The 61453-nt window shown below is 41.5% G+C and overlaps 2 protein-coding genes across 3 annotated transcripts in view; one reads left to right on the forward strand and one right to left on the reverse strand.

Annotated features, from left to right (window-relative positions):
* Positions 1–9299, forward strand: part of WISP1 (WNT1 inducible signaling pathway protein 1) — a 38956-nt gene extending 29657 nt beyond the window's left edge. Inside the window, exons 2-5 of one of the 2 annotated variants that reach the window (XM_010003525.1) lie at positions 1953–2232; positions 6248–6505; positions 8234–8427; positions 8931–9299. In XM_010003525.1, coding sequence (XP_010001827.1) covers positions 1953–2232; positions 6248–6505; positions 8234–8427; positions 8931–9230 — 1032 coding nt within the window. In that variant the 3' untranslated portion in view covers positions 9231–9299. Of the gene's footprint in view, positions 1–1945; positions 2233–6247; positions 6506–8233; positions 8428–8930 lie in introns of those variants that run through there. The other variant, XM_010003527.1, reaches the window with a different exon arrangement.
* Positions 9300–19841: 10542 nt separating this feature from the next.
* NDRG1 (N-myc downstream regulated 1) lies at positions 19842–47282 on the reverse strand. The gene is made up of 15 exons (XM_010003528.1): positions 47206–47282; positions 43875–43910; positions 36254–36359; positions 33905–34025; positions 31289–31351; positions 29566–29626; positions 29017–29103; positions 27585–27641; positions 26527–26630; positions 26103–26159; positions 25150–25201; positions 24348–24395; positions 22778–22813; positions 21365–21416; positions 19842–20667 (listed from the first exon to the last, which is right to left on the reverse strand). Exons 1-15 carry the CDS (start codon positions 47266–47268, stop codon positions 20402–20404), a joined length of 1209 nt encoding a protein of 402 aa, XP_010001830.1. The 5' UTR covers positions 47269–47282; the 3' UTR covers positions 19842–20401.
* Positions 47283–61453: the final 14171 nt, after the last annotated feature.

Raw genomic sequence — 61453 nt, forward strand, 5'->3', positions numbered from 1 at the left:
TGCAGTTCTTGGGGATGATTTTCCCTACAAATCCTTGGGTTGGGGCCTTTTCATCAAGCAGAAGCAGTCAGAAGCCTTTTGTTTGTGTCATCTGAAATTATAAAGGGGACAAACACTGGGGAATATATAGTACAGTAAATGGTAGCCAGGAATGGATGGGACTGCCTTAGTAATTACAAGACCTTGATTTCCCTTGTTTGAATTTTGTCAGGCTACACACATACTCTTTGCAGCCTTCACATCTTGTCACCAGAAAGGGCTTCTGGACCAGGTGTCCAAGCAGGGCCAGGTTCTAGCTGCTTTTGATAGCCTGTAAATACCATTTTGCTTCTGTGCCTGAGCTACTGTGACCTGCTTGACCCCGACGTACAGCTCGGGCTTTGTGTGCAGTGACCCTGGTAGAAAAATCACATTTCTGCTTTTCACGGAGATGGTTTGCACCACAAGAATGGCTGGTGTGTTAAATTTCATCCAGAGTTTGCTCTACAGGGACTGGAGTGCAGAAGGCAATGAAATTGCCCTTTGTGGATTTTTGCTATGAGCTAAGGTACCCCAGCATTTCATAATCTCAGTAATAGTGACCTGAATGTGTCTACTGCAGTAGCATCACTGCATTACATGAAATCTCTTTCCTAGCTTGACCAGATTATTTATCCATTTATCAACTTTTTAATTAATTTGCAGTTGTTGGTTTTTTTTTTTTGTTTTGATTTGTTTTGGTTTTTTGGGATATTTTTATATTTTTGTTTTCTTATTTGTCAAGGTGATGGACTTTAGGAAATGGAAACTTGGCAGTATTCCCCCCATAAAACTTTTCCTTCCTTGCTCACCAGGCTGGTAAATATTTGTGCATGGCTAATGGGAGAAACACATTATGGAGCTTCATTTACACTCATGCAACTTAAAGGTCTCACTGTGACTCCATACAGGAAAACAGCAAGTGCCAAAAGGTGTAGGTAGAAAATCATTGCGGAAGTATCCTCATTGTCCGACTGTGTGGGAAACATCCTGGGAACTACAGCATAAGACCTGGAAGTCTTGTCTTGCAGGCAATAGACAGTCCTAAGAGCCTCATGACTACTTTAGGATTCATAGAGATCATTTCTGCTGAGTATGGTAGTCTGGACATCAGGAAGGATGGATATAAGTGTTTGTCAGAGTGCTTAGAGGAAATGTATGATTTATTTAATTTTTCAAAGTTTTAGCCATAGTGTATTTTCATTGCTTAGGAAGGGGACCTGGGCCCCAGAGACCCTAGAGCCATCTCTCACTGAACAGGCACAACAGCTGTTGGCTGGGACAGTCCTCTGCCAGAGTCAAGCACCACAGGGTGACACAAACTGGAGACACATCACACCTTCCTCTCATGTGCCAGGGGGTCTTGACACATGTCCCTCTGTTCCTACATGGAGAGAGCTCTTTTTAGATAGGAGGGGGCTTAAAAAGGCTAAGTACCAACAGGCTGGGGTTATGAGATTCAGGTGTTAGTCCAAGCTACAGAACATTTGCACCTGGCAGGTATCTGAAGGGGTTTACAAGAGAGCAGTGACCATCCTTATCCATGAGGGTGGTCTTATTCTGAAGGAGTAAAAATGTGTTTACTCAAGATTGGTTTTATTCTCTCTTTCTTTCTGGAACATCGGAACAGGCTGCCTGGAGACGCTGCAGAGTGTCCTTCTCTGGAGGCTTTCAAGACCCATCTGAATGCCTTTCTGTGTGATCTGCCCTAGGTGTTCCTGCTCTGGCAGAGAGGTTGAACTTGATCTCCAGAGGTCCCTTCCAATCCCTAACATTCTATGATTCTGTGTTTCTATGGCTCTCTTACATTTATTCTTTTATTTCCTTGCGGTGTCTTTGGGCCTGAGGGGATTTTAATTGAGAACTAATCACCACAGGGTTCGCAGCCCACATTCCTCTGGAATGCTCTCCAAGCTGTGTTTCTTTGTTTGTAGGCCATTGCCCAGACCTCCACCACCATGACCCCCACCATCCCCACCACGACAGAGACCTACACGCGGACTCAGTACTGCAAGTGGCCGTGCGAGTGTCCAAAGTCCCCACCTCGGTGCTCCATAGGAGTCAGCCTGGTCACAGATGGCTGTGACTGCTGCAAGACCTGTGCCAAGCAGCGTGGAGAAAATTGCACTGAGGCCGACACCTGTGACTTCCACAGGGGCTTGTACTGTGACTACAGTGGAGACAGACCTAGGTACGAAATAGGAGTATGTGCACGTAAGTGATGTACATATATTTTTGACTTAGATATACGTGGGTGCCTCCCCTCAGTCTGAGCAGTGGTTGAGATTTACCTCCTTAGATACCCAACAGCACGTTGGGCTGGAGCACTTCTACTACGAGGACAGGTTGAGAGAGTTGGGGCTGTTCAGCCTGGAGAAGAGAAGGCTCTGGGGAGACTTTATAGCACCTTCCAGTACCTGAAGGGGATACAGGAAAGCTGGGGAGGGACTTTATACCAGAGAGAAGGTGGTGATAGGACAAGGGGTAATGGTTTTAAGATGGAAGAGGGGAGATTTAGGTTAGACATTAGGAAGAAATTCTTTAGTGTGAGGGTGGTGACACACTGGCACAGGTTGCCCAAGGCAGTTGTTGATGTCCCCTCCCTGGAAGTGTTCAAGGCCAGGTTGGATGGGGCTTGGAGCAACCTGCTCTAGTGGGAGCTGTCCCTGCCCATGCTGGGGAGTTGGAACTAGATCATCTTTAAGGTTCTTTCCAACCCAAACCATTCTAAGATTCTCTGATTCTATGATCTCCTAGCAGAGTTTCTCAGTGATAAACTGAGGTCTGAGCCTTAGTCTTACAGTGGTTTCAGTCATGTTGCCTGCCATGGAGCAGAAGGATTTCTTCCTGTCTGAAATAAAAAACTCTTGGTGGGATAATTCATGTGACTGGAATGTTTTTATTCAAGAAGAGGAAGAAGAAATTAAATACTGTTGTGTGTTTTGAGGATGGATTCACTTGTCCTAAGATCAAGAGCACAGGAGAATCTGTTCTGCTCATAAATGATTGAAAATCATTACTCTGGGAATGATTATAAGGGAAAGAATAAGGGGTACAACTACACGAATAGCTCATCAAAAAGGATGCTGAGTGTTTAGCAAGTTATTAGAACATATTGCTTGTAGCTTTAGAAAAAAGCATGTAGAGGGAGGATTTTCTTGACTGGAATACAACCATGACTGAGGCATTAATAGAAATTGTAAAGATAGGAGGAAAACTGGAGGAGAGCTGGTTATGAGATTAATAGATAGAATAACTGATCCACAGGAAGAAGAAAAAAATTGCAAACCTTGGGCTTCAATAAACTTAAAAAACCAACAGAAGTTTCATAAGGAGCAAGACTGAGGGGTGAAGAAATTCAGAGTAGCTGGGAGTTCCTAACAAATACTAGGGGTTGCAGAAGGACAGGAAGAGTAGTAAGAAATTAATTTGTCTTTGCATTAGATCAGCCACAGAAAACAAGCATGCAATAAGTGCAGTCTAACCAGATTTGTGTAGGATATGGGCAAAATAACAACAAGAGAAGGTATGTGCAAGGAACGGTAAATTTAAACAGTCATTTTGAAGATATTAAAAGATCCAAGGTTAAGAAAAGAGGATATGAGATCATTCAAATGTATTGTCTGCAGTGTGTGGGGAACATTCATGGGAGGGTCTGTAAGAACAGGTTAGACAAACATCTGTCACAAATAACATTGTTACAGCTAGTCTTGTGTTGGGAGAGGAAAACAAGCTGGATGTTGTCTCAAAGCTACCTCAGCCTTCCTAGAGCTCTTTAAAGACCTCCACGTTGCTTCATGTTTATTTATTTGAATATTTGCTTTATTTAATGGGTATTTTTTTGTTTTTTGTAGTACTCCCATACATCACAGACATTCAGTGTGCCTGTGGCAACAGCACTGTGATATAGGAAGATTGATCCCCAGCTTCCCCCAGGAGGTTTGGAAAGAGGTGCAATCTGCACTTCCATATCCCTGCTGACATGACAGTATATTCCCTATTATGTGACATTTATGGTGGTATGGTGAGGGGCATTATGGTATGTCCAGGAGATGGGCATGAGAAGCCAGACTTTTCATGGTTAGGAAGGGAAAAGGCTTGTCTATGGTTGCCCTGAAAAGCTGTGGACTTCCCCTTGCATTCAGCACCCAGGTAGATGCATGTGACAGGATTTGTGGACACAATTTTTCTTGTGCACTGGGTTAAATACAGAATCATAGAATGCTAGGGGTTGAAAGGGACCTCAGGAGATCATCAAGTCCAACCCCTGTGCCAGGGCAGGATCACCTAGGCCAGATCACATGAGAACACATCCAGATAGGTCTTGAAAGTCTCCAGAGAAGGAGACTCCACAACTTCTCTTGGCAGCCTGTTCCAGTGCTCTGTCACCTTAACACTAAAGAAGGTTTTCCTCCTGTTGAGGTAGAATTTCCTGTGCTCCTGTTTGCATCCATTGACCCTTGTCCTATCACAGCGCATGACTGAAAAGAGATAGCATCACTCCCCTCTGTGTACCCCAGCTACTGCTCCTAGCACAGGGCAAGTGAAGGCAAGAGCAGGACTTGTGCTGGCTGTTGGGGACCAATTGTTGTGAGGAACTTGCTTGGTAGATGGATACCAAAAGCTGGTTCTAGAAAATCCAGTGTATGCAGGACTACAGAACCAAAATAATTTGTGGAAAATAGAGATCCTGAAAGAGCTAGGAACTGGTGTTGGGAAAGGGAATGGGGTGACACTTTGGGAAATTCAGGCTATATCTGGGCTGCCATGCTGAGGTGTGTCCTAGGATCTGATCACTGGTCATCAGGAGCCTGCTGGGTGTCACTACAGGTTTACTTCTGTTGTTGTTTTTTCTCTGCACTGAAGCAGAGAGAGAAGGGTGCTGAGCACAGGTCCAGGTGAGGAGGCTGTCATTGTGGGACCAAGTAAAGGGGTGTGCTCCCAAATTCCCAAATTTAGATGCAAACTGGGCACAAAGGCCAGTTTGCAACAGCCCTTTGTCTATGTTTGGCGAAGTTCTCATCATGAACTTCTTGATGCATCAGACCTGCAGGAGGCTGAATTAATTCAGTCCAAGAGGGATGTGCTGGCAGCAAAACACCAGGAAATAAAGCAATTGATTGAACTGTTATAATCCTTGTGCACACCCAGAGTTGTAACTGAATTCCCAGCTCCAGCTCCAGAACTGAATGATGTCTCTTCAATACAAAGCATGAAGAATTATCAAAATTGGAGCTTAGCATGAACCTGAGATCTGGATCTGTACTTTCAATTCTAATAACTCATGTTTGTGCAGAAGAAGGGATTTGTATTTGATGTTTTCATTCAGTCCATTCTAAAAACAGGAAACCTTTGCAGAATTTCGGTCCAACACTTCAATTTGTGTTGGCCCCGAAGCAGCTGCATTGCAGCTCAATTTCTGACCAGACTTAAACTTGAGCAACCTGCTGGGTGTGTGTGCACTGCCTCCATGTGACCAAATCAGAAACTGAAGTCTGAATTTTCCATCTCTGCCACTGGTTCCCAATACCTGTCAATAACTTTGAAACAAAGAATTTGCTACTTTTTGAATCAATGTGATTCTTGTTCATGGGAAATCAAAAAGCTTGATTTTTTTGTGTGTGTGTGATTATATTTAAAAATATACATAAGATAGTAATTTTCATCGCTTTATAAGTGTCATTTAATTTTCCAATAAAACTGTTCTGTGATAAACTAAGTAGTATCTAGATGCCTAAATAGTGCACCTATTTGAGATGCTCCTTTACTACCTTGGCTGTCCTTCTTCTTCAGACAGATACAGGTGTTGTGAAGAGCTGTGTCATGTTTGCAGTTCCATGTAGTCCTCTCATAGGTCTCTGAAAATGTCAGATTTCACTCAGTATCTATTTTGATTACTTCGATTGCTCCTAGTGCAAGTAACATTTCCCAGCAGGCCATTAAATGATCTTTTAAGAGAGCATTTAAGGATAAAAACTGGTTTATTTTCCATGAAGCATTAAGACTATCTATTTTTGCTGTGATTCAGAATGAAAACAGTTTCCTAGATGGTGTGACAACATTTGGCTCAGCAACACGCTGACACAAGGCCCCCCAGCACTGTCATGTCTCCATGTTGGCTCCATGAATCCTGGGAGGAGCTTGGTCAAGAAACCCATCAGCACTCTTTGTGGCCAGCATTATTTTAACAGTGCTCTGTGTGTCTGTCTTTCTTTCTCTTTCCTTTCAGAGATTGTCGGTGTAGGGTGTGTCCTCAATGGAGTCAGGTATAACAATGGGGACACATTTCAGCCCAACTGCAAATACAACTGCACGTGTATTAACGGGGCTGTGGGCTGTGTTCCCATGTGCACAAACTCACGCCCTCCCCTGGTCTGGTGTCCAAATCCAAAGCTGATTAAGATGGCAGGGAAGTGCTGCGAGCAGTGGATTTGTGATGACTCCAGGAAAATCAGGAAGACGTCCCCACGCCACATCTCCTCTGCAGGTATGGTGGGAGTGAGGTGGACCTCTCCTCTGTCATCAGGGAACTGAAGTCAAAGCCTACAACCAAAGTATCAGCTTGTGCTGCCAGACCTGGCAGGAGTCTAATTTTTGTGTAAATAAGGTGTGGATACACACTGTATGTGGTGAAGGACAGGACATGCAGACACCAGTGATGTGCTTGGACTCCTTAGCAGCAATATGAGATTCACCAAACATACAGGTGTGACAAAGCCTCCTCTGAAGCATCCATCTGGTGGGACTTGGAAAATAACAGAAGTCATTTTTACTTCATTGGGGTTTTTTCAGTCTGGGCCCTCTGGAAAACAGAACAGGCTCAGTTTGATTTGGAACTGAGGCATTATGTCTGGATTAGTATGATTTTAAACCCCCTGTATCTTAGTCCAAAGCTTAGATAACATCTTATAGAAAGTTACTGTGGTGCAACTTTAACTGTCTATTTTAAAATTGGGCTAATTTGTCTTTGTGTTATAGCCCTTTAGCAGTTCTGGACTGTTCACATTGCTGAACTGCCTTTCAACATGATGACTCTTTTATGTGTCACATAGGACATCTCCTTTCCTCGCATTCATAGGGAGGATCATATAACCCACTTCGCTGTTGTGGTACCATTTTGCAGACTATGTCACAAAAGCAGAACTCAAGGAGGCATAAGATGCTTGTTATAAGCCAGAATTTGGTTTATACCAAATTTTATATAACAATTATATAACATTTATATAACAAGCATAATTTGGTAAGGATTATTCCCCAATCCTTGGTCTGTTTTTGTTGCATAAAACAAAGCCTCAGTTTCCCTTTTGTGGTTTAAAAACATCAGAGTTTAGTTCTCACTTCTGTCCATTTGGCTGACATCACCTAATCACTTGCAACTCTGACACAGATCCAAATTCAAAATGTCTACTATTGAAATTGGCCTTGTGTCTTCATGGCCTCTGTCCCAAAAGGGGCATAAACAGAGCTTTCTTTTCCTGACTTTTTATCTTATAAATAAAAGTTGTATAGAAGTGAGACTAGATTTGATTATATTTAATATACTATAAAATATAATTGTGTACAAGTTCAACGCAGCAGAATTTCTATCAGAGCTTTGCCTGTGGACTACACTGTGATTTGCAAACTGATGGTGACTTTGGCCAAGGCTGTGAAGGAATTGAACTGGGGTTGCTGGCTGCTTTCAAAACAGAGCCCACCCTTTCTCCAAATGGCTGCTGAGCTCCCTGAGAGCTATTCAAGCAGCTCTTCCTCTCCATGAAAGACTGTGGCTGCTTCCCAAGCCCCTCATCCACCCAGCAAAGACTGTGGACCAGTTTCTGCTATGGGGAATTAATTGAATGGGCTCAGAAATAAACCTTCATGGTGAGATCAGATCTCATCCCTTTTCTGCACCGGCTGGCGCAGGCTTCTGTAATTAAGTGTTTGTATTGTGGCAGCACCAGGAGGTCCCAGACAAGGACCCCCTTGTGAGAGGCTGTGAAGGGAAATAAAGAAAAGAGTCCTGGCCCTGAGTGCTCACAGCACTGGCTGGTCTGACACAAGTAGGTCAGCAGCAAAGGGGGTGGGATGAAGAGGTTCACTGGAGTGCTGAGCCACTTCACTGTGCTTTAATTATTTGGGTTAGTGGCCTGAATGTGTAATGAGCTGGGGAGAGGTGGTTTAATACAGAAAATTGCCCAAGCTGAATAATGTGGGGTTAATCTGGTCTCTGCAGCATATGAAGGAGAGGAGGAAGCCTGGCAGAAGAACTGCATTGTTCACACCTCACCCTGGAGTCCCTGCTCAAAGACTTGTGGGCTTGGCATTTCCACCAGGATTTCTAATGACAATGACCAGTGTCGGCTCCTGAAGGAAAGTCGCCTGTGCAACATGAGGCCCTGTGAGGTGGATATCACCAAACACATCAAGGTGGGGACTCTTTTTCATGTGCCCCTTGAGCTTTGTCTGGACATGGGGTCAGCCTTTGTTTGGCAGTGTTTAGGCCACTGAGGCCTGCACTTTGACATGGACTTTGACATGACATGGACTTTGACATGCAAACAGGTCAGAAATGTGCTTCCACATGCTGGTATGAAAACCTTCCCCTGAGAGCTTTAGTTCTAGCCAAAAGTTCCTTGCAAGACAAGTCTACTCTTCTCACTGCTGTTCAGACAGACCTGTGACTCAGCTAGTGGAAAACTGATGGTGCTCTGCTGGTCTTGGCTATGAAATGCATTTTGCAAATGTCCTACTTGTAGCTTTTGGGTTCATATGTCTAAACGTGTTTATCTGTCACACCCTCTAGATCAGGACTGTAAAATGCTCCCTAAAGGTTTCCAAACCCTTTAAATATCAAGAAGGTTGTTTGTATGTCCTATCTCTGTCAGTAATAAAGACTAACCTGTTTTTTTTTAATTTTTTTCCTGATTTAGCCTGGGAAGAAATGCTTGGCTGTCTACAGGGCTGATGAACCAATGAACTACACCATCTCAGGATGTGTGAGCAAAAGTCCATATAGACCCAAATATTGTGGAGTCTGCACAGACAACAGGTGCTGCACACCCTACAAGTCCAAAACTATTGAAGTGGGGTTTCAGTGCCCAGATGGAACTGAGTTTTCCTGGAAAATCATGTGGATTAATGCTTGTTTTTGCAACCTGAACTGCAAGAACCCCAATGACATCTTTGCTGACTTGGCTCATTACCACGATTACTCTGAAATCGCTAATTGAAGTGGCTAAATGCTGGAATTGGCCCATTGCTCTGATTTTACAGAGGTTTTAAAATAAAAGGATAATCTTTATTCACTGTCAATGTATATATATTTTTTTATTTCCTGAGTTAGGATATTAAATCTCCTTGTTTTACCACATTACTTTTTCAAGTAGCCTTGAACAAGCAGGATTTTTGACTCTAACAGACCTTCATCCATTAACAGCAGCCAAAAATTCCTCTATGTGCAGATTCCAGAACTTAAATGACAGTTCTGTTGGCACTGCCTTGTATCAGGCCAGCAGTTTAGTTGCCCAAAGGAAGGAATACATTAGTATGACAGTACAAGTATAACTATCAGTAGCTTAGACATGAGATTCAGATATAATTACTGTGATTTCTTGAATAATTTAGTCTAAGCTGGAAAATTATCATAGACGTGTTTTATTTTCAACTTTAGACTCTGGTCTTAGATGTTGCTGACCCTGAGGACTAGACTCTGGTCTCTGTCACAGTGAGATCTGTCCTAGAACTCCTCCTCTGTCATTCTCAGTCAGGTCCTACACCATGGTGAAGTTAATGGGAAAAGCCCAGGGAGAAAGTTGTTTCTTCTGGAATCTCTGTGAGATGACTCTGTCTCCCACTGCACTAGGCTGGGTCTAAGAAGCTCTGTGTTCTGATCTCCTTGGAGTCACCTCAGTCCCTTAGAGTATCTTGTGCCAGGGACATTTTCACAGTTTCTCTATTGGTCTTGAGCAACCTGAATACTCTGAATCCAAAATGGCCACCTGTCACAGTTTGACTCAGGTCCGACAACAATGCTCTCGATCCCCCCTCCCTCCCACCCAGGTAGGGAAGGAGAGAGAGAAAAAGAGAGAGACTTGGCTGGATTGAAAACTAAACTACACAGCTTTAATTAAAACACTAATGAATCATACAAGAAAATATATACAATTATATACAGATATATTCAGGAATGGGCAAAAACCTCTCGCCTCCCCCCACCCCAGCAACTCCCACCGCACTTCCCTGAACTGGGAAGAGTCCCGAGGAATCCCAGAGCTGCTGCTGGGAAAAAGCAGAGAGTTATGGGGGTCAGGAGATCTCGAGCCTAAGGGTCGACGGTGATGGATGAACAGAGTCCTCCCTGGACGCCGGCCATGGACGGAAGAGAAGGGAAAAAGAAGAAGGAAGGAAGTTGTCTTCTGTGATCTCTGACCTTCCTTTGAGCTTACGTAGATATATGGAATGGAATATCTTTGGCCAATTTTGCTGTCTGTCTAACTCAGCCTCCTACGGGGGGATCACAGATCTCCCCATAGTGCCTGAGCCTGCAGAGTGAAGGTGCAACCTTGAAGCCTCAGGAATAGAACCTCTTGTCCATGGATTACATATTGCTCTGTAGAACTGAAGGACAAATTGCAGAGACGTAGATGAGAGATGAAGGACAATATCTCATGTGTCCACTTATTCACACAGAAATGCTGTGGTCTGTGTCTGGGGACCACAACCTCCTCCTCTCCATGGCATTACCAGCACACAGATTCTACTTCCCACTGCCATCTTGCCAAGAACACATACCTTTGTTTTGCATGACTGGGACAGCAGAAAGGACACATGCTAAACAAGAAAACAGGTGTTAGGCTTCCCATCAGCTTTGTGGATGACTGGATGCAAAAGAAGACATCCTTGGCATCCCTTCTGATGCATCTGTTGCATCAGTCTGTGATTCTGTGATACTGGAGCCAGTTCCTCTCCAATGAGTTGTTAATACAGCCCTCATGCATCATGGCACATTCACTGTTGCTTCAATTAGGAGAGCTGAGGGGTAGGAATGTGTTTCTGGATGTGGAACTGTAGTATCACAGAATCACAGAACGGTAGGGGTCGGAAGGGACCTCTGGAGATCATCCAGTCCAACCCCCCTGCCAGAGCAAGATCCACTAGAGTAGGTTACACAGGAACACGTCCAGGAGGGTTTTGAAAGTGTCCAGAGAAAGAGACTCCACAACCATTCTGGGCAGCCTGTTCCAGTGCTCTGTCATCCTCACAATGAATAATGTTTACCTCACATTTACATGGAACCTCCTATGCTCCATTTTACACCCGTTGTCCCTTGTCCTATCATTGCACATCACTGAGAAGAGCCTGGCTCCATCCCCCTGAGACTCACCCTTTACATATTTGTAAACATTAATGGGGTCACCCCTCCGTCTCCTCTTCTCCAAGCTAAAAAACCCAGCTTCCTCAGCCTTTCCATGTAAAGGAGATGTTCCACCCCCTTAATCAGCTTGCAAAATCCCCAGTGGCACAGCAGAACTGCTGAGTGACACAAGGACTGGAGACTGGACGAGTACAGAGCTGATTTTAGGGTGATGTGACTGTTTTAAATCAGTCACTTAATTTGCTTTAGTTCCAGTTGGCAAGTTGTCAGTCCTCATCTTGACAACCCAGAGGAAGCTAGATAAGTTCCCAGGAGAGAGAAATCTTTCTGGCTACAATAAATCAAAGTTTCTTGTGAGCAGGCTGAAAATAATGCAATCCCTATGTAAAAAACATCTAGGAGAATATCTATATCTATCTATCTATATCATTTATATCTATATCTCTATCATCTGTATCTATATCTATCTATATAATCTATATCTATATATGCTGTATATCTTCAAAAGCTGCTAACTTCAATTACATCTTTGTCTACATACAAGGATTTGACCCATTAATTTTCCATTCAGGCAGGTCATTCCTCAGTTCAAAACTTTTACTATGTTCTTTTCTTTAGAAGCTTCCCTGAAATCTTCCATCACAGAAAAGAAGGGTGATCACTGTCTGCATGCTCCAGTTCAGGTGCAAAGCACCTCTACTGTTTATTCCTCTGGTGATAAGGAACTTGAGGACACCAGCACTTTGCAAGATTCATCCTCCTGGCTGCTTTTGGCCTGGATGATGTGACAGGAGAGGTCATATCTGACTTACCCACCTCAACCCAAATGGGAGCTCAATAGTTGCAAGACTGAGAATGTTAAATTTCAACTCCATCACTTGTTTAAAAAAAAGACCACAGGGCCACAAGAAAAAGAGGCCCTAATCAAGAAGCTGACTATGGTTTTCCAAAAAGGAAAATGGTTTGTATTGAGATGCTTGGTAGTGCAACCCCACTAGGATCTCTTTCTTAATAAGATCCTTTAAGTATGATTTGGAATCCAGGGTTCTAGTTCTGGCCCATCTGGAAGCTCTATGTATGTGTGTACATACACAAACACACCCACACACCCTCTTTGTATGTATTGTTACATATGTATATGTAAATAAGGTAATGTATGTGTATGCACATATAGAAAATATTATGTGCATGGATTTATGTATATAATACTATATATAAAACATACATGAAACATATATATAAAACATGTCAATGAATATATATGGTTATATTTGCATATACATATCCCTGTGGTGCAGTCTGTGATGCATAAAAGAGAGCACATATATAATGTGTGTTTATATGTAAAATAAGTCTCTCTGTCTTACATAAGGAAGCCAGAAAACAGGATCAAAAGACACACATAGAACTGTGACACATAAAGAGTCTTGCTTTGCTTTGCAATTAGCTAATGCTGTAACCACCATAATCAAACGCTGCCGAGGCTGAACCACACAGCTTTCATTTGGATGATAAAAGAAGCTATTGTAAGCTAATGCATGACCAGCAGCTCCAGTGCGTGACAGTTTTTAGTGAAGTGAATGCCCGGAAACCACAGATCTCACCCAATTGCACCCAAGATGTTTCTGTTCCTAGCCTGATTTCCTAAGGGAACAAGGCGTGTGTAACCGTACCATGCATCTGTTTGTCTGTCAGTAAGTCCTTTTGTGGCAAATGCCTAACTAAGTAGGGAGAAAAGACCCCAGGAGCACTGCAGTTCCTGAAATAAAAATTTAGATAAAATGCCTGGACAAAGGAGGGGCCCACCCCATTGCCCTTTTGAAGCCCATACAGATCTGTCAGGCAGCTAACACATCCAACACATCTGCAGCACAGAGCTACCAGAACAGCAGCCTCAAGAGATTTTGAACAGATGCACCATTTGGGAAAGAGCAGCCATTGAGGAGGGAGAGCTGAAGGTAACATAGATGGGCAATAGTGATTGTTTCACTGCTGTAAAGGAGTTTCTGGGGGCACTGGGCACAAATCTAGAGAAAACAAAACCACATTAGCTCCACCAGTTGTGCAACTGCTGGTCTGTCTGGTGACACCAAAAGGGGAGGAGCAGCACTTGTAGCCAGTGAACTCAACTTGCGGTTGGTGGAGCATTAAAGATCCTTGTTCTAATGGATGTTTACAAGAAGATTAAGACTAAGTCAATAGCCTTTGGCTTCAGTTCCTTGGCTCCCTGTGTGCTTGAGCAAATCATGTATCTTTACAAAAGCACCTTTATGGTAACTGTTTAAACATATAAAAGACCTAGATTCTCAGAAGCTTCCACAGAGCCCGTCCTTTGCTTTGCTTCTCCTTAGTTCTTCAGAGAGAACAAGGCCCTACTGTTTGTTGTCTCTCCTGAGAGTGAAAACCCCTCCAGAAGGAACTGATGCTCACTGTACATTTGTACAGTGCCTTGTACAATAGGCCCACGTCTCTGCTGGGACCCGAAAGTAGTACCAGTGGCCATAGTCATTACACCTCCATAGGAGCTTTACTAGAGATACTCTGGTGGCTCAAGATGCCTTGTTTGAGAAACCCAGAAAGCAATACAGCCACTCACTGCAGGATGAAGGGAGCAACATGTGACTTATAAACATGTATTTACATTGAGCATTGAGTAGTATTTAAAACACCATTTCAGTGTGCATGCAACTGGAAACTGGGTGTAGTGCAGTTGCTTCGTTTTTGGCACACTCACTAGGATTGTCCTCTGTGTACGTAATACTCCAGGAAGACCACAATATTCAGAAACAGTGTGTCATCTTGTAAATTAAACCCTGTGATATTTTTTTTTCCTCCCAGTTTCTTGAAGAAATTTTAAGATAAGTAGGTCATTAAATTGATGGAGACTGTTCACATGAATCACAGACATGTATCCATACACATACCTTTTCAAACTGTGACTTTCCAGTTTAAACAGTTCTACAGAGTTATTTCTGTACGCTTCATATGCTGAAATATGTGAGAAATTGTTGGGAAATACAGATTGGTTTGGCAGTGTCACTGAGTTACATGAACTATGTAACATGTATTTCTTCTTAGAGTATCATGGTGAGGTTTTATACGTGGCATGATGCTGCTATAGTTTAAAGACATTAATAACCTTAAAAGTAGTAAATGATTATTGAATCTATGACTGTCACCTCATTTAGAATATTAGGTAAACAAAGGAAATATGTTTGCCACTGACATTTCCTTTTCCAGTCTTCTTGCCTGGCCAATGTCCAAGTGAGCATTTGCAATCTGTGACAAAGCCCTAACCTGGAGGACACATTAAAACAAAATGCCAGTAACATGGTGAAAAAAGGTGCTCTGAGAGAATTTCCTTCAATGTGAATATTTTGGCAGCTTGGGAAAGCCAGGTGTTCCCTAACTCATATGTCATTTTTTGACAGTCTGCTTCTGGTTCTAGGTTTGACACTCCCCCTCCCCCACCCCAGCACTCTTACTGGACTTGGGATAACCTGTGTAGAGGCTTTGAGCAAAGTGGAGTGTCCTAGCAAACCTGCATAAGCACAGCTGCTTCCTCAGCTCTCTTGAGCTCTTGCTTGCAGCAAGAACGTAGAAACAGTTCAAACAAGGGTATTAAAGACATGGGGAAATGTAGTGAGACTGAAGAATCGTTATTTCATATCCCTGCATTTACATATCCTTAGAACCAACCTCAGTAAGGATTCTACCAGAGTAATTCTAGGCAAAAAATGCTTGTAGATTTTTCCCGCAGATCAGGTTTGCTTTCCAGCCCGAGATGCACACACAGGCCTGAGGTGAGGGGGGTCTGCATGCATCTCAGCCTTGTGGGAGGGGCTGGGTGCCAAGCTTGCCAAGCCCTAGAGGCAGGACAGCCATGCCCCGATGCCAGGTCCACTGTGTGGGGTGAAACCACAGCTCAGCACTGTCATCTCCCCTTCCCATCTTCCTGTATACAGGGTGCTGAGCCTCGCAGGGACCTGTGAACACACACGTGCCCAAACACACATGGACCCCAGAGCTGCAAAGTCCAGACTGGTGGTGGCTCCTGTTCTTTTCCAAGAGCCATTCCTCATGTTGGCTCTGCCTGAGGTTTCCTAGATCTTCCCTGATTGCATGTGCCCACCAAACAGCCCTTCCCCCCGAGTCCCCTTCATACACTGACCTTGACCCAAATACCATAATCTACTTCAGCCATAAGCAATTGCAGAGAGTGGTGGGTCACACAAGGGTATTTTTTTCCAGTTCTGCTGCAGGTCACAGCTCAATGTGGTGCTGCTGCTTGGGAAGGAAGAGATGCCTACTATCCCCTTTCACAACCCTTGGGCTCTTCTGGATATACCCAGTGGTGTCTACATCCAGTGTCTGATACACATTACAGCCACCAGTACCAAAAATACACAAGGCATATGGGGTAGGGAGCTGCCTCTTTAATTACAGCCAAATAACAACTCCCCTCCAGGCTCCAGGAGGTGCTGGGTGAGCAAACCATCCCCATGTTGAGTTGCAGGGAACAGACACTGAGCTGTTTGGCAGTTGCAATCAGAAGTCTTTTTTTTTTTTTTTTTTCTCCACAGCCCAGGGAGCTCCATGAGACCCATTTGACAGGGCACAGATTCACTTTCTTTCTTGTCCAGGTGTATCCCTCCCCCAGATTACTCAGCCCCAAGTTATCTAAGTGAAGAAGTCTTTTTTTTTTTTTTTTTGTCTCCAACACTGGTCAGCAGCTGTGTTGTTTATAAAATGAATGGAGGCCTTAATGAAGCAATAGATAGAAACAGCGAGAGGCTGTTTTTGTCTTTTACAAAGGGCTGAGGGGGGAGGGTTGAGCGCTTAAAATACCCTGACGTCCTTTCTCTCAGTTATTTAAACATTAGGCATAGCAGCTATCAGCATAAAACCTATATTTGGCTTAGTGGAAACACTAAATCCACACATTCAAGCAGCTATTCATATATGCAGACCAGTAGAGACTGGTTCCAGTGAATGAGGAAGTGTAAAACAGTAGAAAAATAAAAGCAGACAGCATGTGGGAAAGGGGGAGGACCAAATTGCAAGCAGCACATGTGAGACACTGCTCAACATTTTGTGTTGGTAGAAACAACAGACCATGTTACCAGCACATTGAGGATGACAACAGACACTGCCCAAGATGCAAAAACAGAGAGGAAGAGGATTCCAGCACTGGAGAGAAAAAATAAGCAGCTTTGCTATAAATTGTTTTCTTTCCAGCTCAGTCCATCTTTTGCAACACATGACATTAATCATAACCCCCCCAAACACATCTAGGTTAAAGTTTCCAGCTGCTTAGTCTCTAGAGACCTTTAAAGAGGAAAGCAACATCCTTCAGCACAAAAGTCATGCTGAGATGACATGATATTGGCACATCCTCCCTTCCTCCTCCTCTGCAAGTACAGGGAGGGGAAAAGCCATCTTGAAGTTTAGCCAGATTTTTGTACAGTAGATGTCAGAGGCCCAGGCAGAGGTGGAAAGAATTCAGATTTCTAGTGACATCCTTTCTACTAGTGATTTTGAAAAGCACCACTACAGCAAGGATTTGCTATTGAGATACATTAATGAAATCAGGAAACCTCTTGGTCCCTGAGAGCCCAGTCTCTGCTCTTCCACCCTTTATAACCCCAAAAGCACTGTGTATAGTGAACTGTTTATTTTCTGGAAACCCCTTTATCCAATCTGAACTTCCTCTACACCTTGCTCCATGGTGGTCATTCATCCTCTCAGAGAAGGCTGAACCTCACTTCATTTTTTGGGGTTTAATGACACAACAGTACCTCTGAGAATAATCTGCAATTCAGCTCTAGGAAGGGATTTTATAAAAAATTCTAATAAGTCTGCAAGCCACTTGAATCTCTTCAGTTACAGCATAAATGAAGGATGCCAGGAGCCATCAGTACTGCAGGGAAAAAGGGGTTGTAACTCCTTGTAAAAGGTAAGACAGCACTTCTTCGTACTGTCCCCCAGCTTTACTGTATAGGTACACACTGTTCCTTGCCAAATTAATATTTTTTTGTTGCAAAGCTGACATTTAAAGTGGTCCTAGCAACTCCTCACTGCTGAGAAGTGCTCACAGATCCCTTTGTGCTGCAAGAACGTTTGGATGCATTCCTCCCTGTTAAAGACAAATAAACTGCCGAGGCTTGACAGGCACACCATGGTGTCCTTGTGGAAGGAACAATTAACTGTTCCCAGAAAAAGCTCAGCAAAGAACGTAACTTTGCCCTTCTTTTGTAAGATGAGTTGGCACAGGTTCTCCTTTTCTCACTGGCACAGGCTGTGGTTAACCAAATCAAGCCCATTGCTGGTATCAGTCCAATGATGACTGCTGAATCATCAGATCTAGCAGAGCCTTGGCTCAGACACGTCAAATATTTGCTTTTGCCTTGTCCTATCACCGGATTTTTTGTCATACAGGAGGAAGGAGAAGCCCGAAATAGTTCTAGGAGAGCCACAAACCCAGCTGACCCTGAACACCCCAGCATGATCAATCAGTCACAAAGGAAGAACACCACATCCTCTTTGAGGTCCCAATGCAGAAAGCACAGCAGAGCCATTTTGGTGACCAGACTTATTTCCTAACCACCCCCAATGCTAAACTGCATCAGTGCTTTCAGCTCCCCTGCCTCACATGGAAGGGAGCCTCCAAACCCACAGGTGAATGTTTCCCCATGAAGGGCAGATACTGCTCAAGTTACAAAAAGCCTCAATCTTTTAATGGGAAACCACTGAGATAAATAGAAGCTTAAAGTGAAAAAGGACAAGAGCACTTCTGTAAGGACTGAAATCCTGCACCTTTAGATACCTTTCCCCTTGTATCTGGGGAGTCTTTTTAAAAATTACTTGTGATGGGTTATTTTTTCTCTCCTTTTCTGAAATTGAATTCCAGCAAGACATCCAAGAACAGTTTTTAGAAACTCAAAGCAACATCTACAATTTCACTCAAGGGGCCTAAATATCTCTGGAGATTGGTTAAAAACATGTTGCACATCAATAGATTTACAGATACAGATTGTATCAGGAACAGAAAGGATGCAACAAGCATAGCACCAACTCCAGTCAGGAAGTCAGTGTACAGACCACAGATCTGTGTACTAGACAGTGCTGTATCTAGATAGAAAAAGAAAATTTAAAACAGCAAATAAATACTACATGGTATGAAAGCTCAATTTTGTTATGTATTTGTTAGAGCAAAATTACCCTGTAATACTTTGTATATCTGCTAACACCTACTACTGAAATGTCTTGTGTTTTCTTTGTATAAATAGTAAGCTGGAGTGGAGAAAAAACCTCTAAGTACACAAGTAAGGAAGGACAGAGAAATGAGCAAAAGAAAAAAATGTTCATAGTACAAAGGGGTGACAAAAACATTCTCCCTGAGAAAAATTGCTGCACTTCTGGCAAAACAGTAAGACACCAGACATTGCAAAGTTACAAATTTATTTGTTTTGAAATAAATACAAATACTTCATTAAGAAACTTTTCTTGATAGACTTTACACAATAGCTTTATTCTTTCTGAAAATTGTCTTTTCTTCCCACAAACTGTTATGGATATTCTACACAAGAGCTGAAGTTAGTCAATATCAAGTAACCTAGATGGTGTTCTTCTGAACAAGCAATCTCAAAGTATTAACATTTGCTATTTAACTTCTCAGCACTTGAGTTTTCTTGTATGTGTGAGGACTGCAATGCAGCAGGTTTGCACTGGAGGTCAGGAAATCCTGCCCCACTACCTACCAAAGGACTAACTTAAGAACACCCAACTGTGAAAATCTGACTGGTGAAAAGGTATCAAGCCACTAGCATCAAAGAAAGCAACCCAATGTCTCAGGAGGCTTCATCAAGATACAGAACCAGCAGATCATTACAGTTACACACTCATTAAACACTGTATTTCACATGCAGTGTTGCCGCTCCATCACTTTGTGGAATACACTTCTCAGCACCAGTGAGATCTCAGAATTTCAAATATAGTAATTAGTGGCAGTTGAATGTACAGTATCTAATTACATGCCATCCGACAGTTATTCATCTCTCCTGACAAAGAACAGCTGGATCTGGCTTCACTTACAGAATTCCAAATTTATCACAATTGTCCTGGACACAAAAACTTGAGCTGCAAAGATAAGAAGCTGTCTGAAGGAAAAATCAAGCTCTTTCTGCTTCGCTGGCATGTATGGCTACCCTACTTGTTACAACTACACCAGCTTTTGTGGTATGGTAAACCCTTTGGCCCAAGATCCCAAAGAGGAAATGCTTATTAAATTTAAATCCTGTCCTCATTTGGCTAAGCGGGTTTTAGGGTCTAGGAGGGTGGAAGGAAAGGAAGACTGGAACTAAATCTCAAAAAAGTGAAATAAAAAAGCTAAAAGATTTAGTTTGTCTCCAAGTCACATTGAAATCGCCTATTTTAGTAGTATATTATTGTACATAGGAAAACAGGCTTGAGTACTAATGCATTAGAAGGCCTATAAATGCACGATACATTAACATCTCTATCATTTGAAGTCAAGCTATTTACAATGAATTCAACTCCAGCTTCAATAAGAGGCCATAACACATTTGTTTTGTTTCCTTCTTTAAAAGCCATCCATAATGGTGATTTTTTTTTCTCCCCCTCTTTGAAACTCATCTCAAATTGTGCCAGTTTACTTCAAGAGAATAGGAGATAAAGGGGCATGTAACAGCTTTGATTTTAAAGGAGGATATTAAGCAAGTCTGGTCTGACTCTGAAGTGTTTACAACCACATCAGCTTTTGGCAAGTATCCTTTAGAATTTGGCATCCATTGAAGGAGGGCACAATAGCAGCAACTGTCTGAGTTACAAGAATAATGATAGAGCAAATGAGATGCTTCTTTTCTTTGGTCCCTGTCAGACCCTGGTGAACAGAGTTCATCTTACAGAATAGCTTGAGATTAATACCAGTTATGTTTTTTTTTGTGATACACAGGGGGCATCCATTACTTTTTCACACTGTGGCCAGTTTAAACCTCCCACAGCCATCTAACAAGACACCTCCATGGACTTGGGGCTTGATTGTTCAGCGTTGCTTGCCGAGTTGGGCGTCAGCTCAATGCGCGTGTCTGTGTGGGAGCGGTTCCTGGCACCGTCCCCGGTGTGGGATCGGCTCCTCGTTCCCTCCCCGGTGTGAGACCTGCTCCTTGTGCCTTCTCCGGTGTGAGACCGGCTCCTCTGTCCTTCCAAAGAGGTTACACTGGAGCCAGATGCAGTGCGGGACCTCATCAGCCTGGTCATGCTAGCAGAGGGCACTGGAAGAAGAGTCTTTCATTAATGCCTTGTTCTGTGGGCTTGGAAGGAAGCCCTTGCCTTCCTCTCAAGCCCTAACCACCCTTGGAGAAGCCTTCAGGCTTGAACATATGCTCTTCATGGTACCTTCAAGTGTGGAAGAAAAACTGCTGTTCCAGGCATAGTTAAGGAGCCCAAAACTGGCAGCCGGGGCTGAAGGCTTCAAGACAGAGCTTTATGGCATGTTGCTGTGGCTGTGACATGCCAGAGGAAACCCGAGGAGACTCAGACCTCCCACTACTTTCAGATGTTTAATCTTTGCTATCAATGCATCTACGCATCAGCAGCTGTCAGAAGCCCATGAAGGACAAACAGCTACAAATACGTCTGTAAACTAACAAGGCTGTAAATGTTGTGTGCAGCATATGAATCATCTCCTGTGATGCAGCAAGGGGATGCTATTACATATAGACACCTTAAAAAGATCAAGATAAAGCAGATATTTGCGGGTGAAAGCTGTCTACAAAGCTCTCTACCATTTAGTAACAATTTGGTCTGAAAACCCTTCTTCCAGACTCCATAAGTATTGTTATTTTCCTTTGCAAATGTGTATTCAACAGGGAAAAGATAACACATCTGGGATAATAAGACTGTCTAGGTGCTTAGATGCCCAACAGACTTTGGTAGCCAAGGAAATCATTCCATAGAACTGATACTTACTGTATCCCATTCCCTGAACAAAGTATTTGAAAGCTTCTGCAAGCTTGGCAGGCTAGAAAAGAAAGAGAATATTACTGTATGCAGTGCTCAATGAGTTAATTACATTACAATGTTGTAGATACCACAGATGTTCTATCTGAACAGAGACATCTTAAATATTTTCTGGGTTCTATTGAATGTCTGAAATTTTCACTTATGTGATAAAATTCCACCATTCCCCTCCCTCTGATCCCCTACCCTATTATTTTACCAAATGGGTGTGTGCATTTGAGATTTCCAGAGAAGTGACTACAAGTGGTCTAGGCCTGACCCAAACTTTGCTCATGCAGTTATTGAGACAGATGAGCCAAAGTAAAACAACTGACCTCATAAAACATACAAGACAGTTCATACAGCATTGGTAATTCAGCAATTCCAATTCAGCAGAGAATAAATTCAGCTAGAAAGAGCTGATGATTCTGTTTATAGGCCAAAAAAGCTTGTCAGGAATACACACACACACACACACCTGCACATTCTTGCCATGAGGCACTCACAGCTTTACTCTGCTGCTCACACAGTAGCCAAGTAAGTCTCAACCTCAATTATTGGCCTTGCAAATGATTCCTACATTTTTGTTATACTTTTATCTGAATCAGTTTAGGCAATGGAGTCTACCTAGAGAGGAGCAATGCACATATTCCTTTGTGGCTTTAAAAAACCTTTTCCCCACTCCCTCTGTTAGAGCACATGCTGCCTGTCCAGGGGCTTCTCAGCTGCAGGTCATTACAAATGCAGCTTTTTTCCTTAAGGCTGAGAACATCACATTATATTGCTTAGAAATCTGTTTAGAAAACATCACAACCTAAAGCTGATTCACAGGTTTTAGTGAAGAAACACTAGAGCACAGGTAAAATTTAACTTTCCCAGCATGGTTCTGTTAGCCACCTTGGGATTTATGCCTAAATATACTTCAGACACTCCAGCTCATTCTCAGTCAAGCTGGGTCACTGTATGCAAGAACACAGTGTTGTTATTTCCTGCCTCCCTCTTTCCTGATCTATACTATAAATAATCCAAATAAGAATGTTTTTTTTTAAAAAAAAAACCACACACAAGTGCTCAAGCTTAGATTCATGTTATATTAGCAGATAGGCATAAAATAATACCTCTGCATTCCCACCTCAGACCTTTCCTTAGTTAAGACTTAATTAGTGGAAGTAATATCCCTTCCCAATCTTAATTTTGCGCTTCATTGGTCTTTAAAGAAAAAGAAAGCTCAGATGACCGACTGACATCATTATTTGTGAAATCATAACCATCCTTTTGGCTGACATTTGGGAACAGCAAGTACCCTACAGGAAAACACCCATTTGTTGCAGTCTGACACGCTGCTGAACAGGATTAGTGGGATTTCCGTCAGCCAAATCCTACCTGGGAAACTTGAGGGAGCCCACCACAGTCAGCCATCTGAAACAGAGAGAACAGCCAGTTAGCGTAATGTCAGAGGAACTCATTTATGCTCAGGATACATTAAAATGACCTCTGTAGCTGTCTGGCAGAATAACATTTCCTTTTGTCGCAGAAGTAAAGTACATGTAGATGAAAGCCCCAAAGCAGGCATTTAAATGTTTATGAAAGTCACAACTGCACCCCAGAAAACCTCAATAGGCAAAGCAGCATTTGAAGCTACAAATAAATGGGGGTTTTTGCTAGGCAGTGATTACCAGTTTCTTAGAAACTAGCCTATTATCTCAGCTCTGAATTTCAGTAACATGACTTGGTTTTGATCTGGATAACAAACAGGGAAGAGAGAACAAACACCTAAATCTCAGAGGTGAGAGGGAAAAACAATTTGCTGAGATTGCGGATGGCAAGTATCAGCCTGACTTGCCAAGGGAAGCAGAGAAAGCCAAATTAGAAAAGCTATCTTGAGTTCATGCAATATTTTTGGAGCACTTCATTTTTCCTGCCACTCCACCCCTCAAAGCAAACCCAACAAAAACAGTCCCGTTCCAAGGAACACCACAAGCTGAAAACAGTTGAGTTGTGAATTACAGGAAACCCCAACTCCTATCTAGGATTAGTTAGCAGCAAAACAGGCCCATAGCAGGATCTGGCATCAGCTGTACCCCTGGACTGAGCAAAGGTTGGCCACTAATAGAAGATCTGAGATACTGTCAGATTTTTTTTTAAGGTGAGTCTGCCATGTCCATGTAGTAGGTCAGCGTTGTAACTGCTCAACAATAGGAGGAAAGAGTATTTAAAAATCAATTTTTCTTATAATTTTCATTGACCATTTCACTAAAGAGAGAGATCCAGTCAAAGTTCTCAGCAGAAGCCCAACCAAACTTGTTTCACCACTTGCATGCTATTGCACTCGTTGCGTTTTACTTCAATAAAAAACTGAGGATTACACCCATACTCAGTGCTAACTATCAGCCAAAGCCTTTGCACAATGTTTTGCTGTTTGGAAGTGCATTTTAACAAGCTTTTGGAAAATGGGAGAGTCCTTTCCAACAGTAAGATCTCCTGGACTGTGGCCACATGATGACAGGATGACAAAACCATGGCTGATAGATCAGCTGTCTTTTAATCAGACACTACTGTTGAGGGTCAGGCAAGCACAGGAACAGAATGAGTTGGTTTCCACACTGATGATGGCTTTTTTCAAACTTTCCCCAATAGCTTGAGATCAACTGTGCCAGCTCTAGTCAAATTCATTATGAGTATGTGAAATACTGAGCATTTCAAGTCTCAACCTGAGTGTTTTAAAATGGAGGAGCTGAGAAATTCCTTGTTGTCAACCTTGACAAAAAGCCCCTAGTATGGTTTATCCCACTAAAATAGTCTTACTGTGAAGTAACTGTCCTTGCACATCAGAACTGGATTCTCATAGTGTTATCTGTACTGCACCACATTCCTGTGATTCTGCTTTTTCAGTTAATCCAGTTGATTTAAAATGAGGATAATGTTTATTTTTGAAAACAGCTTTTGTTATTACCTTCAGAAGTGTGGTCCTTGTTGGGTCCAGCTTTGAGTTGCATTCGACCTATGTTAAAGAACAGCAGCATAAGGCATCATATATAAGATTTCAGTTATGAACTGCTGGATAAAAACAGATTAACTGTCTTGTTTTCTGGCTTAGTACAGACTAAATTGTGTATCTTAGACTCCTGTACAAAAACCTCTTTGTATACATACATACACCTTTAAACCAAAGTAGGTCAGTTCACATTTCTGATTCTATTATTTTCTATGTACAAACAAACCCATTAGTTGAAAATAGATTTTTTTTTTTTTTTAATCTGTTTCTGAGACTCCAGTGGCAACAAGTGTTATTTATCTTGTGATTTGGGGTCATCTGGTAGCGTCCCAAGTGGTGAGCAGCCATATGGCCAGAGGCCAGCAGGCTGGGCACGCCTATTAAGGCACAACATTTGAAGTCACCCAGTCATCTGGGGCAAGTTATAATGGTCAAAATGAAGGTCTTTGCTTCCATAGTGACCCAGGGCAAAGCTCCAACACCACAGAACAAGCTAAAATACCAGCAGCTGATTCCTCTCTAAAGGAAAATATTTGCGGTTCACTGGAACTGCTGTGGCAATTGTTCCTAAGGCAGCAGCTATGAAATAATGGTGCACAGACAGAGGGGACAAACAGGGAGGAATTAATGGCAGCTCTCCCATGGTCTGCAAGAGGAGAGCCAGCTGGGCTGGATCAGCAGCCAGCAAGGTTGCTGTGCAGGCATGAGCTTGGCTGGCCTGGCCACCACCATGGCAGCAAAAGCAGTTGGAAATACCCACCACAGCATCCACCGCCGGGGAACTGTCACCAACCACCAGCAGGACAGGGCATCTGCAAGGAAGCACACAGAAGCCATATTATCTCTGTCATCTGCCCCAGACTTTCCCTAAGCTGCATTTTGTGTCACTAGAAGGATGTGACAGTTGTGTGTGAAAATAATTTGGTTTGTATTCCAGACAGCTTAAGCACACATCAAATCCACTGTATTAACTGCAGATCTGCTGACATGCTCTGATACCTTGCCAGAGAACCTCTCCTTTTCCCCACCTTGTAGCCTTCACCTCTTTCCAGTGCTCTTATTTCTTGTTTAATGAGAGATTGAATGTGGGTATCAGCATCAAAGTCTCACCCCCATTCCTTTACCCCTTGAGCTCCATCTTTTGGAGCTGTCATCCTATTTCAGCCAGACTGACAGAAGAGCAGAGTCTGAAAGTCCCCTGCATGCAAACATCAGCAGCTGGGCAGAGAAGGACTTGGCAATTTTTTTTGTGGCACAAGTTGTAGCATAAGTGAAAAGCTTTTAGAAGAATATCTGGCATACAGTAATTCTCATACCTGCTCCATCTTCCTGAAAGTTTATTTTTGTTTTAATCAGTTTCATTTGTGTTCTCTTGCTTGCATAGGCACAGCTAAAGTGTATTCAGAGTTATAGTTTTTACAAACTAGAATCCAGGTGAAGCTAGGTACCAATTGCTTTTCAAGTACTTACTCTGTAAGCACAAATGTGCAGACACACAGTGACAGGAACTACTTAGCTTTCAATTTCAGCTAACACAGCTTGGAGGTTTGAATAGGGGAAGTCTTCCTAATGATGGTCTCTGACTTGCAGTAACCTCTTATCTCACACACAAAGCTACAAGATCAGGTTTTAGCACATATGTGATGTACCCAGGGATCACACCTTTTAGCTCACATCATGTACAGGTCGACTGGTAGGAAATAAAATACTTACTGAAGGGTGACAACATTTATTCCAGGAATAGGGCGCTCAATCTCCAGGTCTCGACGACTAAAAAAAATGAAGACAAAAGCTCTTGATTCACTGAAGTTTTACAGATACTTCCATATTCTTCTAGTTTAGAGAAAGAACAGATACATAAATTATTTTAATCTGATACATGTTGTAGCCTCCACAATGGATGGAGAACCACTTAGATTGAAGTATCAATGTCTTAGTTCAGTCCCAGTATACTGTCTTTCTCCTCACAAATGCACAAGGTCCTTCTCCCATAAGCGAACCACCTGAGATCTCTAAATCACTGTCAATTTTATACTAGGGCAACGCAAGTAACTCCACCACACAAGTAAAACTGGCTCTAAGTGCTGGACAGCCTCCTAAAATAGTTTCCAGTTAAAAATCAGGTAAATATATTTACCTGTTGTAAGAGTTGACAAAGAGATGAAGGTTGGTTTGATTCATATCATTAATAATATGCTGACGGTAAGTATGGATCAGGTCATGGTTGCTGTGAATTTCTTCCTACAGTGGAGACAGAATCATTCAGAATAGGGCTATGTTCTGAAAGGATCTGAAGACATGACACAGGAGTCATGTATCAGACTCATATCTGCACAACAGGAGTGGACCTTTAAGGACAGGACAACTTCTAGCAGCCAGTGGTGTCACCCAGAATTAACATTAGCCTATGACTGCAGTACCACATTTCTTGCTTTAAAACTTCAGTATATTGTAACATCAAGACCTTACAATTGCAAAACATGTAGCTGTAGTGCAGATGGCTACAGTCAGAGAAATGTGAAGTTTTAAAACAAAAAAAGAATCAGGCTAAGAAGCTGAATAAATGTTTCCAGGGTAAAGCAGATGTTGAAAGCTTACAAACATATGTAATATGGAACTCAATTTCACAATAGTAAGTAACTAAGCTTCAAGGACTTCAATCACTAACATTTTCAAGGAGTTTGGTTCTAAGGTCTTTATAGATTATTTCCTTGTTTTACTGGAATGGAGTTTTCTGCTGCATTCACTAACAGTTTCAAGCACAGTGAGGAAGCCACAGAAAACAGCAGAGCACTTCCATTGAAGTTGGCTTTCACTGAAGAGCACCACTACTACTAACAACCACCTATCCCAGAGCTACAAGTATATTATGGTATATTAAATAAATAAATAAATAAATCTGTGGGGTAATTCTGCTCAGAACATGAGCACATCAATGCCTGTACTCATGTTAAGTGTTGGCTGCCTAAATAGGGAGCTGCCCCTACTAGAGCTGTCATGACTGAGGTGCTCTTGCATTGTGGGCACACCCCATGACAGTATATAACCTACAAAATACTGGGAACACTAATATGAATCCTATCTCACAGGTTAACTTTGTACTTTGTTTAAGTGAAGGCTTCTCTCTCCCTCCCAATTCCACAAAGTAAACACAGGTAACTGAATACATAAAAGGAATCTTTTGAACATCCTTACCTTTCCAAAAAGATGTGAAATGACCATGTCTGGTAAAGCATTTGTCCAACCTGAAATCTTAATAGCAAGATTATCTAAGTATCCGATATTAAAACAGTCCTTGAACAATTTAAACCTTTCAGTTACCCATAAGTAGACCACTGGATGTTTCTCTGCTGTCCTTATACATGCAATATCCTGGACTGATATTTTTTTTCCCCTCAAGTCTCCTTAAAACTCCATTAGAGGTTGTTTATGTTTGAGTCAACCTAGTAAGATATCTTTACTAACACAGTTAGCTTTGGAAGGATGGAAGGATACAAGGCACCCACTGTGCTCTTAATGTCAGCAATACTTGAGCAGCAAAAGGCAGGGGCACAGATATTAAAGAATTTCATTAAAGAGACACTAAGTTAGATCATCAAAATGGATCAACTGGTACAACTCAATGTAGAGGAGTTACTAAATATGCTTCCAGATCAAACTTATAAAAATAAACTGACATGCAAAGTTATTTTACAAACATGAGTAACTAAGCCTTAAAAGAATGTTATATCCCAATTGTGGAAAGTTTCTCCCAGTATTACAAGGTTGTCATTACAATTATTATCAGTCTAAACACTTAGAGGGTTGACTCTGTGTGGTTAAAAGATTCCAAACTAATTTTTGTACTTCTCAGTGTGTTTATAACAACTGCCATTCATTTAAACATGACCCTGAATGATACAAAGGGCCTTCCATTAGTTTACCCTGACAAATGTTTTAACAAGTTAAATCTGAGTGATCCATGATGTAACATTTCTGCTTATTTCTATGCATTTGTTCCAGGAAGATTTTTGAAACAAGTTCTTAGTCCCTGTTTAATGACATTGAAATCTTTCTTACATATACAAAAGAATACAGTTAACAGGAGCTTCTCTGTATGTGAACATTTTCACTTAAAAGTCTAGTTGGATGGACAATTTGTCCACAGTTACCACAGCTAATGCCCTTTTCTGATTTTTTTTGGCATCTCAGATTCAGTTAGATGATCGAAACCTGGAATATGTTGTTCTGAACATTTTTCTGTGCTCTAGTTCACATTTTGGACTGGGCTGGTAAATTAAGCCATGGACAAGAAAGAACTGAATGTTACACTACTCTTGAAGTTTGCTGGAAAGAAAACTCTTTCCAAAACCACCCATTTCCAGATTAAACCAGCTTTTCCCCAGCAGTTACTAGTTCTTAAGGATTATTCATACCAGTAGCCCCATTATATCATGGGTATCTGTTTCTTCAATGTACTCATTTTTATCACTAGTCCTGCAGGAGTTATATTTGCCAATGGAAGAATAAACCCCACAGGATTAGCCTGGGATATTTTGTATCCATGCCCTGACACACAAACTTGCCCAGCTCCTCATGCCTGACAGGCTCACAGCATCATTTATTTTTCTGACTTAAAGATGTTTACCTTAGTTGCTGCCCAGTCCATCCAACCTTCAGCACAAGGGTTTACATTAATAAGAACTAATCCCTCCACCATCTCTGGGTGGTTTAGCTGCAAAATAAAAGGTTTAATATTCATCACATATCATTTGCAACTTGACAGTCAGCGTAAAATCTAAATTAGCAAATTATCTCCTGAGGAGAAAAGCAGTAGGTCTAGTTTTATCTTGCAGAAAACAAGCGTATGTATGGGGAAAAAAAATAAAATCATTAAAGCAATTCAGCTGAGCAGCTGGAGAACATTAAGTTTTAACTTCTTCTCCACCCTCAGTTTAAATAGAGAACTCCCATTAAAAAAATCTTCTGCAAATTAACTGGGTAGAGCCCAGGCCTTAAAATGGAAAATCTCAGTCTTCTGGATTAGCTATCCCGCAGATTGCGGTATTTCATTTAAAAGCCTAACTGCTTACTTAAATGGGCACGGCAGAGCAGGAATTCTCTGTGCACACTACAGGGGCAACAAGATGTCAGGGAAATCAGGTTGGAGGTTTTAGGGAAGCTCCACAAAACTTACAGCAAATCTGGTTAAGATATAGGCACCAGCTCCAGTTCCCATTCCTATAATGCTCTTCAGCCTGCACAAGAATAAAACAGAAGAGACAAATGAGTAAGACAGCAATAAAAATAAATCAACCCACATCAGCAGCCTTCCTCTTTCACATGCCAGTGTGGTTCTACAGAAGGGTGGTTGCAGCTCAGGCAAACCATGGATCCCCTGCAAGGCCACTGGCCCCAGTAAGGAGCTCAAAAGAGCAGCTGGTTTGTTTACCAGCAGATTTGCAGGACACCAGTTCTCATGCATTGCAGAGCAGCAGCAATTCTCACTTGTCTTTAAGTAAATACACTGAGCAACCATAGCATTGTTCTGATTCTGGAAGGAAATAGTCTCTGCCAGAAAAGTTTTAAGATACAATCCTGAAATCTGCAGCCTAAATACAAAGCTCCCCTCTCCCAAAGCCCTCCCCAGCTCAGTTATCCAACTGGGATGCTGATTCCTCTTTAACAGGGGGCTGGCAGGGAAACCTCTCATGCTATCCAGCCTCTGGGGTGATTCAGTTTAAACTTCATAACTAAATAGGGCAGAGACAAACCAAATATTTGCATTAACTGAAATTGGGTTTTAAAGCATCGCCTTCAAGGTCTTAGAAAATACTTGGAAGGAAAGACTGGGCAAAACCAGGCAGAAAAACAGGTTATACAATATTTTTAGGAAAATACCTGAGGATAAGATTCATTAGCATTATTAAATCAAGGCTTTGTTTAATTGATTTTCAAGGTACTGACATTTTGTTGGCATTTTTTTCAGTGCAAGGGCAGAACTGTCAACTCTGTGCCTTACATTAAGACTTTCAAAAATCACACCTCTTAAGAAGACAGTGAGGTAAACTGGTTCAAGGTAGTGTAACAGCTGGTTACAACAACTAGGCAACACCTAAACTGGGGTGTTGGTTGGAGACTAACTGCCCCCTCCAGCAGTCCAGGTGTCCTCCAAGACTGCCTAACCCTAAAGGCCAGGTTTTCTTTCTCTGCTTGACCTTAAAAACCCCTTGGAGGTGTCTACCTGTACCCTTCATTGTGTAACAGGAGCAACAGCTCCACAGAGAAAGTATCTTTCTCAGATACAGCTCCTGCTAAAGCTAAGTTTTAAGGGAGGACACACATGCTGTGGGGAGACAACAGATGAGCACTGCCACTAGGTCCTTCAACATCACCAACCTGGCATCTACGCTTTGGTAGCAGAAGAAGCTTAAGGAGGTTAAACTGACTCCCTAAAGACACTTTACACCCAGAAAAAAAAAGTGCCTTCAGAACAGACAGTGGATTTTTTTTTTTTTTTTGCTGCTAACCACACAGGAAAACGTGGGTTGTTACAGTGGGAAGAACAGATTGTGCCCTGCCCCTGTGAGGGCGACACAGAGAAAATACTGGAGGAAGCCCCTGAATTAGGCACATGGGATTTCACTCCAACTTGCTTCCTGTTTAAAAATAAACAGACATTTCAGAAAAGGCCAAAAACTAAGCTCTTTCAGAAACAAAGGCAAAAGTGATCCATCTACACCAGAGGAATTAAAAAAAAAAAAAATAAATAACAGACCACAACTGGACTTCTAGCAAACAAAATGCCAGATAGAGACCAAAGCTTCAGGGACATCACAGAACATCTGCTCTGCCCTGCTCTTCTGATGTGCCACGTAGAGAGAAGAATGTGGAAAACAAGCAAACAATTCTGCACTCACCCGAACTGTTTTAGGATTCCAGGAAGCATTTCAGCCAGCTGATCCATGGAGGGATACATGTACCTACAACAAATACGTGTTTGTGGAGTTACTATACAACATTCTCAGAAGAGTAGGCTGGAATATTCAGAGACACAGCAGTCACTGTAGATTTAATACTGAATGTGCTCATTACAAGATCATTGAGAGTATGAGCTGAATTTAAATCAGGAGCAAGCACAAATAAGTAATTTAGCAGAAATATGAGCATAATCTATATGGTACTTTATGTGAGTAACAGGATTATGGTCTGGCTAAGAGCAAAACAGACCATAATGAATCTCTTCCAAGAGCAGTTAGCATGTAAAATTTATGAAAAAGTTTGAACTTGAGCAGTGAGTTTCCAACCACATTCCCCATATTTGTACTTCTGGTCCACCAGGAAATTTTTCCCGTGCTGCAGAATCACAGACTTCAGCAATGAGATCTAGATCTTTGGCAAATAATTTGCATGCTTGCTTTCAGGGACATAAAAATTATCATAGGATAAATGAGGAGAGCTTTCTATTAATATTGATTTCTATTAATATCTATGACAATGAAGGCATAGGAAGAGCTACAGATCTGCTAAGGAAGTTCAATAACGATAGATGTCAGTTAGTGCTCCTGGTCTCCTGCAGAGAAGCAAAATTTTGAGGGAAGGAAATTCTGAGCAAAATCTCAATTGAGCAGCACATGAAAAAATCCTCAAAAAGTAGCTGAGAAAATCTGCCTAGGGTGTATCCAAGTTTCTGCTTTCCATCAGGACTACATCTATCTGGTTTAGTCTCCAAAATAAAGCCAAAACAAACAAAAAAACATCTCAGTGCAAAACTACTCAAAGATATTGTCTTCGATTTTCATGTTGGGAAACTAAGCCTTGCCATGACAAAAAACTCATGTCACCACAACAAATATTTTAACTTGAGCATGTTGGCCTCCCAGCTGAAGGGCTGGGAGAGATAATACAGCTTCCTGTGCTGTCATCATGACATGGTCATAAGCAGTGGTTTTTACTGGCATAGATCATGATGCAGCTGACAACTAAGAAGTGTTAGTGGTTGTTCAGGACACAAGGTCTAAGATACTTAAAAGCTCATCACTAAAACAAATACAAAGGGGGTGACTGAAATAGCTTTGTAGGCTGCTGTGGTAGGCAACTGGGCTGTTGCAGTTAACGCTTGCTGAGAACCTGGCCCATCATGACCTCCTCAGCATCAGACCAGCTTAAAAATTAAGAAGGGAAATAGACTGGCTCATGCCGTAAAGGTACATAAGCTCCTTAATACTTAGTTCTTAGAGAACAACCATTCCTCACCTTGTAACCTCCCCTTGGCATGTTGGCTGCTGCCTTCCAGTCACAAGTTTTCAGCTATCTATGATATTAGATACACAGAATCACAGAAAGCTAGGAGTTGGAAGGGACCTCGGGAGATCATTGAGTCCAGCAATGCCAGAGCAGGACCACCACAGAATCTAGGGCAGGTCACACAGAAATGCATCTAGGCAGGTCTTGAAAGTCACCAGAGGATACTCCACAACATTTCTGGGCAGCCTGTTCAAGTGCTCTGTAACCCTTACAGTAAAGAAGATTTTTCTCATGTTGAGGTGGAACTTCCTGTGGTCTAGTTTTCATCCATTGCCCTTTGTCCTACCATGGGGCACAACTGAAATTATATTGGCCTCTCCTTCTTAACACCTGCCCTTCAGATATCTATATACATTAAAAAGATCCCCTCTTAGTCTTCTCTAGACTACACAGCCCCAGGTCTCTCATACTTTCCTCGTATGACAGATGTTCCATTGAATCAATAATCCTCATAGCCTCCACTGGGCTCTTTCCAGCATATCCCTGTCCCTCTTGAACCAGGGAGCCCAGAACGCGACACAATACTGCAGATGTGGTCTCACTAGGGCAGAGCAAAACCTCTGCTCTTGAGCAGTACCTCCCTCAACCTGCTGGACACACTATTCTTAATGCATCCCATGATACCATTGGCCTTCTTGGCCACAAGGGGACTTTGCTATCACATGGATAACTTGTTGTCCACCAGGACTCCAAGGTTCTTCTCTATGCAGCTGCTTTCTAGCAGATCAGCTCCTAATCTGTACTGGTGCATGATACACCACTTTGTTATTGTCCAACAAAGTTGGATTTCCCACCTGGTTTATCAAGTCAACTTATCAACATCTGAAATACTGCCATGTAACAAAAAAATAAATAATGGATTTAGGAAGGACATGATATATTGGCTAATATCTGAGTTGTTTATAGTATTTTTGTTCAGGTTGTCAGTACAAAACAAGGTGACTCGATACTCAGAGAGAGAGATGTAGACATCTGTCAAGGAACTGCTTTACAAGCACTTGAGTTATCAGAGATAAAGCACAAAATGACAGCCTCAAAGTCTAATGTGAACTGGCTCAGCACAACAGAGCTCCCAGGGTGCTGGTACCTTAGAAACAGTGTGTCAGGATGCAAGTTCAAAAGCCAACTACTGGGTTTGCAACAAGTGCTTTTTAATTAAACTGCAGATCAAAACTCTTTTTCCAGAAAGACTAAGTCTGAAAGCTTGGGCTGTTTCCCTGGCAACTCACCCAGCTTGGAAAGATGGTGCTCCATCCTGCTGACCAGGTGCATCCACGTGGCAGACTGCAAAGTGTTGGGTGATTTCCTGCATATCCTCAAAGTTGAAGAGGGGATTGAAGCAAGTTTTATCTTGAGAAGGAAAAGAAACCACAGAATCATTATGCTGAGGGGAAATAGCAAGTTTGCAGTTATAATAAAATAATTTATTAACTTGTTCTGCAAGTTAATGAAAAGTTGGTTCAATTAGGTGAGCTATGTTATAGCCTGGGAAAATGGCAGTCCTTTATTCTTAAGGAGGTAAAAAGACTAAAGCCCTGCTACAAAGCAACCTCTGCCAACTTGCTTTCATTCCTTAAAGCAAAAGCCCTGAAAACCTCCTTCCTTGTGGCCAGCTAAAATTTATTCATGTTATTTTGGTACCTGCCAGAAGTATTTTCTTGGTATACCAAAATATAAAAAAAAAAATTTTATTTATGCAAAGTGAAAATTAAGGTGATTGTCCCCCTGTACTCAGCACTGGTGAGGCCACACCTGGAGTATTGTGTCCAATTCCGGGCACCTCAATTCAAGAGAGATATTGAGGTGCTGGAGTGAGTACAGAGGAGGGCAATGAAGCTGGTGAAGGGCCTAGAGAATAAATCTTATGAAGAACACTTGAAGGAGCTGGGAATGTTTTGTTTGAGGAAGAGGCTGAGGGGAGACCTCATCAGTCTCTACAGCTACCTGAAAGGTCATTGTAGAGAGGTTGGTACTGGTCTCTTCTGACAGGTAATTAGCAATGGAACAAGTGGCAATTGCTTCAAGCTGCAACAGGGGAGGTTTAGACTGGGCATTAGGAAAAAAATAATCACAGAAAGAGTGGTTAGAGAGTCGTTAGAGACTGGAATAGGCTGCCCAGGGAGGTGGTGGAGTCACTGTCCCTGGATGTGTTTAAGGGTTGTTTGGATGTGATATTGGTGGATCTGGTTTAGGGGAGAACTTTGTAGAGTAGGGATGATGGTTGGACTTGGTGATCCCAAGGGGCTTTTCCAACCTGTATAGTTCTATGGTTCTATGAAAATGCTAATAAAACACAGCCACAAGTTTTCATGCCAGGCTTTGGCTCAGGTGAAATTATCTATTTACCTGTCCAGTCATTTTTCTTTGGATTGTGCCAAAACAGATAGAGGAAAAAACTGTCAAAGGTTGAAACTGTGATTTCTTATATTTGAGCAAAACCACAAGACAAGCATCACATGATGGGCGGCTGCAAACAGCTCAAGACAAGTGTTCTTCTGGGATATTCAATGCTGTAGGCTCCCAACTCCAAGATTATTTGATTTATGATTTTTAAGCAATATTAATGTGGGAGAGAGTGAGCATAATTTCCTCCTGGAGCACAAAACATGAATTCTGTAACATCTTCTTTGAGATGTCTAGAAAATAGTTCCATATTCTGTATGTGTTTCTGAGTGTCCTTACACTACAACATACAAGCAAAATAATTGCAGAATATAAAACATTTTTTGCTACATTTTTAGGAGAATATGGGAGTTTGGGAAGAGGCTCCTCCTCCTTTAAAGGGAGAGAAAGACATTCACCATAGAGATAGAATTTGTAACTCTAGAAAGCAAAAAAGTCTCTCAAAGATGGGATCCAGATTAAGCTCTGCCCTGACACACTGAAAATCCAAAATAAAGTAAGGTATTTCCTCAAAAACTAAGCAAGAAAACAGTTGGGTTTTTTTTCTAATGAGTAATATCTACACCCCAGCAATAGCCAGACTTTAAAGATACACAGGCATTTTAAAATGTAAATATTGATAACTGATTAAGAAACAGTAAACTGTATGAAGTTAACAGTACTGGTGAAAAGAACAACTTAGAGCAGATCTGGATATTAGGTTCTTATATTCTTGGATATGACAGATAAGATAAAAGGTGCTTATCAAAGCTATTTTATTAATAGTTGAGGACACAACTCCTTTCATCATCCTGATTTGACATGTAATTCACTTAAACCCACAGCAGCTTAATACGGGTTATCAGACAGGAACCTCAGACAAAGCACTAGCAATGTTGGTTTCAATTCTTCTGGAAACATACCCTCAGCCATCCCCTACAGATGTTTTTATAGCATTTGATTGTGGTCACTATGAGCTACCAGAGACCCTTTGTTCCTTTAAGTGAAATATTCCATGTATTCGCTTTGCAAGGTAAAAATAAAAAAAGAAAAATGAGAAAATTATACTTGACATAGGAGAGGAATTAGGTACCATCCAACAGGTTGCAAAGCACATAAGCAAGCAAGGACCCAGGGAAGGTTTTCTAACCATCGTTGCTTCCACACCTGTGCTATTAAAGCAAAGGTCTACTTACGGTTCAGCCCGATGTCATGGTAGGTGAGGATGGCTGGGCGGTTCCCTCTGGGAGTCCCACACATGGTGACATGGACCGACCCATGCACAGTCTCTACATCTTGCTCCTGGCAAAGGACAAGAGGAACCTGTTATGGGCTTGTGCAAAGGCTCCACTGAACACCTGCTGCAGCAGAGCTCTAGGTGACCAAGAGCACAAGACTAGCCCCAGCCCAGGATCTGCCCACAGCCTCGGGGGTCTGCACAGCACCCCGTTCTCCCCCACAGAGAGATCTCTCTTCTAAGATTTTACATGTGGCTGTCACATACTCCAGTCCACAGACAACTACAGAAGCACTTAAGCTTCAAGCTCTAGTGAGATGCCAAGGGTTGAATAGTTTATAACTTCACTAAAATGCAGCAAAAGAAAAAATTCAAAAGTGGTTCTGTGCAATGACAACTGAAATAACAAAGGTTTACAACGATGACTGTTGACATTTACAAAAGTGCAAGCTACCCAGACAAAATACTTCTGTTTTCTAGGCAACAGACTAACTCAGGAAGTAAAATCCATACCCCAAAGAAACAGTATTAAGTAGTATTAATCATGAAGACTTATCACACTGTGGGGCCTTGAGATTACAGTAGCCCCTTCCCCATAAACACCAGAGCCACATGTTAATTTTATGCCTTGCTATGTATAGACCTGATTATAAACCCAACGGTCTAAACTTTGCTATGGAGCAACATATCTACAGCCTTGTGGTGGTGATTATTGGAGCAACAACATTAAGAAGCATACTACTGTTTTTTTAATATAACATATTGTAACATAACAATATTATCTTAAAGCTAAAGTTACTTTAATTAACAAGTAAAAGACCTGCTGAGTACCATCTTTTATCAGGTGTCTATGTAAGTTAGATGTGACTTGCATCATATTAACACCCACAACATATGGAAAAAAATATTTCATTTGCACTTGAACTTCAGATGGGTATAAACAATTTGTTATTTTGCCAACACATATAAAGAGAATCACAAAACAGGTTATTTATGACACATATTTACAGTACACATCACAGTCAAGGCAGTCCAGTCAGCAGCCACTTTAGCATTTCACCAGAATACTTTATTTACTGCACAAGACACAGATGTCCATGTCATTCAGTGCAGTGTGCTGTCTGCTGCTGCCAGGCTTTCTTGACTTGCCCTGTACAGTAATGTCCAAGTCCAAGTTAAACTCAAATCTATGAAAAATTATGATGTAGACATCAGGAGTGCACAGCCTCTGTGAAAACCTTTACAGAGCAAAACCCAAAAGCTCTTCAGAGATTCAAGGTAGTAATTTCATCTAAAACTCAGCTTCTTAATTTGATAGATGGAATAGAACACACATTTGTTTGAAAATAAGGATGCTAGGCAACACCATCCCACATTTCTTCCTTTTCCCTAGTAATTACACATTCACATCAGTTTTAAGTTACAATTACAGCAATGAATCAAGATTCCTCCCCCTTTGTACATGGGGTGAGCTAAGCATAGCTGCTATCTGAACTATAAACTTCATTGAAACACTGATTTTCAGCACTCATGTCTCTCTAGAGATTCATTCCTCTGCATACTCACTGCATTATTTAGCAGGTAAGTTGTATCCTCCACATCCAGCACCATCTTTAGGCAAAACAGGGTGATAAATTCAGCAAGTCAAGCAGAGGACAGGAGCTAGTTTTTACGTTTTCCAAGTAGGAGACTGGGTTATATAGACAAGCTTTTATCCTGCATAGGCTTATGACTCCCACAGTGCTCAGCTAGAAAAACCAAAACAGACTAAAGAGGACGTCATTCTTAAATAGGATTTGAGTCAGGTTTGACCAGGAGAAGTACTTACTCAGTACAGCTCAGACATCAAAGATGAGCTAAGTCTCTGACACACAATGTACAAAGTGCCAAAGTTCAAACCTGGGAATTAGTACAATATTTCCTGTGGCTGTTCCCATTAGGTTTTTTTAAGTTCAACTTCATTTCAGGTTTTGTTATATCAAATGCTAGAATACTACAAAATTCATTCTAAATAAAATTAGAAGCATTTGCTTTCCTAGAAGCCAGGATTAAAGTTTCCAGTGAAAACACAAAAGATTTTGAAAAATCAGTGTAAGTCAGAATGATACTGCACAACAACATGAGGATTTTAAATGTCTGAAATCTAGTATTTTCCAAGTAGATAAACTACATTTCTCTAGAGTATTCCTACTTGAGTCATAATGTTATTGTACAACCATTTTGGCAGAAAATTGGGTATTGTAGATATAGTCATAATCCAATATTCCAGAAGATATTTTCATTAGTAATAGATAGCAACTAACAACATTACTAATTAATAACAGAAAGCAGTATTTTCCACATCCTACTTTATTTTTCTACTTAGATAATTTTCAAAACAAAGCATAAAAATAATTTGTTTGGCAAATGATGAGTGTAAGCAATACTGTGTAAGGCACCTCCTGCTGAGTGTGGAACACAGAAATAATTTCCTCCTCGGTTAGAGATTAATAGGCATTTGATATCATCATATTTTTGTTGCCAGATCCAATGAAAACCTAGAATGCGTTTTCTTAGGAGGGACAACCTTTCAATATTTTGGATCTTTCTTGTTCATGCATGAAAGACAAAAGTTTACCCATGGTAGATAATGCCAGACCCTTGAACATGGCCATCCCACTGACCTCCACAGATAACACTTCTGGAACTTGAACTCTGAGTCTAGTTCAAACTCAGTGTCAACTAAAAATAGTTCAGAGACAACAGGCAACCATACTCCTAATTGCTGGCATAAATCACAGTCAGTTTAACAATTGGTTTAATTCCTCATTATCTTCACAGTAAGACTCCCCTAATTAAAGAGGGTTTGTACTATTTTCCATTCACATGAAATCTTAACTGCAAATACACAAATGTTTTTCCTAAAAAACAATCGATTCAAACCAGTTTCTTTGGTGACATCAAACCAACAATTTCACGTCCCTATTGATCCTATTAAAGATCAGGAGATTTGTCTACGTGATGTAGGGATGGACGTTTTCAAAATGCAGAGCACTGAAAACAGATGGCAGCACATCCCAATCAACGTCAACATTATAGTAAGAAGCTCTTCACCAACTGATTTGTATTAAAACACTATCTTGGAAAAAAATCCAAGGTACAGTAATCCGATAGAAGGATAAAGACAAACACACCATCTGTTCACATCTCTCACTTGAACAGAGGTGCAGTCTTATCTTAGTTCCCTAAAAACACACATGAAAATTGTCTCAATACATGCAGTTTTAGAGAAGCTACATTAGCGTGAAGGAGCTGATTCATTCTAAAGCAGATTTTTTGAGGGGATGGTCAAGTGACATTTTTTGACATTTTTTCCATGAGGTTAGAAGGTCGAGGTAATTTCTAAGCCAATAACACAAGAGAGTATTTTTATTCCTTCTCCACTCTACCCTGGCTAAGGAAGGTATGAATTGAGGAACATATTTACAAACAAGTGGTTGTTTTCTCAAGTATGGGATAAGCAATCAAGATCATTTAGATACTTAAAGAGGAAAAGCACACACACATTTCACATTTTACTAAAAAAAAACAACCCATATTGTATGCTTTAAGTTAAATACTACATTCCATCAAGATTGTTTTAAAGCTTTCAAATATACTTAATGCTCAGTTACCAACTCATGCTTCTATTTTAATTTATAATATTACACTTGTTAAATACACCTCCAGCTCCTGCCTCAGAACTGATGGAAAAGCTTCAGAGTTTTCAAAGGGGATTGAAATCACTTTTAAATTGCTAGGAGATAGTATATTTTAAGTTCATACTATTTCAGAAATTAAATATACTAATACCTGCTTATGCTATTTTTCAATTCTTTTTTTCAATATATTAAAGGTCAAAAATATGTGAGCTTTTAATGTGGTATTGCAATGTTGGATTTCAAATCTCCTTTGCCCTGAAGTTATTTAGCCTTTTTCCCCTTAGGTTTTTCTACTCTCAAATAGTTATTTCAATCCATTTTAACATTCTTCTAAAACCCAAATACTCACCATTCCATGGATTTACCATTTTTTTCTTTTTTTTCTTTTTTTTTTGTGTTAAAAGACTATTTTAAGTTAGTAATATTAAGAAAAAGGTTCCCTAATTCAAGTTGTGAGTTGGGTATGTTAATAAGCTTTTAGATGTAAATGTGTTCTGTAGTTTAGATGTAAATGATTCTGTTAAGGTGGGAGCCAGTAACAAAAACTGGTGCTGGAACTGAGGCAGATAATTGCCAGAGTTCTGCCCAGGGATTCTCTCTAGTCTGATTACTCCTGGGTCACACTGCTCTGCAAAAGCACAAAGCCAGAACGAGCCCCATCCCAGTGGCATCCTGGTTTGTATCAGGAATAGTGTGGCCAGCAGGACCAGGACAGTGATTGTTCCCCTGTATTCGACACTGGTAAGGCCACATCTCAAATACTGTGCTCAGTTTTGGGCCCCTCTCTGATTTTGTGAAGAAGGACATGGAGGTGCTGAGGCATGTCCAGAAAAGGACAAAGCTGGTGAAGGGTCTTACGAGGAGCATGAGGGAATTTGGGTTGTTGAGTCTGGAGAAAAGGAGAGCGAGGGGAAACCTTATCACTCTCTGTAACTACCTGAAAGGAGGTTGTAGTGAGGAGGGCATCAATCTCTTCTCTAAAGTATCAAGTGACAGGACAAGAGGAAATGGCCTCAAGTTGTGCCAGGGGAACTTTTGCCTGGGTATCAGGAAAAAAAATATTTCCTGAAAGGGTTGTCAGGCATTGCAACAGGCTGCCCCAGGAAGTGGTGGAGTCACCGCATCTGGAGGTATTTAGAAGTGACATGTAGATGTGGTGCTCAGGGATGTGGTAGATTTGGCAGTGCTGGGTTAATGGTTGGACCTGATCATCTTAAAGGTAGTTTCCAACCTAAATTATTCCTTTCTTTTAGAGACCTAAAAGGATGAGGAAATTTGTGAAATAAACTCCAAAGCCCTAAACTGCATCCACTGATGTCAGTGTGAAACCCATCGCACCAGGAGGACCAGATGATTTGTCTCCTGCTACAAGGCAGCTCTTTCCTTCTCTTCTGTAGGCAGGAGAAGGAAAGATAGAAGTGATCCTTTCATGCCAGTGGATACATATGGCCACAAACATACCTAGAGCTGTTGCACAGCCTGGAAAGTTTTACTTCCTTATTGAGAAAGCAGCCTCCTGATGGACTGCTCACTTCTGCAACGCAAAGCTGAGAGACTGACACCAAGTGGCATGGAGCCAGGTTTCCATCAGCTCCATTGCTGCTGAACTGGAGAATAGGCAAATACATCAAACTGGAAATACAATTAAAATGTGTTTGGCATTTAGCCAACATCGAGCAGTTTAGGGCACACTGCCCTGCACCAGTTTATCATTCATTGTGCTAAAACAGGTTTGGCCAAGAACACTCCCGTTTCTGGGAGGTGGGGGACCTTCATTTAAAATTTCAGGTAGGTGCCACAGGCTGGATACACAGACAGGCATATAGTGCTGACTACAGGTAGTTCAGAGCTGTCTGTTATTCCATCTCTTGCCTTGGCCAGCCCCTGGTGATTTCATGAAAGCTTTCCTCCACAGAATAACCACAGACATGTCTGGCAATGTGTGCTTTCAAAAGGGAGATACTCCACTATTACAGTAGCTTACTTCATAAATGGAGCAGCATGTTCAACTCAAGTCCATCTAAAACAGTATGTGAAGTAAGAGTCTCTCTCTTTCCAAACCTGAATAAGTAGATGTAATTTATTCTTGGAATCAACACGCCTCACATGTAGTGACCACTTTTTCACTAGTAGCACAAATTAAGTTTTAAACTGAACATTGCCTAACTTGTCCCCAAAAGGGCAGAGCAAGTTTCAAGGGATATGGTGGACACTCACAGCACTCCCAATAAAGGGGTCCATCCTGCCAAGCATTGCTCATCTCCTTTCTGGGCCAGGTCCATCCTCCTCCCAACTGTGGCTCAAGGGACAGGTTTCTTATTAAGAGCACACATCAGCTTCAGTGTCAGAACTGGGTCCTCCAGGGCCACACATGACCTTCTCTAATGAACTCAGTAATGAAAGCTCTCTTAACAGCTACAAACCACCTTTTTCATAAACCAAAAGAACTTAAAGACACATAGGTAGGATATTTGTGGTTTTAAGGACCAAAGTTGGGCCTTCTTGGGAGCAGCAGCTCTTAACATAATGGATTGAGACTCTTCTGCGTTTTTCCTTCCTGACCTAGAACAACCAAAGATTAAACTCAAAGAAAAAAAAAGATCATTAAAAAAGCAGGAGCTGGCAGAACAGGGCTAAATGACAAGAACCACTGCTCTGGATTAGGGACAGTTAATCCAAAACATAGAAAAAAACAAAAAGGCTTAGAATACTTGATCTTGCAAGTTAGAAAAAAATCTATATATACATACTGTTTACAAACCAAGCAAATTTATTCCAAGAATAGAAATTAAATATGGGCCAGTTCTGGATTCTTAATCAAAATACTGCAGAATTTCTGTCAGCAGTGTTAATCTGGGATTCAGATTTACTTAGACCAAGTGATCAATCTGAACTCAAAGCTTCCCCCATGCTGTGCACAGTCCTGCAGGAAGAGCATGGTAACAACTTTAACTTACATTTATCAAGACTTCGGGTAGTAGATTTCATCCTTAGACAGGATGAGGGGGTAGACACAAAAATGTAAGTTACAGTTTTACTATAGAAGTAAGAGCCATTGAAAAATGATAAAGAGGTTTGAGATAACTGTCTCAATTTTCAGGGAAAAGGCTACTGAGTTTGTGCTGGATTTTTAACCAGTTTGTACAGCACTGAATAAAAATACAGACAAGTGCAAATAAAGTGCAACATACCACAGCCTACAGGAGGATTACTTCCTCCTCCTGCACATTCAAGACACTAGAACAATTTAATAGCTTTTCCTTATCCCTGCACAATCTCCCTCCCTCGTTACACCCCCTTGATAAAAATAAGACACCCAGCAAGTCTTTTTTTTCCAACACATACTCCTTCCTGTCCTCAGTGGTGGGAATTTACCACTCTGCAGATGCAGGTACAAGCTCCCTGGTCCCCCTCCCAGTTTGACCCACTCTCATAAGGAGCAAAACTGATTGTTTAGTACCTTCCACCACTCCACAGGCTTCAGAAATGTTTTGGAAACTTTCAACAGCTTAATGGGATACATCAAGAACATTTCCTCTGAGGAAAAGCACACACTCTGTTAATGAAAGCAAATTAATTGAGGAAAGTGTGTGTGTCCATGGGGGAGGGGAATATTTTGCTTTCACTGCCACTGCTGAAGAATCTCATTCTCTTAGCAAGAACAGAGCTTCTTGCAACCCGGCCATTTCTTTTGGATGGAACTTTCTCAGCCTCAGTCTGAAAAGACCTCCTGCAGTCCCCTTCACATTGCTCCCTCAGAGCCCCATTCAGGCCCCTCTCCCACAGTCACAGTATTTTTGGCCAGCAGTCAGTCATTTCTGATCACATTTTGCTGTCTTCTCAAATGACAATTCAGTTTCCCCATTTACCAAAAAGAAAAAGAAGAATCATTTTACTTGCCTGGACATCAAAGTCTGGAAGGAGGCGAGTGATGGCCTGTGGAGAAATTTTAAAGCATTAATTAAGGTAACTTGGGCAGATACAGAAATCTGTGCTGGGATACACGTGCTCTAACCCACTGGTTCTGCAGCTAAGAGCTCTGTCCTGTCCCCTTTATTCAATGAAAGCTCTTGCTGAATATCAAAATTCACCCAAAAGCTTTTTATCCACTAATCTTCAGTGAGAACAAGAAAGTAGTAAAATACTAGATTACAGACAAGAAAAAAACAGCACAAATGCTTCAGCTGTTGTTTGGACTGCTACTAGGATTGTTATTTCAGAGGACAGAAACACTGAACTTGTTGCCATTGCTTACTGCAGCCATGGGACAGCCAGCAGCCCACCTCAGTCCTGCCCAGGATGGACAGCACTGGCTGGGCAAGCAATGAGCACTTGCAACACAGCTAAGCAGTTAACACCGAGATTTGGTTACAGGATGTGAAAGGTGGGAAAGGTTTTATCCTAGCCAAAAATAGGCCTTGATATGTCTAGGAGGCTGCCTGGACAGGGAAAGGTCTATTCCCACCTGTGACCAGCCATTGCTACTACTGACAATCTCCCATGAGTATCAAAGATCCCCTTCAGCAAAGGATTAAGGTGACATCCTCCCATCTCCAATAGTCCAAAAGGCTCACAGCTTCAAAGGAAGAAGTGTCTTAACAGTTATCCCCTTTTATGCAAAGACAAGGAAGAAATCAAGCTCATTTTTTCCACTGAGGGGCTGAAAACAGTGGGAAGAGCAGCCAAACCAACATTGTTATGCTGCAGAGAATGACAGAGAAGCCAAAGCTTGGAAAAGTAGTTTAGAGATAAAAAGGTTAGGATCTTGGCAGTCCCTGCAGCCCAGGTGAATCAAGGATGAAAAATGTAGGAAGCAATACAGCTGCTGTCTCGGGCAATACTGTCACAGGTGGTGGACCTGAAAGGATTGCAGTCCAACCCATAATTATGGCAGGACTCTAGAACTGTGATCTTTAGATGGTTAGGCAATGTTTTGTATAGACAAACAAGTTCATAAAGAGCTGACTCTGTTTGTGGAAGTAATTTTACACAGCCTTAGCTTTAGACAACCTGTTTTTTTAAAATCTTACTATACTGTTGGTCTCATGATATTTTAAACACACACTGGTGTTCTAGTGGGGTCTAGAGATTAAAGGAATATGTAGATATGGCATCTGTCTAGACAACATATGAAAAAAGGCTCCATCATTGTGTAAGAACAAAGACTCAGCTGTAGAAGAAACAAAGGCACAATCAGCCAAGATGTGACTGTTAACCTAGTGTGTGCTCAGTGTCCTTCAGGACATATTTTCCACTTTCTCAAAATATATTAAATAAGTTCACTCTGCATTAAGAATGTCCACAGAGGAAATAAAACTCTCTGCTAGTTTCCCCATGCAGTCAAAAAAGTAGCATCATGAATAAATGCATATAGGTTTAATTGTCAAGATACCAAATTTTCATCTGTGTGCTACAGAAACCCAGGAAGTTGATCAGTGTTTGAAGGTATTTCTGAACTTTAAAGCAAAGGCATTGCAGTTCCCAGAAGACTTCTGCTTAGTATCTGCTGCACTTCACTACTACTGAATAATATTGACATTAAAAAGGGATCTTAGTTTCTGAAAAGTTTAAGTGCTGCATTCACTGGTATCCAAACAAGCTGTGCTTTCATTCAATGTCCTTGGCAAAGGAGATGTATTTAAAGTTGTTTTAGCCATTTCACTGCGGTCACAAGTGGAAACGATTTTCTAAAGTGTTTACAGAAAAGAAGTAGGGAGTCAAAAAGAAAGTAGCAGATAGAGCAGTGAAGAATTCTAGTGTAAAGTTCTAGTGCTCCCTCCCTGGAAGTGTTCAAGGACAGGCTGGAGGGGGCTTTGAGCAATGTGGTCTAGTGGGAGGTGTCTGTGTCATGCAGGGGGATTGGAACTAAATGATCTGTAAGGTCCTTTCCAATCCAAAACATTCTGTGATTCTATGAAAAAAGAAAAAAATTCTAAACAAAACCAGAAAAAAAGCCCAACACATTTATCCATCTTTGTCAATAATTACAATCATTGGTAACAAAAAAAAACCAAACAAAAAAAACCCCCAAAAACCCCTTAGTTTTGATTCAACAAAAAAGCTGAGATGTTCCTCAACATATTACAGTGAATCGTTTGCTGTACCAAAGCACAGATCATTGCTAGCACTGAACAGAATCACCTAGTTACTGAATGTAGGCTCTGTGCAGATTTTTGGAGAAAAATGGTGCAAAAACAAATGGAAAGAAGTACCACAGGGTTAAGCAAAAAAAAAAGACAGGCTGGAGGGGGCTTTGAGCAATGTGGTCTAGTGGGAGGTGTCTGTGTCATGCAGGGGGATTGGAACTAAATGATCTGTAAGGTCCTTTCCAATCCAAAACATTCTGTGATTCTATGAAAAAAGAAAAAAATTCTAAACAAAACCAGAAAAAAAGCCCAACACATTTATCCATCTTTGTCAATAATTACAATCATTGGTAACAAAAAAAAACCAAACAAAAAAAACCCCCAAAAACCCCTTAGTTTTGATTCAACAAAAAAGCTGAGATGTTCCTCAACATATTACAGTGAATCGTTTGCTGTACCAAAGCACAGATCATTGCTAGCACTGAACAGAATCACCTAGTTACTGAATGTAGGCTCTGTGCAGATTTTTGGAGAAAAATGGTGCAAAAACAAATGGAAAGAAGTACCACAGGGTTAAGCAAAAAAAAAAGCTGAAGTTGTTTCTATTATGCAACCCCAGAGGAATGGCTGCAGCTTGTGCATGCTGAGCTGCCTGCAGCCCTGGCAGCAGCTTGTCTGTAACTCACATCTCAGTGCAGTCAGAGAGGACTTGATGGGGCATAGTTGTACCTCTGGACTAAGATGTGCCCAGAAGAGTAAAGACTCTGTGACTCCCTGTAAGGTAGCTAATGGAGTGAAGCTTGTATCTCTACCTTGAGAAGTCTATAGGTATAGATGGATCTATATGAGATTGCCTGGTTGACATAGTTCAGAATTGCTGAAGACACCCAGAGCTGTCATTATTTAGAGAACAATAAATGCCACCACCAGATTAGCACTAAAGAAGTAAAACCAAAGATCAAGAAAGAGAAAATAATTAAAGTTCAATTTTGCATTATTAAAACAACCAGCCTCTTATTCCATCTCCAGTTACTCTTACTTGTTTCTTCTATACAATACATTAGAATTAATCTAAGAACACAAGTGCAGTTCCAACAGCAGCCCTGCAATAAAACACAAGCACTGAAGAGCTCTAAAATCATTACCTCCTCCTTTTCCACCAGAGGTTTCACCTCTGCAAGGTGAGCATCCTGGAACTCTGTTGACATGTTCAGTAGCTGGTATCTGCAAAGATGGGGAAAAAAAGAACTGTTCTCAGCTTCCATCAAAGATTAAATACAGGAACAAATAAAGAACCTGCTCCACCCAACCCCCCTGCTAATGTCCCACTGTCACAGGTTATATTTTAAAAGACCTTTGCAAGAAGGTTATGAATCTCTTGTAAAACGTCTCTCTGGATTATTTATAGACAGACTCCTGCACAATATGAGATTAAAGAAATGTTAAGGCTGCAACATCAAACAGAAGTTCCGTAGCTTCTAAACAGGAGTGCTGAAGGAAACTGGGCAGGGGCCAGTAGAGACAGAAACTGGCATTTCACAGGTGAAAGAAGACAGGCAGATCTGCTCAATCACCTCCAGAATTACCTTGAACACTCATCTCAGATTTTTTTGTTCTTATTTTTGTAATTTTTTCCTATTTTTAAATTTTGTTTAATTTTTTGTTTTGTTTTTTTTGTTATGGGTTGTTTGGGTTTTTTTCTCGATTGGTTGTTTGGGCTTTTTTGTTTGGTTTTTGGGTTTGTTTTTGATTGGCACTTTCTTTTGTTTTTTGTTGTCATTGTTTGTTTGCTTCTTTGAATAATGCAGGCTCCCTCTCCAATGCCCACATCTCTATTGTAAGAGAACTGAACAGAGACTGACTGGCAGCACCATTTTACTCCCAAATCATTGTGCTCCATTCTTTGGGACAGACACACCTTCCTTGATCCCAGCAAACAAATAAATGGTACCAAGTAAAACAGATATTCCTTTAAGTGGACACTAACAAGGTGCATGCAATAATGCTATATTTTCAAAACTACAAAAGTAACAAGATTGCTGTATCCTGCTCTAGGAAAGGACCAGCATCATGATACCCAGCCTAAAAATGTAGGAGGCTTAACTGGTGTCCTGGTTTGAGTCAGGATAAAACCAATATTCTTTCCAGTAATTTTGCTTTTCAGTTAAGTCTCTTCCATGACAACTGGGAACAGAGATATGGCCAAAGCCCAGCAGAGGTGACTGCTGAGGCAGACAAAGCAGCAGGTTGTGTGGCAGGTGCTGTGTGCCTTCTACGCTGGGACCAAAAATCAGCTCAGCTCAGCACCCACATCACTCCAAACAGGGAGTTGAAAAGAGGAACTGCATGTTTTCATTCTTTGGATGGAGATAAGGTGCCAGAGGCAGAGGGCTGTTCCCTGCAAGGCTCTAATCAACGACCATAAACAGCTCTCAAAAGAGATACTGAAACTGTTAACTGCAAGATGACAAATAAAAGAGTCAAAGAGTGTTTATTACATATCCCCTGGCCTGCTGGAGAAATGCATGTCATGTTTGTTTCAGACATCTTTGGACAAGACTGGAAATTTACTAACTACCCAACTATAAAACAAATAAATTATTTACTTTTTAACAAAATTTAAGAACTGTATAAAGTGAGACATATGAGTAAGTGTACCCATAACCCAGGTCAAAAGGCTGAAACACATTTAGGAATTATTGACTAAGCATAATGGCAAACATTTTGATTGTTAACAATTTTCCTGAAGACAAAAATAAAACTACTGAACAAAATTTAAGTCAATTCTTTAAACCTTGATTTCCCACCTCCTGACTTAAATTGGATTTAAGCCAATCAATAATCTCTACACAAATGACCTGGTGCACAAGCAGAGCTGTGAAACCCACAGGATTATTCAGGAGATGGAAGTGGAAACAGAAGCCTTTTTACTCTGCCCCAGGGGTTAACTCAATGTGCTTTTCCCTGGGAAAAGATGCTCAAGTGGGAAATCTTGCAAGATGGCTGGATGCTACAAGAAGTTGTGGAGTGGTACACACAGATTAAGAGAATTCATGCTGAAAAAACACTGGAGTCCATGAACATGCAAACATCTCCAGATTTTAGGAATCCTTGAGAGCCATGCAGTTGGATGTATTTTTGGTAAAGAATTAGGCTGGGGATTTTAAGCTTAGAGAAATACTTCATTCATATTTAACCTCATAAACTGAGGCATGGTGGGTAGGAACAAAATTGACCCCATTGCCAGTAATTTGTAATACAAATTTACAAGGCATCAGAAATACTTGAATAGTCAGAAGAGTCAAGACAGTTAATTCCCTAGTAGTCACTCTGATTCACCCTTTTTCTCCACATTTTCCAGTAAGCCTTGCCCCTTTTAGGTTTTGATCACAAAGAACAAGCAAAAATAAAACAGTTTGACAAAGTTTCAAGCAACTGTGACATTTTAGAAATAGCACTTCATATTTTTGTAATTACAGCCCTCTATGTAATCTGTCATTCTACACAGTGAGGAGTTGTGTATGGCAGAGAGGGAAAATTAATGTTGCTGCAATATTTGGAGGCTGAAAATATTTATATGCAACTGCACCTAACTCAAATGGCTTTTTTTTTTTTCAACCAATTCTGTGAAGACAGAAGTAACACCTTAATGTTGTACCTAATTCTGCAATAGATGCTGTAAGTGCAAGAGGTTTTTCTATGTTTTGCCAGTAGGGGACGAAAGGAAGAAGCCAGGTCCCCTGCAGCTTTCCAGTAAGAAGCAGCTCAGGGAACAAAGCCACAGGTAGTGTTTGTGGAAGAAACCTGTTTACACGGGATAGTTTCAGATTTTCAGGGACTCGGGGCACTGACTACAAATGACCAAAAAAACTGTGCCAAGAAGAACAAGATGGATGCCTTTTATAACTTTAAAAAACAATCCTGTTTTCACAGTAGTTCAAAGTTGTTGCTCCACGTTTCCTAAAGAACCAGCACTAGGAAGTGCTGACCAGCAGATTACACGACTGCAATAAAGTCTGCTGAACAAAAGCCCAACGTGTACCAAGTTCTCACTTTTGGAAAGATACCAGATCTTGAAGCCACATAATGTTTCCAGACCAAGCATTTCCAAGCTCTGAGTTTTCCTTCTCTGCATTGGGAATACCTGAAACATTCCTACCAAGAAACATCCTTGTGATAAGGCAGCACAACAACACATTATTTGTTCACAAGAGCTGGCAAACAAAGCCCTGCTATCTGACAGGGCTGTAAAAAGCATCTTATTTTCCAAAGAGAAAGATGCTGGGGAAGTGGTTTTGTACCACCCATGTTCAGCACAAATTTTATAATCTCTAAATAAGTGCTTTGTGCTCCCCATCCCTTACATGACAGGGCAGCTTGAAGATAATGGAACTGCATAACTCTCCTAAATAGATAACCCTACAAACATTCTTTTATTCACATTTCAAAGCACTTGTCACACAGAAGTCTTCAAAAGACAAAGTTCATTTATAACTGCAAGCAGTAGTGTAAAGTTGCCAACTTGGAGAAAAACAACTTATTTTTCACTCTGCTTGGCCAACTCAGACTGCTAAGAGATCCCAAGTTCTCTCTGGGGCAAGCCCCCTCCATCCAGCAGACACATCCCACACTGCACCCAGGTATCAGCTAAAATCTCCACTCAGAGGATGAAGTTTTAAAACAATCATGCTCTTAACTTAAAAAAAAAAAAAAGGGTTTAAGGCCTCTTTGCAGATGGCAAGTGCTTTAAAACTGATGCCATGTTTACCTTTGCCAGCTAGTAGGAAAGGCATCAAACCAGGCTCAAGGAAGCAAAAGGGGCATGGGGAAGGGTGGTGTCATCTGTGCAATACTGTGTTCACTAATTTAATTCAAAGACACTTTTCAGTACACATTCCTGTCCAAACTTACTGCTCCAAAACCACCAAAGCAGGTGTCATAACCAGGGCTAATAGCTCAGGAATCATTTTACTTAGCCTGATTATTTTGCTCTTAAATGTTCAGAATAAATCCCCGGTCCCTCTGCATCATCACTGGAGGGACAGTCATGGCAGGAGCCTTGTTTTGGCAGCAGGGGGTACAGGATGAATTTGCAGCCTGGCTTTGTACAACGGGGATATCAACAAAGGGGATATCAACAAAGGAGTTGGACGGGACCACATTAGGCCAGCCATCCTCAGACACCAGCAATGTTGCAATCCCAAGTACCAAACATTAAGTAATCCTAATGTACGTGACTGAATTCCTTCCAAGCACAGAAGCTAAACAAGTTCAAAGATCCCTCCTTTCAAACTTTATTATGCTGAAGACACGTGTCTGCCCATGATTGTGCCAAGGGTGGCATCATCAAGCATTACAGCCTCCTGTTCATACAGGGCTGGGGGAACTGCTACCAGAGCTACAGGATTTACCTCCGTCTTCGTGCCCAACTGTTTTTTATCTACATGCTATCACAGAAATAAAATAGGAAAAAACTCCTGCCTGAAAGTTTCATAAAGAAGGCAATTTCCTTAAAACACCTCATTTAAATACTGTCAGCTATTATTCTCCTTTTGAGTACTGACACACAGAAGGGTAACCTGACCAGAGCAGCCCATGGCATTTCCACTTTTTCAGGCTGAGTAGGCAGGAGGGACAGCAATCACTTTGCACATGGGTTTAAATACTTATGAGGCTCTAATTGCAAAGGGAAGAGGAAGAAGACCATGGGCACTGATAGCCACTGCTCCCAAGCATTGGTCTTTTTCTATCTGGAGAAGAGGGACCACACGAGACTTGGGCTCCTGGACCACAAATGGGTGGTGTTTCCAAACCAGCCACATCACTCTGCACTTTATCCCCTGAAAGTCCTAAGTGTCTTCAGAGCTCAGACTCCAAAGCAGGTAGAAAGGACAGGGGTGGCAATTTGGGGCTTTATGTATCTGCAGCAGCTCAAAGAACTATTAAAGAAGCAGGGGTGAGACAAAGTTGGAGACGTGAAATTGATTAGTAAAGACACCCACCAATTCCAAGTCAGAAAAATAAGCAGGTGGCTCAGGCCTCTGACAGTGAAGCAAGGAAAGCTATTGTGATGCTTAAACAGCATTTTAGCTTCACATAGAGTCACAGAATCATAGAATGGTTTGGGTTGGACGGGACCTTCAAAGGGCATCTAGTCCCACCACCCTGGAGTGAGCAGGAACATCTTCAAATAGATCAAGTTGCTCAGAGCCCCATCCAACCTGAAGAGATCAGATAGACCTCTTCCAGTCATTAACAGCAAATTTTGTAAACTAGTCTGACTGGCCCTAAAATATATATATGTATACATATTGTTATTGTAAACTGAAGAGAAGCTTGAAAAAACTTGTCTCCACTGTGCAGAAACAACTGGACATCAGTTACTAGCACCTGTGTATTGTTATGGTTGACAATGTACCTTCTCATTAAATGCAGTATAGGTGTCAGATATTTTATTATAAACATGACAAACCTAATATTCCTGTTTGTGATTACTTTGAAAATGATTCATTTTTCAAGCATCCCAAGTAGTTCATGCATAAGCATCTGCCCACACCATGCCCTGTTTAAGCTACTCTTTGTTACAGGCACTGCTGTCACGAGGTCCTTTGTGTACCGAGTTACTGGTTTTCTCTGACATAGTTCCACACAATAAATCAAGAAAGAGGTTTTAACAGAAGTTCCTTCTATTTAAAAGGTAACAAACAAACAAACAACAAAAAACAAGCAGATTATTTTTTGACAGTTAAGTAGCATCTCACTAAACAGTTTAAGCAGCATAAAAAACTGAAGACACTTGACTGCTTGGGACTCTCTGGGTTTTCCTAGACTCTGGTTTTATGAGACCATCTCAATTTGTAACTGAAAGTTAATAACCTGACACTAACCCTTAAATAAACTACATTTTAAAATCAGAAGAGATCCAAAGCATTACATTCAAGTGAACTGAAAGACAGATGTGGGAACTGAGGGAACTGACAACTATGCTGCCTGGTGGGTCTTCAGTTCATGGGTGTCCTATGATTCCCCAGCACCCAACCCTCTTCAAGCACAGCACACTGCCAATACTCAGTTGAATGATTTAGCTTATTTCTAACCAGTTTGCTTTTATTTCCTTTCAGCCTCCTCTATGAGCTACTTCACGAGCATGTTTTAGTGAAGGCTCTGGTTGAAACTTAGAGCTGGGGAACAAAAAAAAGAAAAAAAGGTGGGTTTTTCATGGAATCATAGAATGGTTTGGGTTGGAAGGGACCTTAAACATCATCTAGTTTCGACTCCCCAACTATGGGCAGGGATACGTTGCACCAGATCAGGCTGCTCAAAGCCCCATCCAAACTGGTCTTTATCACTTCCAGTGATGGGGCATCCAAAACTTCCTTGGGCAACTTGTTCCAGTGTCTCACCACACTCACAGTGAAGAATTTTTTTTCTAATGTCTGACCTAAACCTATCCTCTTCCAGTCTAAAGCCATTACACCTTGTTCTATTGCTACACACCCTCGTAAAAGGTTGTCCTGCAGCTTTCTTGTAGGAGCATAATATAAGAGCGATTTTCAAAGCTAAAAAAAAAACAACAAGAAGGGCTTAAAGTTTTAGAAATTTTGAAGTTTAGACTTATGCCGTGTTCTAATAAGTTTGATTAGGAAACTGAAACATTATAGCCAAGCCCTTGAGCTCTGTGCCAAGTAACAGGCTGATGAAGGCAGATAGATGACGGTGAGGATGGCACCAGCAGCTGCTCCCACAAGGCTTCCAGAAGCAATGCACAGGTGCAGGTCTGCAGTGCCTCCCACAGCGAAGCTTGCCCTTGGCTTTGGTGTACTCATGCAGTTAGAAAGACAAGACCTCCAGGCTTGTCTCCAGGCCTTTTCTTCTGTTTGTTTTTCACTTGTGTGCCTGGCGCCTGTGCCTGGACGGGCGCAGTCGCTCAGCTGCAATCGCTCCAGTATCAGACACAGCCTTTAAACTTCCAATTTCTCAGAGCAGGGACTGGTTATTCTTCACATGCATGATACGTTCTGGCAGCTGCACATTGATAGTAGCACCAAAACAAAGCCAGCTGGAAGCAACCCTTCTGTCTACTCTGCAGATATTGAGCAAGAAAACTGTTGCAATGTGACTTGCACAATCCTCTCGCTGTGGGATGCAAGGAAGAATGTTCCTTGGAAAGCTCAGGATCTTCCCATTTTTCATGGGAGTAGAAACTGGCTGAGGGAAGGAATGGTGTGCTAGCCAAAGGAGATGCTTACTGTCCTCATCTCCCTTGCTGTGCCTGCCCCACCCAGTATAATGTGCAGCTATTCAGCTCCTAGCTGACAGGGGAATGGACAGCTTGTAATATCTTAGGGCTTTTTTTCCTGGTGTAGCAATCCCCAATACCACCTAAACTATAATATCACAACTCTATAAGGGACAGTTTACAAATCCTAATGAAGTTATCTGAAATTCAGGTTTCTTTAGCATCTGGCACCTGAAACTGAGTCTGGTCATAACTCTGTGAAGAGTGGTTATCTCCAATAATATGAAGTTTCTTTAAGGAGATGAAAAACTAAGTGACTCCAAGGACTCTCTGGCTATGAAGGTTACTGTCATCCCAACCTCCCTCCTCAAGCAGCCCCCACTCATTGCTGATGTTGCTGCACACAGTTCTTGCAGGGTGGAGGCAGTGGAACCTGGGGCTTTTGTAGGAAATCCTACATCTGAATGGCAGCCTAAGTGTATTCGGAAATACATCGTGCCCATTTGTACTGGTGGCAATATTGTCCTTCAGCTTTAAGCAACTCCAGGCTGTGGGTGGCAGCACTGCAGGGTCAAAAGAGTGAAGAGCAATTAGCTGCCTTCCCAGGCTTTATTTCTTAACCCACCAAGCCAGCCTGTCCCTTTCTACTGCTCTAACACCCTCCCAACACCCTTCTCTGCATCTGTCCCACTCCTCCTTCAACTGGCTGCAAACAAAATGTCTTAAGCAATGATTAAAGGTGATGCATTGGTATAGAACCAGGCTCCTGCCTTGCACCTGAATTCTAGGCTGGGTTTAGGGACAGATTAAATAATGAATACTGCAAAGATGCATTAGGCATTTCATAACATGGAGAAGATGGCTTCTGCCACAAAGATTGCAGTCTCAACAGACAAGAATCAAGCTATTGTTCTTGCAGCTCACCAGTGCCAGGCCATGTTCCCCACCCCCTCCTATTCTCAATCTGCCATGCTTTAATAGTTCATAGCCTCTGCCCAGCTGCAACGGCTTCAAAAAGTGGGTGTCTCTGTGCAAGTAAGAAGCAAAAACATACTGAGATTATTCCAGAAGGGACAGGCTCAAAGTTTACTCTGAGATGAGGAACGTTATCTAGCTCTCAAGGTTGCACCTTGCAAGTATATAGTGGTTTCTTTTATGGTTTGCATTTTCATGTTGATGAGGCAAAGACAAGTGCTTAAGTTACAAGACATCATAGCTAAGGTTGATGATGTATGTTAATATGCATTTATTCATGAGGTCATACTGTATGGGTTACAGCTTCTGAGTACATATACAACTTGTTCTACTATCTATTAAAATTCCTTGCTCATTGCTGTAACAAGTTCTTTTCATAACCCTGCCAAAATGTCTGGGTTGAAATTTTTTATGACAAGTGTCTAAGGAAAAAAGTATAATTTATGGATGTTACTTTATTCCTGAGAGCTCCTGATCCCCTTTCTACGATGAACTAAACATTCTAGATCTTAATCTGGACTCAAACTTTGCACAAATATCTGTTATGTTAAGGACACATCTTTAATTTTTCCAAAAGAAGTCTCACTATAGAACTACCCAAATTAAGCATTTGGACATGCTGAACTACTCAGGGCTAGATTTGGGTAACAGTCTTCCATCACTTGCAAGCCTCAGCACCTAGAGATACAAGGTGATCTTCCTAAGGGCTGAGAACACTCATGGCTGTATCACAAAGACTGGTGAGGGAGTGACTAAGTCAGCACCATCCAGTGCCAGGATACTCCTTGCTTCTCAAAAGATGGCTTTTCAAAATCATTCAAAGTGGGCAAAAAGTAATTCTTCATTCTCAACTGACTTTTTTCAAAACTTTACCCATCCATGCTCCAGGTTAACATTTATTACATCAGGCAGAGAACTTAGAGTTAGCACTTCCCTGGCTTTCTTTATAAGGTGGGTTGGAGTTATGAATGCCAAGCTTTTATATAAGATTTCATAAAATTCAGTCTGTCTCACATGGCAAAAATATGACATGGTATTAAATTGAATCATCTAGAAAAAGAATATATTAATGGCAAATTCAAAATGTTAAAGGGTCACCATAAATCTCCGTAGTGCATCTGCTTCATAGACTAGTCACAAAACTCACTATGTCACAACTTTGTCCTAGGACACAAACACATCCTAAAATTTAGCAGGCATGTGTTGCATGAAATGGATACAAAATATGTTTAGAGCACTCCAGAATTATAGTAGTTGGAAAGTGACATCAGTAGTTTGACAAGGTGCACATGAGCTTCCTGAAGGAAACGACCAAAAACCCACATCAAGAGCAATCCTTCCCTCCTCTAATACTGTATTTCCTGCCTGGGTGTCTGCATATCGTGTTCACAAATAAAGGTTCCTTTCAAAGTTGCATTCTATTTTGCTGATTACTTCTCCACTATACCTTATGCCTACCAATAAACATACATGTGTATATATATATAAAATATATTATCATTCTTTTGCTTAGAACACCAGTGCCTCCACCTACAGAGTCTTTGTCAAGGGCATTACAGATTAAGATCTTTATCACTTTCTGCTTCCTAAAAAAAAAACAAAATTTCTTACAGTAAGTGGTGTAATGCGTGGTGTAAAAGTAGTGAAATGGCAAGGACAAAAAACACACAAAAAAAGGATGGTTGAAAGCACATAGAGAGATTTGTTTGACAGCCAGTTAGGTTTTCATGCTGTACTAGGTCCTAAGGTTTGCTCCTTCCATTGATTTTTACATCATCCATACAGTACTAGCAGACTGGCCTTACACATCCATGGTAGAAAAGAAGCTAGCAGAGCTACACTTTTGAAGCTATACTTAGTTCAGAAAGGAAGTAGCCAGTTAAAGTCTTGGAAAGGTAGTAACTATCCAGTTTTAAAAACAGGGCTTCAAAGGGAAGATCTGCATTGACCAATTTCCAGCTACCAAGAGAAAAACCCTGACTGACAGATGAAAAAGATTTATTAAATTTGTGACAATTAACTGAAAGGAAGTAGTGCAAAACCCAAAAGAAACATAGGAAACATGATCAGCCACACAAAATAAGAACAGTAAGACTGATATACATCCTGCTTTGTACAAACAGATAAAGCTGTGGAAAATTTCATCAGCACAGGCAGTCCAGCTGTGCATCAGCAAGCACGTTGCAGAGGTCCTCTGCTTGGAGAACACTCCATTTGACAACAAAGTGCTGGGTACCATCCAAAGACAACACCCCTATGCCAGTTGGGAAACAAAACAGGTTTGATCCTACAGTAGCCCTTAGCTAAAAGTAAAACTAATCTCATCTCCCTCATCATCCAACACAGGAGCTAGCACGTTCGAGTCTGTCACTTGGATAATTGCAGGCTTTACTTTTCATCTTTACTTCACATTTGTGCTAGATCAAATTACAATGGTACTGATTCTCATGGACACTCAGCACTGAATTTAACTATGTCATAACAACACTTCAACAATAGATGATCACATATTCAGGAGAAGCTCTGAATGGTTCCTCACTGCTGCGTCATCTCTGCAGCCAAAGGGAATTCACAACAGGGATTACCTCATGCTGACTAGTCCCACTGAACTCACCCAAGGCTCTGGAAGTGACTTGGATAGAAAAAAACAAAAACCAACACACTACCATTTGATAGAAAGACCAAGTTCAATAGCCATTATATAGGCATTGATTTCCAAGAGGATTTTAGCCATCTATAACAACACACACCAGCAAACATTAAAATGGGGCTGCCTTATTCTCAGCCTTGGGCAGTTGCAAAGTATTTCCAGTGACTTTCCAGTACTAGTGAGTAATTTACTTGCAACTTTTGGGGAAGAGATTTTGACAGATGGCAGAGGAGTAACTACAAAGTAACCACCTTGTCCTGTTGACAGCTAGAGATCCACTCCCCATGCAGCAGTTCAGGAAAGTTCTTCACTGCCAAGACTGCAGGGGCAGCACCACCATGCAAAAATCAAATTTATACCTAAAAGCTGAAGCTATAAAGGTGGTCTACATACAGTTTCATTTGTTTAGTGAAGCAGTGACAGGACAAAGTGGGCTTCTCTGCACTTCTGCCTGTGAATTGTAAGTATTGTGACAGAGCACCTCCAAGGTAGTGGTAAACAAACAGTCAGCTCAAAGTCACATTTTGACTCAAGAACCATCAGTTCATCCTTATTATCAAGCAGTTGCATGTCCTGGGTTTTGGAAGGTCCTTTCTAGAGGTCAAACCAGAACAACTAGAGAAAGTCACTCTTGCTGTATACTGCTAGGACTGAAACGATTCAGGCCTTTGGTTTCCCAGACTTTCCAAACAGGATTTTGCTGCCTCAAGTCTCCAGCTTTATGCATGATATAGCCATTGCTGATCCACCACAATGAGAATCTATTATTTTTGAGAGTTTCTAAAGAGCTTCAAGCCAGCTTCACTCCTTCTGTCTTTCACTTTTTGTCTAGGTTGAATCAATAAATGCAGGAAATGTCTCATTCCATGTATGCTCCACATTTTGTGCAATGTATCCTCAGGCTCTGATAAGGTTAAGTGAAAAAACCCAAACAACCAGTATTTTCTGTGGGAAGTTAGAAGTTTGCCAAAATCCCTTAAGCTGGTCATGAGAAGGTGTATGTTGTACTTCAATCAAACAAATTAATCACTTAGGTTTAAAAATTGGACTCAAAGACATTTTCTCACAACAGTTCACTGCTAATCCTACCTGAACTACAAGAGCAAGTTACTCAGCTGCCTTGTAAGTAATTTTAAGGGCCAGACTCTCATGCCAAGATGCTTCCCACAATGCACTGTGTTCTCCCCATGTAACTGTCATAGTGCAAAAAAAAGAAAAGAAAGAAAAAAGAATATTCAAAGAGCAAAATATGTCCCACTGGAGTAAAGAAAATGAGGGAATCCTGCTGGTTTTACTGAGCATTCATACAGTCTCCCAAGATGATCTGTCACAGTTTTAGCATTCCTTTTTATTTTGACAAAAACAAAAAAGCCATTGTGCAGGGAAGAAACAGAAAAACTGAGAGTCTGGTTTTTTGGTGGTGCAGATGCTGGTTCCCAAGTACCAGCAGGCACATGTGGCAGTGCTCCCTTGGCAGTGGGTGCAACTTCTTTTGCTACTGCCAAAGCCTCAACACCAGACACTGACATTTCTATCCTGCTGTCACGTCGAGTAAAGTGGGCAAGGAATGTAGGGAATCAGTACACAAACCCATTTTCCTAAGGGAAACAAATTAAAACTGTAGCTTGTCAAGACCTTCTAGACCTCTCTCCCCCAGCCTGGCTCCAGGGTAGGCAGTTTTGCAGAGTGCCCATCCTCAAGAGGGTGAGTTCATCTCTCAGTTCACTGATTGCAGATATTTTGGTTCAAAGTTTTCAAAGTCCAACCCATTCAAGGGGATTCAATCCACTGCTGAATTGCAGTGCAAGGAACTCAGATTCAGAAGTTGTGGGCTCCAGTTCCCCAAACTGTTATGCCATGGTTTATTTTATACTGAAAAATACTAGGTACAGAAACCATACACACCCTAAGTAGTCTCTCAATACTACATTAAAGCCTGTTTCCACTGCATCTGTATTTTCCATGTCAAAACACACACAAGTTCCTCCTGAACACGCTCATAAATTATTCTGCCTGAAGGGCACAGAGCTTATTAGTACTCCAGGGACTGTACAAACCTTTAAGGAACACTTTATTACTTTAGCTGCATCTACTCCTGAGTTTTACCATTTCAGCTACAGTCATTAAATTGTTGCTGTGCACAGGACATTGTACAGCATTAGCTGCCTGCTGTTGACTCAGGTACTTGTGATAAAACCACAGCCATTCTATGTCAAAATACATTAGACTCTGGTTAAAAGTGCATAAAATTTTAGGAAACATGTTTCCAAAGCCAAGTTCAAAGTGCATCAGCTTAATGCTACTGGCTGAAGCTTTGACTTAAGTTATGGCTGTAATAGCCAGGACTGTTTTTGGGGCAAGGCAGACATCTCACATGTTTACTTGAAGCATTTTATAGCTCCTGTTTACAGGCTGTTTCTGTTGTTTGCCACAAACGGTGAGTTTTCCAGCAGCTGTGTATCTTTGACACAGCTGAATGCTCAAAAAAAAAAAAGTTGGCAAAAAGCCAGAAGTCAAAACAGTGGAACACCTTGCAGAGAGTCTCCAGGTCATCTTTGACCTCTTCCACACCTCTACAACTGCATTTTCTGGATTCAAAATACAGTTCCTATTTAAACAAACAACTGAGAAGACAAGCGTCCAAATAACACAGCTGGGGAATCCATCTGAAGCCTGAAAAAGAGACCCATTGTGGGGATGGGGTGCAAAATTGGGCAGTGTTCTTTATACAGCAGTGGGTAAAACAGCAAGCAGCGCCAGTTTGCGAGTGTTCCATAGGAAAATCATAAGACAGTGGAAAGGCTTAACCAAAACATCCTTCCTAGCAGAAGTGAAATCACTTCTCAGCCCCAGGGCAGAGCTGTTGTCTCCCCTGCAAGCAGTTCCCTGAAGTGCCCCGAGCCCGAGCAGTGCTTAGATGCACGGAGGACAAACTGCACCAATCATCGCACGTGAAGCCAAAAACCCCACTAAAACAACTGACTAGTACAAGCTGGACACCAGTCAAGTCTGTCCTCTGCTCCAAACCCAACACAGAGCTGCAGGAGCAGAGAGACACAAGCAACAAGCGCCAGCAGCAGCCAACTTCCCTAAGAGAACTATGTGCCCTCGTTTCACAGCTGTTTTCCAGCCCAGCCCAGCCCAGTTCGCTGCTGCCAGGGGAGCCTGAGCTGTGGCAGAAGGAACCAGCAGCAGTCCCTGGCACCCAGAAGGGCCGGGGCAGGGCTCGGGACACCCACCCACTGCCCCTCCCGCCAAGGCGCAGCCACCACCCGTGTCCGTGGGCAGCCGGGGAAGTCCTGCTTGGAGGGAGAGGGAAAGGAAAGGGATTTATTGATAACAAAAAGAAGCAGCAGCAAGGCGGTACAAGGATGCGCTCTCGAAGGGGCTGCGAGGCTCGCGGGGGCGGGTGGATGGATGGATAGGTGGGAGAAGGGATGGACGGACGGACGAACAGGTCTCTAGACACATGGGGGAGTAGGTAACTAGGTGGATGGAGGGACCCTCCCTTACCTGCCGCGGTACCGCT

The sequence above is a fragment of the Chaetura pelagica genome, unplaced genomic scaffold (assembly GCF_000747805.2).
Source record: "Chaetura pelagica isolate M959 unplaced genomic scaffold, ChaPel_1.0 scaffold98, whole genome shotgun sequence".
In the NCBI taxonomy this organism is placed as follows: Eukaryota; Metazoa; Chordata; class Aves; order Apodiformes; family Apodidae; genus Chaetura; species Chaetura pelagica.

Coding starts and splice junctions, on each gene's coding strand:
- NDRG1 (XM_010003528.1), bottom strand. CDS start 47,268: ATGTCAACAGAGTTCCAGGATGCTCACCTTGCAGAGGTGAAACCTCTG. Junction 43,911..47,205: donor CTCTGGTGGAAAAGGAGGAG/GTAATGATTTTA, acceptor ATTTCTCCACAG/GCCATCACTCGCCTCCTTCC. Junction 29,104..29,565: donor ATATCTTAACCAGATTTGCT/GTAAGTTTTGTG, acceptor TTTATTTTGCAG/CTAAACCACCCAGAGATGGT.